This window comes from Lontra canadensis, unplaced genomic scaffold, assembly GCF_010015895.1.
Source record: "Lontra canadensis isolate GAN:19392208 unplaced genomic scaffold, GSC_riverotter_1.0 scaffold57, whole genome shotgun sequence".
Classification (NCBI taxonomy): Eukaryota; Metazoa; Chordata; class Mammalia; order Carnivora; family Mustelidae; genus Lontra; species Lontra canadensis.
In genome coordinates this window covers 9,622,245-9,682,132 of record NW_022631051.1, presented here as the reverse complement: position 1 = coordinate 9,682,132, position 59,888 = coordinate 9,622,245, and the positions used below count along the sequence as shown (strand labels likewise).

Genomic DNA, 59,888 nt, shown 5'->3' with positions numbered 1-59,888 from the left:
CACAGAGGTGGCATTAGGAGAGGTCGGCAGAGTGCTGGGTTGGTGGCCTGCCAGCCTCACCAAGGGAAAGCAGGTAACACCCTGAGCCCAGTGCTCCCATCTGAGCATGGAGTTGCAGGCAACCTCATGGGGTGGAGACCAATGGGGGTGCCCATGCTGGGCTGGCCCCCAGTAGAGGCTGCCCTGCCCAGATCCCTGAGGGTGCACTGCAGCCCAGTCCACACCTTCGCCTGCTCTGTCCCTATTGCTCTCATCCCTGCCTTGGTTTACCAGGTCATTGTGGAGTATCTTTAATTCCCAGACACAACAGGTGGTGAGGTGGAGCTCAGACCACTCCAGTATCTGTGCAATTGCTCCAGCCCCCAGCCATGTACCCACAGTCGCCTCTCCAGGGGGTGCTGGGTGCTGATTGCCACCAGTGAATCCTTGCCACAGCCACACAGGAGGTGTGTCCCCCATCGAACAAGTGGGGAAGCTGAGGCCAAACTCACAGAGCCAGCCAGGGGCTGAGACTTGTCCCTGTGCTAGCACCCTTCCTCTGGGGTCCTTGCATGCAGCGGCTCCCAGATCAGGGAAAGTTCTCTCCACAAGGCCACCTTAGACCAAATGAAGAGTCATGTGGCACTGGCCATCGGTCTGAGGTCTGAGCTAGTGTGGACCAGAATCTCAGGCTCCTTGGTGGCTATAATGATCCAGGACCCCAGGCTGGCCCACCGCTGCTGAAGGTTGTGACTCCATTTTCCTGTAATTTCAAAGTCCCCTCCTGAGGGCAGTTGGGGACAGTCATTCTGGGGCACAAGTGCACATAGGAGGGAACGGGGAGCCAGTGTTGCCGTATGGAGGATTCTGGCACCAGGAGCCTCTCCAGCTGCCAAGCCCGGATGTTTCTGGCTGCTCTGAGCTGGCACCTGGGCCTCCCACCTGCCCACAGGTCTGTGCAGTGAGAGCCCACCCCATGGGGCATAGGACAGGTTTCCTGGGCTCCCAGTCAGTACCTTGGCCAGCACCTTCCTTGTGGGCAACCGGACCTGTGGGATGACTCCTGGGTGTTGGCTGCAGATGTTTGCTGGGGTGGGTAGGTGAGGGCCAGTCCTGAGGGGGCTGAAGGCAGGTAGAGAGGTTGCTGAGCAGGGCTGGGTGGCAGTCATTCAGCCTCCAACAAGATAAGGCTCACTCCTCAGGCTGGAGATGTGGGAAAGGTTTGGTGAGGTACAATTATCAGGACGTGGGCAGGAGTGGGACAGCAGGAGGTACAGTGCACATTTCCCAGGAGAGCAGGTGGGGAGCCATTATCACCCAGGGCCCAAAGGCGAGAGAGAGAGGGCACATGACAGTTGGTGAGGTGTCAGCGGGGAGGGCTGACAGGGGCTGCAGCCAGCCCTGAGGGCAACCCCCATGGGGGAAGCCAGAGAGCCTGTGGGAAGAGCTTGGCCACACACTGCCCCTTTAACGTAGTCTACACCGATCAGTTCCTGGAAGGTACAGCAGGGGTGCAGAGATGACAAGCCACTTGGGTCCCAGTGATCTGAGTTCCCTAGACTTTCTGGACACATAGCCCTGGGGACCAAGAATAGGCATGGTCTGAGGACTATAGACAGCTCTGCTCTCTAGGCTACACAGACCTGTCACTCCTACCTGAGCTGGGCTTCTGCCTGCCGTTGCTCCTCTCAGATATATCACATGTAGGTTATGGTCTTCTGCTAGCTCTGCCAGCCCACCACACCCCACCAGTGAGACCTGGTACTGTTGTGGGGCAGCCTCACCACCACTGCCATCCTGGGGACTGGCCTTCGCCATCAGCATGTCAGGCATGAGAAAGTTCTCCTGGCTGTGTGACCTTGGGCCAGCCCCTTGGCCTCTCTAGGCTCAGTGCAGTCTGTAGGCAAGGCAGATGCTAATGCTTCCTGGGCTAGGTCAGCTGGTCGCTGTCACTCCTTTGTCCACTTCTATCTCTTGAGAGGGTTGATCGGGGCCCTAATGGACAGTGTGGGATTTTCACTCAGACCTCCACGTTTACTCATAGAATCCAACTTAGACAAGGGGACCCTTCTGCTGTGGCTGGTCCTGTGTTGACAGGGACACAATTCAACTCCTTAGAAGGCTGCTGCTTCCACAGGCTCCCAGAAGCCTGTTTCTTTTTTTCTTTCTTTAAAAAAAAAATTATTTATTCATTTGACAGAGAGACAGCGAGAGAAGAAACACAAGCAGGGGAGTGGGAGAGGGAGAAGCAGGCTTCCTGCTGAGCAGAAAGCCCAAAGCGGGGCTCAATCCCAGGACCCTGGGATCATGACCTGAGCTGAAGGCAGACACTTAATGACTGAGCCACCCAGGCACCCTAGAAGCCTGTTTCTATCCTGGAGAGACAGGCCTGTGGTGGCTTTGCTTGGGCAGCCCAGAGGGGGAGCTACAGGCATTCAGTACTCCAGTGTCTTCCCAGGGAGTGGGTGGGGAAGCAAGGGACATGGCCTCTGTTGCACACATTCTGGGCCACCCCAGGGCAGTGCAAAGAGAGACCTGGAAGGAAGCTCAGAGTTCCTGCAGCAAACCTGTGCCTGCCATCCAGGCGCTGCTCCAATGTGACCCTTCCTGGCACTCTGAGTGGGCGGCTGGGAATATGGTCCCAGTGCCAGGGAGCTGGGGGGCACCAGCCTGCCATCTGCTGGCACCACAGAGGGTGGCTGCCTGCCCGAGGCCTGAGACAACTCTATGCCAAGCCAGCTAAGTGCATTGTTCCATTCTGTCCTGTGGTGGAGACACCACTACCACTACCCATTTTATAGACAGGAAAACAGAGGTCAGGGGAGTTTAGGTTGACCCACCTCCTGGAAGCCCCTCCCAAGGCCACCTTTGCCCAAAGTCACCGCTTTCCCAACAAGCCCCTTACTATCCCCAACCTCAGGGCTTCAGGGGGTGTCTTGGTCTTCTGTCATCAGCCCTGCACCCCTGAGGAGTCCCTCTACCCAACTTTGGTGCATATTATGCCATAATTAATCTGCTTCCTCATCTCTTATTCATTAAAGCCATACACAGCAGCAATCGGAACTGTTATAGGGAAGCGGATGACAGCCTGACCCCTGGCAGCATCCCAAGGTATCCCACCAGTCTGCTCGTCTCCAAATACCTCCAACCTCTGCATTGAACAGGGGCTTCCTCCTACAGGACAGAGTCCCAGATTCTTTCATGCTAGGTGTGCCCCTTAAGCCATGTGCACCTTGACCTCCAGAAGGCTGCTGGGGATTGCGGGTGAAGCATGAACAATGCACAGTGGTGATTCTCACCACACCACCTTGCTCTTCCCCTTGCGGCTGACCCAGAACTCCTGTGGCCAGACTCCAGGATAGGAGCCTGAGCCTGAAGAGGGGAGGAGACTCAGGGTGAGTGGGACATATATTGATGATATTTGGCTCCCAAGGCTAGATTTGCCCAGTCTCCTGGCTTCCAAAGGGAAGCATAAAATCCCAGGGCTCCCTGGTGGTCACCGAAGAGTGAACTCAGGGTCTTCTCCTAGCAGGTACAGCAGGTTGGTGGTCTCTCAACTAGGGATGAGTAAGAGAATTCTGGTCCCTGAGGACCCAAAGTCTGGTGCGGGGCAAAGTTCTGGAAGATGGGGTACCCAGGCTTTGCCCAAAGCATCAGCGTTTGATTCATGCCCCTCTTCCACCCCTGCAGGGAATGTGGATCCTTCCAGAGCCACCCACCCAACAGTGACATCTAAATTGGGATGCACTGTTCACACTAGGAGCCCAGGAGGTGGTCAAAACCGGGCCGGGGGTACACCTGGTAAGGGGACCTGGGGGCTGGGGAAGGCGGGACTAGGCGTGGCACCAGCTGTCAGCTGGAGTGGAAAGGAGTGAAAGGCAAGGCAGGCATCACAGATCCATTCTGGGACCACAGTGAAGGCCTTCTGTTGGACTCAGACTCAGTGCCCTTTATTGCTCTACCTAGGGCTCCCTGAGCCCCTCCTCTGGGCTGCCATGATCCACAGACAAGCAGATGTACTCTGTTTCCCAGATGGAGTGTTTGAGGGCAGAGAAAGGTCAGTCCCACCCAGAGCTCAGACCTCCCACCCATAGGGTGATATGGAGGACCTTTCACCTTGTTCCCTTCAATGCCTTCATCTGCTCTCTTTCTCAGTAATTCAGTCATTCAACACACACTCAACACACTGGGAGGCCAATTCCAGATACCTTCATAGCTCAGCTAGATTCCCATTCCCCTCACCCTCACAAGATACACGTAGGGAAACTGAGCCCCAGGGAGGAAGGCTTTGTTCTGCATCACTGAGCTTGTTCTCTATGGCTGTTCTTGGAGACTGGGGATTGGGCTGGGGCTCACCGGGCACAGGGCCCAGGTTTTCTCATCTGTTCAATGGGTCCTGTTGCCAGTGTCTTGCACAGGGGTTGAAGGGCACGTTTTTGGTGCCTGTGTGAGGAGGGGTTCTGAGGCAGTGGCAGCAGGTGGGCTTCTGAGACTGGGGTATTTTTAGCCAGGATTCCTGCTGACAGTCCAGGCTGGCCGAGGTTTGTTGCCAGACGCAGAGACGCTTCTCCAACCTACATCAGAACATCTGGGGTCTGTCCACCCCAGCCTAGCCCCTGCTCAGTGCCGTTGCCTCACCAGCCCATCAAAGTGGCTGGTTTCTCCCAGGTGAGGCTCTCCCAGGTCAGCCACTATGAAAACTGAAACTGGGCCCCAGGGGATGCAGCTGAGGAACAGGTAAGGGAGGCCTCGGTGTAGAACCATGGGCTACCCAGGTCCTGGATGCAAGTCTCCTAGTCACCACTCTTGACCAGCCTAGGGTGCAGGTTCCTGGAAGGCTCCAATCAGTGCCCAGTCCCCAGGTCCCAGGCCCCAGGCTCTGGGCTGAAGATGCACAAGTTCATACTGAGGGTATACTGGCTGCTGCCTCCCACCTGCCCGTAAGCCTTTTCTGGAATGAGTGTTCAGTGGAGTGACCAGAGCCACCTTCCAAAGGCCTGGATCCTCACCTGGACCTCCGTGCCCAGTGCTGTCCACCTGCTCTGGCCATGGGGCCTGGCTGACTCTGCTCAGGGACATGTGACAGAACGACCCACATTTGGGCCCAAAGAACCCCACGACTACCTCCCTTTCCATAGGCAAGTGAGGACATCCAGATTTTAGGTCCTGGGCCTCTGCTCTTCTGTTGAGACACTCTTCTGCCAAGGCCAGGGGCCGAACCACAGCCCAGCACCCTGGACAGCACTGCGCCTGCGCACTCCACCCCCGGGCGTGGTCGGCCTGGAGAGCGGGGCGGGGGCGGGGGGCGAGCACAGGTCAGCTCGAAGAAGCCTGTGCTGGTCCCTGGGTGCTGAGTTTCCTCTGGCTTTGCTGAAGTCCTAACTGCTTGTTCTCTGAATAAATCAAGAGGCCCTGCCAAAGCAATTCTGAAGTTCACATGAAAGAATATGTGAGCAAAGAAACCCAGGAAAATTTTTAAAAATAAGCTAACCGAGGTAGACCAGCCATGTGGGATCCTAAAATATGTTCTAGAACCACAATAATTAACACAGCCCATGGACAGTCAGATGACAGGAAAGAAAATCCAGCAAGAGACTCTGGTGCAAATATGAGAAGGGAGCAGGTGAAATCCAGGAGAAAACAATGGATAATTCAATAACTAGTTCAAAATACATAATATAAATATAGGGTCTTGGGACAACTAAACATAGACATTTGGGGGAAATCTACCTCACTACTTGACACTAAAATAAGTTCCAAATGGATCAAAGCTTTAAAAAGAGAAACAAAACTGTAAAACTACTAGAAGGATTTAAAAAAGTCTGTAATTTTGAATCATTCTAAGAATTACGCAAAACCTAGAAGCCATAAAATAAAAGATGGATATATTCACTCTCATGAAAATAAAAGGCAGATGCCTGGCAGGGGGCACAGAATAAAAAGATAAACAAGAAACCAGGAATACAGGCAACTCATTTCTCAAAGGGCCACTGTTCGCTGTAACAAATTTTTACAAATCAGTAAGAAAGAGACCAACTACCCAAGAGAAAAACGGGCCAAGACCTGAAATGAACCCAAAAGACAGGCTCAACTTCACTTGGAATGAGAAAGATGCAAATTTAAATTACAATGAGATGCTGTTACCCCATGCCCTGATGGGGCAGCAGAGTTCATCAAGGTGGGGTACTCACTCTGGTGAGGGGCACTCCTGCAGCTACTGTTAGGAGGGAGGAGACAACTGTATGTATGGCTGGGGGGGGATGAGCGAGGGGACACCTATATGTATGACTGGAGGTGGTGAGGGAGAGGACATTTGCAGGTAGGGCTCTGGGAGTGATGAGGAGGACACCCACTTTTATTGCTGATGGGGGGAAGTGAGGGGACACCTGAAGGCAGGGCTGAGGGTATCAGGTGACTGGATATGGGGAGGGAGGGAGATGCTTCTTTGTGCTCCTTTTATTCCATATCACAGGCCAGGGGATCCAAAATAGGAAATAAAGCATTATTTTAAAATAAAACAAATGACACCATCTTTTGTGCACCAATCTGGACAAGGCAGCAGGCAGGGGCTCTCCTGGCTGTCCCAAATGTGGGGAGCTGCTGAAAAGCACCTGTAGGCACCTGCTCCCCCTTTGTCTTCATTTGGTGCTGTGCTGGCAGAGGCCTGCTTTAGTTGTTCTCTTGTTTTGCTTCTGGGGAGCAGTACCACATTCACGTGGAGTTGCCCTGGTTGGCCTCTAGCCCTCGGTGCTCCTTGTTGGGTCCTCCAGCCCTCGGTGCTTCTCCTCACCCACATCACATTATCAGCCCCAGCTGTCGCCAATTGTCACAGGTGGCTAGCAAATCCCAGGCATTCCACAGACTGGCCACGTGTCCCTGAACAGTCCCTGTCCCTCCTAGCCTCAGTTTCTCTGATGGCAAAATGGGCTGAGACCTATTTCATAGGAGGGAGAATTAACAGGAATAGGGAGGACAAGAGGAGTGGAACATGGAGGGGAACAGCACCCCTGAAGGGGAGGTGTCCCAAAACAGGTCAGGAGTCCTCGATTTTGCAGGGCCTACCTAGGGATGTCTCTGTGGAGGTGCAGAGGTATAGACCAGTTGGGAGAAGGAGACGGTGATCTAAGGAGGGCTGCCTGGAAGATTCGGATTGCTAGCTCCTAAGCACCGAGCGAGCTGGCGAAGGCTGAGTGTCCATTCTGCAGGGATCCACATGGCCACCCTTTATCTACTCATGTCCAAGGTTGGGGGGAGTGCCTGAGAAGCTGCAGCTCTGGACAGCCCTAGGGCTGAGCTTCTGGGACCAGAGATGGGAGAGCCGCTCTTGCCGAAGCAGAGCACATGGCTCTCCCCTGCTCCATAACTCACCAGCTTGTCTTGTCCTGGCAGAGCTTTCTGGGGAAAAGGTGACCTTTTCAGTGGAGGCTGAGCTGGAGGTGGGAGGATGGCGGCACTGGTTGGGGGGAATAAGAACTGGGGGAGGTACCTCCAGGAGCTACTCCACCTGCCAGGTCAGGAAACACACACCTCCTGTGTGGCCCTGCGAGGAGAAGGCTTGGTGCTCCCCTCCTCCCAAGCCCCAGGACAGGGACACGGTATCTGGGGGACCTAGACTCTTGGAAGTGGAAAGTCCAGCCCCTAAAAGTATCTGGCCACAGCCAAAATCAGAAGGAAGGCTCTGCTGCCTGCCGGATCAGGGTGGGGATGTGACAGCAGCCTGAGCCCATGTCACAGATGAAGAAACTGAGGCCTGGAAGGTCTCCCTGGGAGTAAGGAGTGGGGAAGGTCACCAAACCAGATGTGCGGTGAGTCCCTTTCTTTATTTTGTCTAGGCCTGCTTCTTGGGGAGGCTGAGATGCCTGTGGCCCTGGGGAGGGGGGTGGGGTGGGTGCTGGGGGAAGTATGAGCTGGAGGCCCCCCCAGCCAACCACACTTCCATGTTCCTTTGCTCTTGGGGAGTTTCAATGACTAAAACTCTGGCAGATCATGGAATAGAAAGAGGACATCAGGTAAAAGCTAAGGAAATAGGAATAAAGGATGGGCTTTGGCTGATAATCGCATATTAACATTGGTTCATCAATTACAGATCCTAACATAAAATGTTAACAATATATAAAACTGGGTGTGTGGTATATGGGATCTCCCTGGACCACTATCTTCCCAATTTTTCTATAAATATAAAACTGTTCTAAAATAAAAGTGTGTGTGTGTATATATATATATGTCTGTTAGCAAAAAATCTGGGATATACAGAAGAGAGCAGTGAGATCACACTCCCTCCAGTGGTGACCCAGACTGTGGCTCAGGCGGTTTGTATGTGCCCATTTTTTCTCCCTGTGGGGCCTAGTCCCATAGCACCCTCCTCTGCCCCCCTCTCCCCAACACCTGTCCTGCCTGGGACCCCCTCTGAACTGCACTTCCTGGCGGTGGGTAGGCCCCATGGGTAGAATCCATCCACCCATTCCACACTGTTGGACGTGAAAGTGAGTTCTGAGCTATCTGGCTTTTACTCTCCAGAGGTCCCCTGTCCGATGGGCTGAGGAAATGGCCGCTGCGCAGATGGCTGAAGGAGGGGGTGGCCCCATCTGAGCTCCCGGGTGGGGGGAGGGCGCGAGTGGTCAGTGGACTCAGACCCAGCTGGCTCTCTCTTGTGGGCTGTGATGGGGTCTCCCAGACTCTCTGGCCTCCTTCCATTTCTTCTGAGGAAAGTAGAATGTGCTGGGGGACCCCCAGTCCTGACGTTCGGACAGGCTGGGTTCAAACCCCCACACTGTAGCCTTAACCCTTCCTGACTGAATGATGTGGTTGGAACAGGCACCCCTTTAGCTCCCTTGAAGCAATAGGGGAGGTGGCTCCTGGACAGGGCCAAGAGGGGTTCTGCTCATTGGTCTGGGGAGCCCAGATTAGCCTTGGTGATATCTGCTGGCTCGTGTTCGGGAATGATGGAGCACTAGGGGGTGAGGGGGAGGAAAGGCCTAGCTCTTTTAATGATTCCAGGCCCTAGGATGGACCACATCAGAGGTCCCGAGAGTCTGACCCAGCCTCATCCCTTCCAGACACGTCCTAGGGCCCGGGCTCGGGCCCACTGGAGGCTCTTGCCTTGGAGAAGGGGTACTGAGCCTGTCGCAATTTGTCAGGCTCCTATAACAAAACACCGCTGGTTTATAAACAGCATAAATTTATTGATCACAGTTTTGGAGGCTGAAGTCTGAAATCAGGTGTTAGCCCTGTCGTGTGAGAGCCCTTTTCTGTCTGGGTCATAGGCTTCCTGTGTCCTCCCATGGCAGAAAGGGTAAGGGACCTCTCTCGAGCTTCTTTTATAAGGTCACTAATCGGGGTGGTGTGCCTGAGTGGGTGCCTGAGTGGCTCAGTCGGTTAAGTGTATGCCTTCAGCTCAAGTCATGATCCCAGGGTCCTGGGATTGAGCCCCACATCGGGCTCCCTGCTCAGCAGAGAGCCTGCTTCTCCCTCTCCCTCTGCCTGCTTCTCTGCCTACTTGTGCCATCTCTCTGTCGAATAAATAAATAAAATCTTAAAAAAAAAAATAAGGTCACTAATCCTATCCATTAGAGCTCCACCCTCTTTGCTTAAACACCTCCCAAAGGCCTCACCTCCTAGTACCATCTTCTGTGGGGTTAAGATTTCAACCTATAAATTGGGGGGCAACCATTTCGACCGTAGCAGAGCCTCTGAGGAACAGAGCCCAAGACTCAGACTCAGGTCGAGAAGACGGCAGCTGCATACCTTCTTTCTCTCTATGGAGTCTGGAGCCCTGACCCAGCCCTGAGGCACCCGTGTCCACTTAAACACCCATTTTTGGACCCAAGACGCTAGCAGGAAGTGCCTGGAGATGGCTGTGGCCTCCTGTCTGATAGAATTGGGCCCAGTGGTGTCATCAGACACCTTGAACTTGCGTTTTGGACACTGTCTGGTCATGAGGGAACTCTGTTTTGCAAAGGGACATCCAACCATCCCTAATTCCTTCCAGGAGTGGGAACCTACTCCTAGGAGGTTAAGGTAAAACACGGAGGGTTGCCTAGCTGCTGTGCTGGGACAGCCTCTAGGAAAGCTGCCCAGCTTCTGCTGTCCCCTGTCACATGGCCCTAGCTTGCACAACTAGGCCTGTTCGTGTCCTTACCCCTTGCTAAGGAAGATGGGTGCAACGCCGAGGCCCAGGGCAGCTAGCCCAAGGTACAGCCAGCTCTTCTGCCTTTCTCTGGCTTCCTTCTCTCCATTTGTAAACTTCTAGGGAAGTGCCTGGTTGGTCCAGCCTGCCTGGGTTTGGGGGCAAGAGGAAGGTCTATGGCTGGCCCCCCTCACCAGAGTTCTAGGATTGGAGCAAAGGGCCAGAGTCTCCCCAAATAGATGGGGCATCCTGTTCCTGGGCCCACACATCTGTGGATATTTGTTAAAGGGTGGACGGCCACTTCCATATGCAGGAGAGGAAACTGAGGATTTAAGTCATCCCAGATGTGCCCAAATGCTGCATTGAGTGGCAGTGAATCCCAAATGGCCACCTCTCCCTTCGCCATGCCGGAGTGGGTGGGAGGGAGTGGCTGCAACCAGCAAATTCCGCTGTGGATTTTTCTAGTTGCAGGAGTCAGAGGAGATGATTAAAGGTGGATTGCGGGGAGATAAAAAGTATGAGTGATGCACAGGACGTAGAGAAAGGGAGAGAGCCTCAAAGACCCTGCTATGCGCTCGATGGGGTGACTCAGAGACAGGCTTCCCACAGGGAACGTGGAGGAGCGGAGGGATGGCTTGGTCCTGGATCAGGGGCCCCATGGAGCCCAGCCACCCTGCCAGCCCCAAGCCCTCCTGTGCTATGGGCATGGAGGAGGGGGCAGCGTATCTGCGGGCTTGTGTCCCAGAGCCTCGGGGACCCTTGGGAAAGCCCAGGCAGACAATAGCCCACTGTTCAGATGGTAAATGAGGCTGGATGGTGGGGAGGGCGCGTCCGGATTCACACGGCTGCCACTGTGTGGTGTTGCTACACCCTCCATGTGCACCCGGCACCAAGCACCAGGTCAAGCTGCAGAGAGACCAAGGGGAACAAGGTCTCACTGGGGCTCAGCATACTTCAGGTTCCCCATGATAGCCAACTCTGAATAAGGTCCCTGTAGGAGCGGCACCTGTTCCTGGGTGGGCCAGTCGGCCACCTGCACTAGAGCGAGAGGGAGTAGGTGCCCTAGCCCGGTCAGGGCTGAGCCTCTAGCTGGACAGAGAAAGGGGAGGGCATCTGCAACCATTCTGGCTACCCCTGCCCCAGCCTGGCCCACCAGGAGAGGAGGGAAACCTTGAAGTGCCAGGCCTTTGAATTGCTGTCTCCATGGCAACGCGTGGGCACAAAGGGCCGGGCCAACAAGCAGGCAGCGGCTGCGCAAAGCTAGAAGGAGGAAGGGAATCTTATTTATGGGGTGGGAGCGTCGGGGAGCTGGGCTGCGCCCACACCCATAGCTAGGCCAAGATCTTGAGGCTGTGCTTTCCGGCCCATAGCCAGGCCCCTGACCCAGCACCCTCCCAGCACCACTGAGATACTCTGTCTGGTTGAGAGGACAGAACATGGGCAAATGGAGGGCAAAGCCAGGCGCAAGAGTCCATTGTGCACGTAGCCTGAGAGATGACCCCAGAGGTCCCCCGGGGGAAGAGAGCCCCTCTCTCCACTGCACTGAAGTCTCTATAGGGCACACGTGCTAGGGCAGGTGAATGCCAGGTGCTAGGGCAGGGGCAGGCAGTGAGGAAATACAAGTGAATGGGATGCTACAGAAACAGAATTTGGGGGGTGGGAGGGCTGCTTTACTGGGTACTGAAGAAGGATCTCTTAGAAGAGATCAGAAGGAGCCAGATAAGAGCAGGAGAACCAGTAGTGTGAGGACCCTGCGTCAGGACAGAGTTGGAAAGGCAGGAGTGAGAGGAGGCAGATCTACCCACTGCTGCCTGTCCTTCCCCCACACCTGGCCACTGGCTCCATGCCGCGGGCATCAGAGGTCTCGGGCACCTGGAGGGTACCTTGGGTCCTGACTACTTCAGATGAGTGTCATAACCCCATAGATGCTCCCCCAGTACCCACCGACAACAGTCTCATTTCCTTTCCTTGTAAATGTCTCTACTGGGGTATTATCTTGTGAAATCAGAGGAACCACACTGGAAATCAAAACCAGCCATACGGTGATACATGAACACATTTTCTGGTTTGAGCTGAGGGAGGGAGGTGGGAGGGTGCCCACCCCCACGGCCTTCAGAGCTTATTGACAAGCCAAATCATGGAGCTTAAGAGGGGCTTGTAGGAAATGCTCCGCCTGAGACCTGGCGTCAGGGTTCCTGAGAAGCTGCAAGTCCTTTGGGGAGCCTGGAGCCTAGAGCCTGAGACCTGTGTGGCCCGTCTAAGCTTTTGGTACCTTCCACAGTGTTCTCCCCAACTCCTGTCTCCCCAGACATCAGCCTCAGGGCAATTTAAGGCACTTGGAGCGGTTTCCTTCCATCACATTTGGAGACAACACTTTCCACTCCCACCTTTGCGCTGAGCTAGGCTGCCTCCCTTCCTATGGGTCAGTTTGGTCTCTCATGTGTTTGACTTTGGGGTCTGAACCATGAGGCGGGGGAGGGAGAGCTCCAGGGGACCAGGCAGGACGAAAGAGAAAGGGAGAAGAGAAGGCAGCCGACAGGCCTCGGGACACGTGCTCAGTGAGCACACACCTGCACACACACACAGGGGGAGGAGGATGGCCAAGGTGGACTGGGAAGCTAGCCCAGAGCCTATCCTCCCCATGGGCACTGTGTCTGGAAGAGCACCCGCCTCTTCATTCCAAAGATGGGATCCTACAGCCCAGGGAGCCTAGAGGTTTGGTTCCCCAAACCACACTGCCAGTGGCAACAAATGTTGTATACCAGTTGAGCCACTGCCCACCATGGCAGGACCCCAGCCCAGACAAGCCCAGCTCCTCCTGATGCTCAGAAAAAAAGGCTTGTGGCTACCAAGTGCGTCCCCTCCCTCAATCCCCCCACCAAATCCCATCCACCCTTCTCCCATCCCCACTGAGGGTTTTCTCTTGCCAGGTCTGCGATGAGGCCGGGACCCTGCCCACCTACAGATACGGTGGCAGGGTAGTGTCCCCATCAGAGCCACCCAGGGCTCGTCACACCTCTGCTGGCCTCTGGGTAGCCAGACTCGCCCTTGTTCAGCTGCTCACAGGCTGCCAGGGTGGGCCGTCTTGCCTCCTGTCCACCCTCCCGGAAGCCACTGCCCGGAGATGCTCTCGGCTGCGGCCAGTGCCCCGCACCAGGCAGAGTCCACATTTGGCAGGGGCCGTGGAGGAGGACAGTAGAGGAAGGGGTCCAGGAAGCCCAGCGACAGGATAAGAGAGCCAAGGCTGGCACCAAGGGCAGGGGAGACAGCAGGGTTCTCTTACCCCCTCCCAGGAGCAGAGCCTGGTAGGAGGCCTCTGTCTGCACACAGAGCCTGAAGCGGGGCTCTATTCAATTTGTTGCAAGTGAGAAGTTGTTTCTGTTACTCATCAAATGCTTTCATTACAAAATGCCCTTGTCCTTGAAAACACTGTGCTTTGGATGGAGCAAAGTGAAGCTGGGTTAGACCTGTTCCCTGTGGAGAAGGCTTGAAGTGACCATCTTACCAAACCCTCACTCCACAGGGCTGACTGAAAGCCTGGTGTCACCAGGATCAGGGGTCTGGGTTGGGCCCCCAGGTGCACCCCAAGGCTCATTCACCACCATGGGCTGTCACTTACTCTGCAAATATTTGCTGAGGAACCCCATGTAGGGTGAGGGTATTAATCCCAACACCCTGAGGAGGGAGGCTGGCTTTGGGATTTGTTTGTACCCTTTCTCAGAGGGACCTCATATGTTTGACCAGCTTCTTGAACTCATCAGAGACCCAGCCGCGGCCACTGCTCTGCTGACCTGTCCAGCCAGAGACCCAGTACCACACACAAGTCACATCTGGCCTGGCCTGTCACACTGGTGCTCTCCATGGGAGGTAGGGGGTTGCAAACTCTTGGTGTGCGCTCACAAGGGTGGACAAAATGTGCTGTGGGGCTGCGGGCCCTTGAGGAGGAGAGTGTGGACTGGGGGTTGGGCAGCGGGCATGGCCAGAGGGTTTTGGAGGGGCAGCCTCCCCTGGGTAATGGAGTAGGATGGGGGGAATGGTAGGGGTCCTTCCAGAGTCTGGACCTGAGGGTCTGGGTTGGGGGCATTCTCCTCTTCTATGCAATGACTTCCAGATGGACATCCCTGTTGGTTGGCACTGGGCCCTTGGGGGCCAATGGGCACCTCTGGGGCTCGTTGTGGGCCAATGTGATTGTTCTCAGGTGGGCACCACCCAGCCCGCCCCTCCCCTGTTTCCTCTGGAGGCAGAGGACCTCGCAAAGAGCTGCGGGGAGCCAATTATCCCCAAGGCAAGCAGGCTGCAGATAATTGGGAAGACAGGCTTTTAACGAGGCGGGCCCGTGGAACCGAGCGCTGGCGTGCGTCCTCCCGAAATGGGACTCTGGGATTCAGTGGCTTGCTGTGCCCCACAGCTAATTGGAAGCCCTGGTGTACCACTGTCAACCTAGGGAGGTGGCTTTTTCTTGGCGACTGAGGTGTGGCGGAGCAGATACCTGGGGACTCTCTTCTTTCTCTGAGATCTACAGTGGTCCTTAACCCAGAGCTCACCATGGCCTAGAACAGCCCCTTGTCTGTGAAGGGGATATTTGCATTTTATCCTGCAGGCCAATAGGGCCAGCAGCCACACTCCTTCCTGGGCCTCCTCACTCCTAGTTGGGAAACAGAAGAGGAAAAACTAAAACACGAGTTTCCTATCAAAACCGAAGGAATGCTTGTGCCCTGCCCCTAACATGATTCCCCTGAACTGTCACAACAACCCCCCATGCCCCTAAGAAAAGAGAAGACCAGTGTGGTGAATCCTGGCATGGGTGCGGGGTCCTCTGACTGCAAACCCCAGGGCTCCAGGGTGGGGGTATAATGCCCCAGCTCACTCTACCTCCTGGGGGGCATGGGTCTCCCAGGGAAAATCTGGCCACCTCTGACTTGAAAGGGATGTGAGAGATCAATAATGAGGGACCAACACTCAGCAAAGATCCTGGCCAAAGTCAGGGGACAGTGGGCATAGAGGCAGTAGGGTCTTCGGGTACACTCCAGACAGGAATAAAAACTGCAAAAAGTTGCAGTTGGAGTCGGAACTCATTTGGCCTGCTGCAGAGGGAAGCTGTGTCCTGGGGTAGAGGAGATGGGGCAGGAGCGGGGAAGTGGACGGTGATGATACATCCACAGTGAGTCTTTGGCTCCAAGGAACAGAAAACTCACGGCAAACTGAGAGGGATTGTGAAAGGAACTTGCAGGCTTCTGTAGCTGGGAGGTTGGGCTTCAGGTGATGCTTGATCAAGGCTCTGCTTGATCAGCTCTGCTCCTTGGGTTCCCCTCAGCTGTGTTGCCCTGTGGGCCCAATGCATCCCAGTCACCCTCAGTCTCTTTCTCTCACCTAGCCATCCAGTAGCCACCGTGGGCTCTGTTCTTATTGCACCAACCTGGACCATCAGCATACCCAGGGCAGGACACAGTATCTTGTGTAGCCTGATCTGGACCAACTGCTATGGCAGGGACAAGTGTGTGCTGATGAGCTGAGCCAGGCAGGCCCTGGTCCTCATACCAGGAAAGGTTCAGGCCCAGCTATGTCCCAACTGCTGTAAGCAGGGAAGGGGTGGTGCTGATGTGGTTGGCAGGGGGGCAGCTGAGGTTCATTCTAAGTGCAATAGGTGGCCCTGGGAAGTTCCTCAGACATAGGTGGGGGCAGGAGGACAGTTAGAAGCTTCTGTCCAGAACAGAAGCCAACCAAATGTGGAGGGGGGCAGGGAGGGGGGCAGGGAGGGTGGCAGAAGAGGGGGTGATTGAAGGAGAATGGGGGGCAATATCTCTAGGGCCAGTAGTGCTGTTGAGTGGCTAGGGAGGACAGGGCCAGGGCTAGTTTTAGAAGAGTCAGGTGCAGGGCCAACTGAGCCCAGGGGTGGGTCCTTCAAGTGGCCAGGCTAGAGATAGGGCCATGGACCTCGCTAGTATTGGTGGTGGATCCTAGTTAAGGCCAAAACACTGGACGTGTTTGGCGCAGAAAGAAGGTAGACATCGAAGGGAAGGGCCTGGGACTGAGGCAGGGTCAATGTGGAATCAGGGAGGAGGAGGGCTTGAGGCTGTTAACAGCAAATTCTGTAACACCCTCCCTGAGGCTGCTCTGCGAAGTTGTACCCCTGTCTGTGGGGGAGGACCAGGTGTCTGTCTACAAACACTACTGTGAGTGCCACCGGCTCACCTGCCATGCTGAGGTCTCTGGGCTCTGGAAGTTACATTCTTCGGGATGTGTGGCACAGTGGCAACCTAGCTGAGTGGTATGGCCCCTGGGATGCATTTGTCATGAGCACCACTTGAAACATTCTGGAGACTCAGCCCACCCTCTGGGGCTCAGGAGTGGAGAAGGAAAACCTGAGTGGGGCTCCAGGCTTGGCCAGGACAGTGTCCAGGAGGGTGATTCGTGCATTGTGTGTGCGCGTATGTGTGTATGTGATGGGGGAGCGAGGCAGTGGAGAAAGGATCCCAAGAGCCTGGTGCTGGAGGCAGGCAGCAGAATGGCCTAAAGGAGAGGTAGTCCCCAGGCTAACAGCTTGCCTGGGATGGGGAAAAGGAAAGGTGAGCCTTGACATCCCCCTGCAGCCATGGGTCAGGTTCTAGGGGTGGTGGAGGAAGGGCAAGGTCCCAGTGGGCAGGGGTGGGGCTGGCGGGGGCGGGGGGGGGGGGGGGGGTGCTCTCTGCTCTGATGGCTCCATAGCCCTCTCCTGCCCTCTGCTGGTCAGCTGTGCCATTGTAGGCTTGGGACTCAACCCACGGTGGGACTGGATCCTTGAAGCTGGAGCCCAGGCCCTGCTGGGGGCCAGCATGGGGTTGAACTGCTGAGGTCTGAGGGGGCTGGGAACCTGTGCTAAGCCCCGTACCCAGCCTCACTCCCAACAGGAGCACCAGGATGGATTCTCTCTGGCAGACCGCAGGGGCCAACCTGGCATGTGCCCTCTGAAGAGAGGCAGCAGCAGGAGGACCTCTTCAGTGGCCGCAGCCTGGGGACAGGAAACAGTCACCTTGTCTGCTCTGTGCCACGGCTCCCCATTCTTGGTCTTTGAGCTGAGGTCTAAAGGGAGGAGCCGCCCTCCCACTGTGGCTTGTTCTGGGTAGCAGGCAGGTCCTCGTGAGGACAAGGTGCTATGAAAGCAGCAGGAGCACAGGAGCTGGGAACCAGGAGGGGTGGGAAGTTCCAGAAAGGAAGGTACGTGTGCACACGCGAGCACATGCGTGATGTGGGGTGAGTGTGTTGGGTGGGCACAGGCAGGTGTGTGTGGATCTGTGCACGTCCATGCACAATGTGCGTGAATGCATGTATGTCATGCCTGCAAAGAAAAGAGATTGGTGAGAGATACCGCTGCATTTCAGCTCTGGCTTCCCACCTCAGGTGCTGGGGTCTCAGACAATGCCATTGTGTCCACTGCCTTTCCGTCTATTTATCAAGATGTCTACAAAAAGCTACCTGCTAGCTCTATAATCAGAAAGGAAATGAGCATTTTCAAAACATCTGGAGGGGGTTCAAAGCAAGACAAGGCCTCCGAGAGGCTGAGGGTGAGGCCTGGGTGATCCAGCACCAGGTCCCTGGAAAGTGGGATAGAGATTAAGGCTGAAGTGGGGCGGTACTGCAGGGCTCTGTTTTAGAACCATGTGTTTATATATTATATTTCTATATAGAAATATAATATAATCTATAATTATAGATTATATTATATTTCCCCACTAGCTACCCTACAACCTCTGGGCTGCCAGTCTCTACCAGGGCTCCTCTTGGCTGACCTTCTTATGGCCTGGAGGTGGGACATCCCCACTGTGCCTCACAGCCCCACACTGCCCTAAGACACCCACCCCAGTCCTCCAGACCCACCCCTGGCCCCTGGGGTTTGCCTGGGGTGGGCACCGTCACTCCCCAGGTTTAGCCCCCTCCCCCACCCCGAGAGGACATGGGTGGGACCGTGGTTTCCTGCTTTCCCTTCAGCCTCACCAGCTGACGGGCTCTGGGCTGGCCGGGGACGCAGTTCTCCTCCCTGCTACCTCCACTTTTCCCCCTGCTTTCCCTTCCTGCCCCATGTGTGTTTAAACATTAATGGTGGGTGTGGGGAGGAACTGCACTGGTTTCTGTGATAACAGAGTCTAACACGGATTGCCAGCGGGACGGGTCTTATGCGTGGATGCTGGTTGCAGCCTCTTTGGGAGAGTGCCCGGATGCACAGGTGGACGTCAGCCGTGTGCTCTGCCGGGGCCAAGGGGGCCAAGGTCATTGTCGCTCAGCACCTGGAGGCACAGTGTGTACCAACATCAGAGTGTGGCTGGTGTGAGGAATGTAAATCAATGTTGGGCTGGGAGACTAACCATGGCTTCAGATGCTCTAGTGCAGGAATAGGAGCGGGGGGGGGGGGGGTGGGGGAGGGTGGGGTTACGGGGGATGGGGTGCAGATGCAGAAGGGGGTGCCAGACCAGCCTGGGCTCCTCATGCCCTGAGAACCTTTCCATGGACCCTGGGCGCCTGCAGAAGGGGCAGCCAGTGAACCGCCCTGGGAGAACCCATCCACCTGCTGGGTGTGGCCGGGCTTCTGCAGGGAGTAGAAGTGCTGATTGTGCACTGGGGCGTTTCCCAGAGATCAGCCAGAGGCCTTGAATAGCATCCAGAGACATCCTGGACAGAGCCAACCAATCAATCACAGATAAGGGACGGAGAGCCTGGGTTGAAGGGCACCTGCTTGGGATCTGCCTGGTGACCCACATCTCCAACTGATCTGAATGATCACATGTTAAAAACCAAGCTGTAGGGTTATTTTACGGTGTTATTACCTTTGTAAAGAAAGGGTCATCCATAGTCTTGCCTTCCTTAGTTCGTGTGTTCTTCCTCCCTTCCCACCACCTTTACGGACACATGTGTTCCCTCATAAGGGTGTTCCCTCCCTGTGTATCAGTGACACGTGCCTACAAGGCTAACACCCAAATAGATGCTCATGTTCTTATCATAAGGATGCCCCATGATGGCCCTTGACCTTCAACCCCAGCGGTGACATTGATTTTATTTTATTTTTTTTAAAGATTTTATTTATCCCTTTGAGGGATAGAGAGAGAGTGAGAGCACAAGTGGGGAGGAGCAGAGGCAGAGTCCAAGGGAGAAGCTGACTCTGCGTAGATCTCGGGAGCTTGATGAGGGGCTCGATCCCAGAACCCCGAGATCATGACCAGAGCTGAAGGCAGATGCTTAAATGACTAAGCCACCCAGGCGCCCTCAGAGGTGACATTTAGGGATGGCCTGAACCATCTTTATCAGGGGGTACAGGGTGAGTCCCTGGTCCAAACCAACCCCAACCCCTGCTCCAAGGACCCAGTGGGTCAGGCCTGCTCTGCCCTGGCCTCTGAGTGACCCTCAGCCAGACCTGGGGTGAAATGCCTCCCATGCAGCCCAAGGAGCCGGCCCTACAGAAGGCCTGAAGCCCCTGGGAAGCTCTGGGGCAGCAGGCGGGATCAGAGGCCTCAGCCATGCTGTGTACAACTCCTTTCCATCCCTACTTTATCCAGGGACCCTGTGTCCAGGGATCCTCGTGAAAGTCCTGATGCACCTACTGGGGAGGCAGCGTAGGGAGCCCCTTGCCTCCCCACTATGCCCAGAGCACCACGAGAGGCCGTTTGGCCCCCTAAGTTTGGGAGCTGGACTGATGGTGACTGCTGGAGGTGGGCTTATCCCTACATGGCTGGAGGGAGAAGAAGGGCATGGGGTACCCATGGCAAAGGGTCAAAGATCAAAAGCAGAGACTGTGAGCCACCCCCCCTGGGGCACTCTGCTCGCTAGAGGGGCAGCTCAGGTTGAGTCTGGCTGGTTAGCGGAGGGCGTACCAGTTTCTCCATCTTCAAGTTTCACTGTGAACCCCTGAGGCCCCAGCTTTCCCTCACCGAGCCAGAGTCCTCCTCATCTCAACTCAGCTGTCGCCTCTAGGAAGCCCTCCAGTCACTGTATGGTTCCCAGGAAACACAGGCAGCACTGAGGCCCCGGCTACCTGCCAGTTTGGCATATACAGCCAGGCCTGGCCCTGGGGAAAGAGGAAAAGCTTATCCCTGTACACTAGGGGTGCCTGCCTTGGGAGGACAGACTGCCATGGGCAGGGAGTAAGACATTCTACTTATGTGAGGCAGCTGGCTGGGCGAGGGCCATTTCCACCAGTATCCAAAGCTATGAAAGTCTGGTCACGTAATCCAGACTCAGGCCAGCCTCTCACGAGTGTCTAGGACTTCAGCCAGAAGCCACTGCTTTGCTTTTTCTTTCTATGGCTGTTACTTAAGCACAGTACATGTATTTTATCACAGAAGTCACACATGCTTGTTGGGATAAAAAAGCTCAAGGTAGACAGAGATATGTAAAATAACAAGTGGTTGTTTCTGTCCCACCACACTCCCAGGAGACCCCCCACGGGGCTTGAGGCACAAACCCACCAGAGCAACCTGCCACAGGCGTCTTTTTGTATCCTGCCCCGTGGCCTTGGGGGAGAGGCCAAGTGTGTCCCCAGGGCTCTACTCCCTGGGGGAGTCTCCACTAGAGCTGGGGTCATCATCACCAGGCTGGAGCTGAGAAGGTCTGGCTGGCCCAGTGTCACTGAGTATACCAGCTTCTGGTCAATCCCACAGGACCCAGGGGGGGCATGTCTGTGACATCCTGCCCAGATCTACGGTCTCTCTCTCTCTGTGTGGGGCCCCTCAGAAAGGGCTGCAGGGAGGCCAAAGTCAAGCTTCTCAGGATAGCTTTGTCTCCAAGACTTGGCCAGAACCTGTCACAAAGGTCCAGTTCCTTGGTGACCTGCCACCTCCCCTCAGGCAACCAGCCACTATCATATAAGAAACCTGTTGGGGGTGGGGGCTCTGTCACTTTCTTGTCCTCAGGCCTAGGGCCAGCAGCAAGTATCCTCTTCCACGTGGGGCCCCGAGCTCTAATCTGCTCAATTTCAAACCCTGCCTTGATCTCTTCAAGGCAGCAGGAGCTTTCCCCTGAAGCTCTACCCAGCTTGCGGGGACCCTGGTCTCCTGAGGCTTCCCTGCACCTCGCAGGCACCCCACACAGGTGGCAAAGGCATGGGTCTAGACTGTCAGGAGCTTAGTGGGTGCCAGGCCTGTGCTAAACACCTCTTGGCCCATCGACTCTTGGCAATGACCCCCAGGGATGGGTACTGTTCCTGTTCTCACTTCCCATGAGAAGTCCCAGACTCTCTCTGGTCCTAGATGCTGAGCTGCGGCCCGGCTCTGTCATCCATGCCCTTCGGGTGCAGGGTTATGCCTGGGTCATAACGGGAGCTGGGATGGCTGCGGCCATAATTTGCAGTCTTCCTGCGGCATGCACACCTACTTTATCCTGTTAAAGGCATCCTGAGCCGGGAACCCACCCCCCTTCTTCATGTGCAGAATTCTATTTCATTTACCACAAAGACATACATGTTTATCCAGCCTCAACCCTATCATTTTTTTGCTTCCCTTCTGCTGCCAGGGGCTGAGCGTCCTCTGACCTTGGCCCCCTCTCAAGGCCTGTGCCCCTCCTGGGCTCCCACATTCCTGCTTCCCCGGCTGGGATCCAAGTGCCTTTTCTCACGCAGGCATTGAAAGCGACCAAGCAAAATGGCAGGCGTGGCAGAAGGGGACTGCGTTCATATAAACACAGTACAAAGGATCTAGCAGACAATCTTAACTTCAGGAAACACAATCATGTTTTACTAGCTCTGAAAACAATGAATAACATCCCTTAGCCAAACAAAGCTCAAGCAGAGTCTGCGAATTCTGGCGTGGAGTGGATAAGGGGATAATGGGCCGATGAGGGAATTTACATGACAGGGGAGCAAATACTGGCCTGTGTTTGGTGCAGGCTGATAACGGGAAAACAAGCCCCAAATTAAACAAATGTGAATGAATTCCTCTGGGAGCAGACAGAGCAAATATATCAGTAAAAATGGGTACAGAGCAAGTGGCGAAACGCAATAAATCAGAATGAATTCTGATGCGGGGGCCACGATTTGGGTCGACGGATGTTTCAGGAAATATGGGTGAGAGGCATGCAGCAAAATCATAACTTTGACAGAGTTCCAATGTCAAGTTCATGGCTGAAGTGAAAACAAATATTTTACCGAGTATCCATATGAGACAGGACACAGGAGGAGTTCAGAGGGAGGGCTGTCTGGGAAGAGAGATGGCACATGACTGCAGCAAAAGGGGGGTCTGTAACTGTCCTGTGATGGCTGAGCAGGCTGCCTGCTAAGGTCTATCTCCTGGCTGGTTCCTCCTCGGGGAACCTCTGGACCTGCTGGCTGGCCCAAACTTGGGGGGGCGGGGTGACCAGCAGGTGACTGCCACATGACTGAATCCACTGAAGTCTGGCCCTCTTGGATCCATTTTTGTCTTCAGAGCTGGAGGACAGGAGCCCAGCCCTCTGCCCCCACTCAAACTCCCACCAGGATCTCTGGACCGGGGGCTGTCCTTCCTTCAAAATGTGCCAGCCACCATTCCCAGCAGAATTGATGTCTTAGCATTGGCTGAACACCTGTGAAAAACTCAGTTGTTTTATTTATGTACATATTCGGCTGGCTTCTTGAGGGCCAGCCTCATCTCTGCAGGGACACTCAAGAGTAGATCAACTGCCCTGGGGACCTGGTGCACGGTGATGCTCAGCCCCATTCTGCCTCAGTCTAGAGGTGAGCAGACCATCTCAGCGACCGATGTGTGTCCTGCTTCTGTGGCCTCTCCCCAGCTCACAGGCTTCCTTGAAGCAAATGCCCTGTGAACACTTCCCCTTTTATAACAATTAGCGTACTATACAACTCACCCATTTCAAGGGTTCAACTTTATGGTTTTTAATATAATTTGCCAGGTTGAGCAAACATCACCACTATCAAGTTCTGGAACATTTCATACCCAAAGTCCATACCTATTAGTAGCAACCACTAATTCACTTGTGGTCTCTATAGACTTGCCTATTCTGGACACTTCATGTAAATAGAATCACATAACCCATGGCCCTTGCGTCTGGCTTCTTTCACCTAGCATAGTGTTTTCTAAGTTTGTCCGCATGGGAACGTGCATCAGTACTCTATTCCCTTTTTCTGGCCAAGTAACACCCCACGGTGTGAATGTGCTGTACTTTGTTTCACTGTTCGCTCATCAGTGGACACTCGGCTTGCTTCCACATTTTGGTTATTGTGAATCGTGCTGCCAGGAGCCGGAATTACTCGTCACTGTCCCAAGGCTGTTTGCCCCCTGGCTGAGGGGTTGGTAGATGCTGTGAAGAAGGTGGAAACTGACTGCAATGGACTGAAATTTACCAGCTTCTTCATCCAGCTGTCCCCTGGAGACTGCAAGTGGTTTACTAGGCTCCAGAGAGTCCCAAAATAGTTGCCCGAGACAGTTCAGTTGTTCATTCATTGGGGAGATGACTTCCTGGGGGCTCCCTACTCCACTGTTTTGCTGCCACCATCTTTGAATCCTTGGCTTTTGAGCCACAGGCTGCAGAATGAATGTTTTACTCTAAGACGTGAGGTGATGAATCCAATGTGATCTTCCACCTGCATGAGGCTGGACTGAGTAAGCCTAGGGATTGCCCGGGTAGCTGGGGTGCTGGTGCCAGGACGGGCCCCACCACTGACCACCGCCTGACAATGGCCACCTCATCTGTGAGTTTTGCCTGGACCTAGCCTTGACCTTGTCAACTTTGTTTTGGCTTAGATTCCACGTTGGTTATTTCCTGAGTCAGAGCAGGAATGGAGATGCCTGGCATGTTGGGGGAGATGCATGGCACCGTTAGACTGTGGGCATTTCATGTGCTCAATCATTTTGCCAAAAGAATATGTGATATGGATGGTCACGAGCCTTCTCCATTATCAGGGCAGTGACAGGTGTCACAGCTGGTGGTGCCAAGGTACTCCTTTCTCCCTGTCCTGCTCCCTGGGTAGGAGCAGATAAAATCAACAGGATTATTCTCCAAATGGGCTGAGCATGGTACTGACTCCTGGTGGGGAGGGTTAGGGTTAGGGACCTTCTCCTGCCCCGAGTTTGCTGGCAGCATGTCACCAGCGTTGACTGGTGTGTGCACCTGTCCATGAGGCAAGACTGTGCCTCCTGCTCAGTTGCACTGTTTCCCCTGATGCACAATGCCTGGGGGGAGGCTGATTGCTGAGAATCTGGGTCCCATGTGGTACCTGGGTACAGATGCTCTTGGGAGAACATTGCAGCCTGGGCAGTTGGTATCACAACAGAGGAGAGAATGGAACATCGAAGGGATGAGCAGGAGTCAGGATGCTGGGCAAGGGCTGGGTTTGGTCCACGGTGATTCAGGGGTCAGGGCAGGCCCAGAAGTTGCATCTCAAACCCACAGCCAGCAGCCTAGAGCCAGAGGGTCAAGGTTCCCACATCATACGTGCTTGCTCCTTCCTTCCTTCAATAAGGACACATTAAAAGGCAGTGTGGGGAACAAGGCAGCTGGCTGGGGCTCGGCAGGCAGGGTCACCAATGTGAAAATTAAAATGTTGCATGGAGCACTGCGAGTTATACTCAAACGATGAATCATGGAACACTACATCAAAAAACTAATGACATACTGTGTGGTGACTAACATAAGAAACAAATAATAATTTAAAAAATTTTAAAAAATGACCTAGGTAGATAGATAGATAGATAGATAGATAAATAAATAAATAAATAAAATGAACGGAAAGTGGATTAGAAATGGAGTCAGGAGGCCAGCAGGGGGCGCTCTCACACCCAACGGGAAGAGGAACTTCCTGCAAGGCTGGGCTGCTTTAGCTGCCTCAGTACCCCAGGAGGAGGTTTTTCTTCTCCTCCACCAACGCCCAGAGAAGGAGACTGTCGCAACTCAGCCACTATACTTCAGACTCCCTGTTTACTTCAAAGGACTTCTTTGTTCATAACCGTTCCTTCCAAATTGCCCTCTCTCCTCTATGAAAGAATATTCCATTCCTTTGTTCTCCAGACTTGCCTATGGTTTTGCCCCATCTTCCCTTCCCCGAATTGCCATTCTCTGCTTTTCCAGAATAAACCCATTTTTTGTTGGTAAAATAACTGGAAGCTTTATTTTTAAGGTTTAAAGCCTGCAACTAATTCAAGAAGAGGGAGTTGTAGCCAAGCCGATGCCTAGCCAGGGACATGCCTGCCAAATGGACCGTGAGGAGTAGAAGGGAGGAGCCTGGGGTGCAGGGGGAAGGACAGGTACCTGAGAGCAACATGCAAACAGTGGCCTTGAGTTCAAGGGTGGGGGTTGGGGGGGGCTGGCAAAATGACCAGCGTGGGTGAGAGAGGGATGGTGGGTGTGGGCAGGGGCCTGGCTGCTGATGGTGGGTGAACCAGAATGAGTCATGCAGCTTTGCCATGATGGCAGTAGGGAAGCCCTGAAGGGTCTTCAGGAGGAGGGAAGATCATCCATGAAAGGAAAGAGGGGGAGTGCGGTGGCCATCCCCAGCTGCCAAGGCTGACCTGCTCTTGGTGAGCTAAGTTTCTAAGCTGCTGAAGGGACCCCCGAGTTCCTGCCTCTAGGCCTTGACTCACCTGTCTCTTTTGTCTCTGCTTTTTTCTCTCCAACCTCAGCAGGAGCAAGAGTGCGCAGAAAAACCATGACTGCTTCAGGAAGCCTCCCTCAAACTAGAGCAGTGATGATGCTGTCCCCCAGGGAACCTGAGTAAGGTGTGGGGGAAGGAGGAATCGGGTGGGTAGAGGCCACTGATAAACATCTGCAGTGCCCAGATCTGCCCCACAACAAAGAATTATTCAGCCCCAAATGTCAACAGTGCCCAATGACATCCAATGCACTGAAATGCATGAAGCACATGGTGAGCCTGTCGAACAAGGCTAGTGAGGCTGAGCGAGGCTGCCACCTACAGTCAGACCCAGCACCTGCCGGAGTGCCCGAAAGTCCTGATGAGATGTAGGAGGGGCCGAGGGGCGAGTGATGGGGAAGAGGGTGCTCTGGTTGGCAGTCAAGACAGGTCCCTCCCAGGAGATGATATTTGGAGCTCCCTTGGCAGGTCACCCACGATGTTGGAAGAGAGGGCATCAGAAGCAGAGGGGCAGAGGGGGGAAGGCTTTTAGGAGTGAAGGGAGGCCTGAGGGAGGTGGCAAAGCTAAGGCTTTGCTGTTAGCCCCATGGGCAGCAGCACTGAGGGCCTGAAGCGGTGGGGCTAGGAACCGTGGGGGCTGCAGGTGTTTCCAGGGGAACCTGAAGGTCCACGCCTGTGCGTTGGGTGGGCAGTGGGACTGGGAAGACGGAAAGAACGGAACTGCGCAAGCTCCTAAGGAGCCCCGTTCCCCTCGCGCCCTAGGCCTAGGAATGAGGAAGAACAGCTTCCAAAATGCCCCTGTACGGGAGAAGCGGCACCGCCTTCCGGCCTTGCTGGCTTCTACACCCTCCCCGCCTCAGCAGAGGAGCCCGGGTGTGCAGGTGCGCGATGGCGCAAATGCGCGGGCTCCGGACCCACAGGGCCAGCCTAGGGACCTGGGAAACCCAGGGGGAAATCGTATGACTGGTTGCGTATCCGGTCCCAGGAGGCGCGGGGTCTCCTAGGGGAAATATTGAACCGGGGATAAGCAACCGAGGCGATGGGGTCTCTTTCGGGGATGTGGCCACAGGCTGAGAAGGATGGTTTCAGGCGCGCTTGGCGCCGTTGGGTAGCCGAGGCTGCCGCAGAACACACTACCTTCGGGAACTCGCAGGGGTCTGGCCTCCTAGGAAGGGTCGCGGCTTGGAGCGCGGGGCGGGGCCTCCCCAGCGGAGGGCGGTGGTCCTAAGGCGGGGCGGGGCGAGACCTCCCGAGGAGACCGAGCCGCTGGGGGCGCGGGGCGCGGTTTTCCTAGCAGGAGTCAGGGGATCTGGGGCAGGGCATCTGGGGCAGGGCGGGGCCGCACTACAGCCGGCGCGACTCGGAGCGCGGGATAGGTTTTGCCAGGCCAGGAGCTTCGAATCCTAGGGCGGGGCGGGGTCTCCCGAGGGGAGGTCGCGGCTCAGGGTGCGGAGCGCGGTTTCTTGGACAGAGCGCGGTTTCTCCAACCGAAGGCGCGGGCCCTGCGGCGAGGCGGGACTTCACTAGAAGACTAGGCGTCAGGCACGGGGCGGGGCCTCCCAACGAGGAGGCGAGGCTCAGGGCGTGGGGCGGGTGTCCACCGGAGAGAGGGCGTGGCTCAGGGTGGGGGCGCGCGTCCTAGGGCGGGACAAGGTGTCTGGAGGAGGGGGCGTGGCTGGGCGCGGGGCGGAGCTGGCAGGGCGTGGCGGGGCCGACGGGGAGAGGCGGGGCCGGAGAGGAGTACTTAAGAAGCCGAGAAGGGAGCGGACGCCCCGCCATGGCTGTCAGGCGCATCGTTTCTGTGTTGCGCCGCGGGACTTTCCGCATCGCCCCGCTGTCCACCGCGCCGGCGGCTCGCGAGCAGACTGCCGCAGGCCGGGAGGCTGCGCCAGGATGCGGGACTGCCGAGGCCGCGCGGCCACCGATGCCTGTCGTGGACTTCGGCAACACTCAAGAAGCGTACCGCAGCCGGCGCAGCTGGGAGCTAGTGCGCAGCTTGCTGGTGCTGCGTCTGTGCGCCTCGTCGGCGCTGCTGGCTCACCACGAGCAGGTGGGTGCGCGGGCGCGCGGGCGGGCGGGCAGGTGGGTAGGTGCGCGTCGCGGCGTGCAAGCAGAGACACGCGCCGGATCCTCTGTGTGTTCCCGGAAACTTCATGAAGTTTTATTGTAAAGCGCGGGCCCCTGGAGCATCGCTTGTAGCCGGGAAGTCAGGAAGGGAGGTGTTTCCTGCATTCCCTTTTGGGCCTCGTGAATTTTCCTGTATTCCAGTCACTACTAACTAAAAACAAAGACCAGTTTCTGAAGTTTTAAGATATATGCTGCTTGCAGTAATGCAAAGTTGTCACCAGAAATTTAAATGGAGTGTCTTCCGTGTTGCCCGAAAGGAAATCTTGGTGGTGTTGAAGGGCTCATGGCCTGGGAACAGCCATTCGGAGCAGTGTTGGGGGAAATGGGAAGCCACTTGAACTACAACTTTCATTACTTCAACATAGTGACTTGTGGAAAGTGTGAGGGCTTTGGGGAAGTAAAAAGCAGAACAACATCTTAGCCACTGTCAGTCTGGACTTTTGGAAAAGAGTTTTTCAGGGTGATCCTGGGAACAGTTTGCAAGGATGCAGTTGTTGGTGCTAAGGGTCGGAAGGCTCTTCTCAAGTGAGACTGTGCTGAGTATGTGGTATTGCCTACCTTGGCCCCTGGAGAAGGCTGGGGAAGCTGGACCAAAGAAGAGCACCAAGCCACACTTTAGGCTTAGGTGAAGATGAAACCACAGTGGGTGGGAGGTGAGGGTACAGGTCACAGAGTCAGAGTTGGGAGGGTCTGAGGGCATGGTGAGGCCAGCAGAGTGTTGGACTGGGTCTTTCTAGAAGTTGTACTCTGATGCAACCTGGGACTAATGGTAGTGGAAGTGGAAGGGGAATGTGGAGGAGGAAGGGGTAGAACTGGAGAGGTAGAGGCTTCTGGGAAGCCATCTGTGTTTGTGGTAGACGTGGATGCCCTTTGGCAAATTGGTGGCTGTGGAGTGCCAGGCCAACTGGTGAGGAGGGTGGAAAGGGACACTCACCGGTCAAGGAACCTGGTTGGGGGGGGGAAATGAAGGTGATGAGAACCCTCTGGGGAGCACCAACGTCTGAGGGGCAGCCTGAAAGGAGCAGCAAGTTCTGGGGGTGCAGTGGTCAGGAGGGAGGAGGTGGCTGGGGGGCGGGAACATCTAGGGGAGGGAGTGGCTGGCTGTGAGGTTTCTGTGGAGGGCAAGGACAGGGACTTGGCTCCTGCAGTTGAGGTGTCATGGGACTGCTGGGTGGTACTGCAATGCGTGGAGCAGGATTGGTGCGGGAGTCCTGCCTGCCGCCATGTGGCTGGAAGGGAGGGAGTGAAGGCTTGGAGCCATCCAGGCCATATTTCTCCCATCTCAGCACTGAGCATTCTTCCTTTGGATCAAAGCCAGAGGAGAAGCTAGCAGAGCTGGAGACTATTGGGTACTGTGGGTGACCGCTGCCCAAGGGCCAGAAAGTGCTGGAGTGCAGGGACCACGGTGGGCGGCTGAAGGTGTGGGAAGGCTTCTCCCAGGCTTCCCTCCCATCCCACCTGTGCCCGAGGATGCCTTCAGGGAGCCCACTAAGGGTGCTCTGTGTGCCCCCTGGAAAACCTGTTCTACTCCAACATTGCCAGTGGTCACACTGGTGTCAGTGGCCTTGGTGGCTGGCACTGGAGGAAATGGGGCAATGGGGCAGACACCAGGCTGCAGGCTGCAGAACCAGTACTTACTTACCCTGTCCTCTCGCCTGGGGTAGAAATTCTTCCTGCTGAGGAGCGTGGGTCTGTGCAGCTCCTTGGGGGGGGGCAGTTGGGGAATCATCAAATCTCTTCCCAGGGAGTGTCAGACTAAACCAGCCCCGTTTGAGCTGCTGCACTGGTTTGGGACCCCCTCCTTTACCAGAAGATAAGGGTTCAGAAAACTCAGGTCTTTCATGACGAAGGCTCCTGTGCTTGGGTATAAGCCAGTGCAGACAGGGGTAAAAGAAGAGGAAGGGGACAGGCTGGATGGTGTTTGTGGCCTTGGGGGACAGGGAGGAGAGAGAACCGGCTTTAGCCCTCCTTACTCTGCACACACCTGTTTGAGTCTTTTTCAGTGAGAACAATTATATGTGTTCCTAGGGCAAGTTTCTAAGCCCACGAAGGATGCCCCCATCTGGAGAAGAGTATGGGCTGCCTTCCTCTCAGGCTGTGCCCCTCAGGGATACACCTGATGCTAGGAATTTTTTCAAGGGGTGGCTTTGCTCTGGAGTTAGCTTTGGAATCGCCAGCCCCGCCCCATGTGCTTCCATAGCCTTCTATGATGGGCTGGCTTCCTATTGCCAGGGTGGGAGGGTGAGTGACCTGCTCAGTGACCTGGGCGGCCTTCCCTGCCATTCCCTTTGAGCCCCGCCTCCCCTTGGGGAGCTGGTCAGTGCAAAGTGTAGGGACGGGGGAAGGTGTGGGAGTGGGAGGTTACCAGCCCAGGGCTCCCCTGGGCCAAATTCCAACATCTGCCTCGCTCCTGCTTCTTTGATTAACATTGGCTGTGGCTGCTTTCATGCTTCACTAGCAGGGTTGAGTAGCGATGACCATTACCGTGGGGCCCACACAGCCTACGTTATTTACCATGTGGCCCCGGACAGGAGAATTGGCTGGCCCAAGAGTAGACGGCTGGCCTGTTTCTGCATGGGGTGGTTCCTGACACCTCTCTGGACTAACACGTACCAGAGCCAGGTGATGGTATTCAGGTGTCCGATTGTGCCCCACCTACCACTGGGGTGAGCTTTGATATAATCAAGACCCTCCTTTTCCTCTGGCCAGGCTGCTGTGGCCAATGGATTCCCTGACCTCTGGCCTAGGCTGGGTGGGGCCAAGGCAGCCTGCTCCATTCTCCCTAGTAGGTCTCTCATTTTCTGTTACTCATCCTCTTTACAAAAACAGTGAGATGCAATGGAACGGGGTGCACAGAGAGGCTGTGGCAAGGCAGAGGGGATGGCCTGGAGACTCAGGTTTATTCCTGAGGGTCTTGACCAAGTGCCAACCTGTGATTCCAGGCATGTCTCTCCTCTGGCCAGTGTGGGGCTGCTAAGGATTGGTTTGGGTGTGAAGGTGTTTGATTTGCTCATACTTCTTTTTAGACAAGGGATTGTTCCCAAGAGGGGTTCTGTTATCCATTGGCAGACCTCAGGCTTTTTCTGTCTCAGAGCTAAGCCTGGGGGACAGTGGACACACAGGAATTCCCAGATGTGCTCTCCCATCAGCCTTCCCTTCCAGCCTCAGAGGACTCTGCTGTCCTCATTCCTTCCTGCCCTGGCTATCCCAGTGCAGGGGCTCTGTGCAACCTCTGTGTCTTGGCAAGCCCCCCGCCCCCCACCCTGGATCTAAGCAGACATCTCCCACCCATCACGCCCTCACCCCTGTTCTGAATCACTTTGTGGATGGAGGTGACTTTCTTCTTCAAGGTTCCTCCCCTACTGGGATATAAGCTCCTTATCTGTTTTGTTTAGCCTACCGGGCACAAAGCAGCGGCTCAGGACTTGGAATGAATGACAGCAGAAATTGGGGGTGTGGCAAAATGTGATTGGAGGAGAAAGCTGAGTGATTTATGGGCAGCTGTCTTCCTCAGGGGCACGTCCACTCGAGCTGTGGGTTCGCTGTGGCCCTGGTTGATGGTACTGAGTCCCCAACTGGTCCTACAGTGGGCTCCCATCTCCCAGACTCCGTAGATGCTCACCTGGCTTATTGTTAGCCCAGGGCTCACTCCAGCTGAAGTTAGACTCCTTCTGAATTTAGCCTGTGCTCCTCTGCTCGGCAACCACTGGAGGGCCGGCCCCTTGCCAGGCACTGTTTTAGGGACTTGGAATAAGCAGTGAACAAAACATTGAAAAATCTGGGTGCTCGCCTGCTAGGAAGCTGTATCAAATTCTCCTCCCATCCGGCATAACCCGCTGAGGTGTGGATACAAAGAATGTTATGATGAACACGTGCACTGAGATTCCCAGAGAGACCTGCTATTCATTTCTTTATCCACCGAGTGATGGTCAGACACCCACAGGGTGCTGCTGGGGTCACCTGTGAGCATGCAGGGCAGGGAGGTGAGTGGCTGTTGGCGGGACTGGGGGGTGTGCCCTGGACCTCTTCCCCCACGAGGAGTGGATTGACAGTAGCTACAGGCTGAGAAACAAGCTGCTGCCAGTGGTGTCCACTGCTAAACCAAGGCCGGGAGTCGAGTTTGGCCCAGGGGAGAGTGTGCCAAGGTTTTATGGTTGGAGCAAAAGGGGTGGGGGAAGCAAGTGTGTCCTGTTGGGGACAGGGGAGGCCGGGCAGCCAGGACAGCCCTCTCCTTCTGCCTTTCAGCTGCTCCATCTCGCCAGGAGACTTCTGGGGCAAAGGCTGTTCGAAAAGCTGATGAAGATGACCTTCTATGGGCAGTTCGTGGCCGGCGAGGACCAGGAGTCCATCCGCCCCCTGATCTGGCACAACAGGGCATTTGGAGTGGGCTCCATCCTGGACTATGGGGTGGAGGAGGATCTGAGCCCCGAGGAGGCTGAGCGCAAGGAGATAGAGTAAGGCGCACTTGGGCATCTGGTCGTTACCCTGAGGCATCCGGGGGCCAGCTGGGGCTGGGCTGGGAGAAGGCTCCCCCCAAGGCTGGGAGAGCTTGGTCAGCCTGCTCATCAGTGGCCTGCCTTGGCTCTGACCGGGGTCCTGGCAGTTTTGTGCCGTGAGAATGACAGCTCTGGGCTTTTACAAAAGGCCTCCTGTGCACAAGGCTGGAGGAGGGGTGGGGACTGGGGAAGGCAAACCACAGTCCAGGGCCAGATGTGGCCTACCTGCCTGGTTTTGTGCAGTCTGCAAGCTGAGATGGGGTGTTACTTTTTTTTTTTTAAATGGTTGAAACAAAGCAAGAATAATATTTTGTGATACGTGAAAAGTATTTGAAATTCAAATCACTTTGGCTCTAGAGGGGCAGAGTTGAGTAGCTGTGGCAGGTGCCATATGGCCCGCAAGGCTGAAGATAGATGCTGCCTGAGCATTTATGAAAGATGTTTGCTGACTCTGGCCTAGGAGGGGCTCTGGCTTCCTGTTGTGCTAAAGCATCTCTTCAGAGGGAGTGCTGACCTGCTGAACAGGGGCCCACTGTCTCAGCCTTGCCTAGCTCCTTTCTGTCTTCTTCTTTTTTTAAAAATTTTCTTTCATTTCTTAATTTTCTTTTATTCTATTTTTAAAGATTTTATTTATTTATTTGACAGTGAGTGAGCACAAGCAAGGGGAACAGCAGGCAGAGGGAGAGGGAGAAGCAGGCTCCCCACCGAGCAAGGATCCTGATATGGGACTCAATCCCAGGGCCCTGGGATTATGACCCGAGCTGAAGGCAGACGCTTAACCATCTGAGCCACCCAGGCACCCCACCCCCTCTTTTAAAGACTTTATTTTTTTTAAGACTTTATTTATTTATTAGAGAGAGAGCATGAGCTGGGGAGGGGGTGTGCAGAGGGAGAGGGAGAAGCAGACTCCCCACAATTGAGGAGGGAGCCCAATGCAGGGCTCTATCCCAGGACCTTGGGATCATGACCTGAGCCAAAGGCAGGTGCTTAATCAACTGAGCCACCCAGGCACCCCTTCTGGAAGGGTTTTCTAATCAGAGGGTGGGCTCTGCCTGATGAGTGTGGAGCCTGGCAGGCCTGGTGTGTACCCAGGGGTCCCAGAAGGGAATGGCAGCCAGGAGCAGTGTGGCAGGCTGACCTAGGGTCTCCTCCTGAGGTCACCAACTTGCTGCAGGACCTGTTCTCTGTGCAGTGAGCATGGGGACAGATAGGTACCTCCTTGACTGACCCTCTGGGCCACAGAACAAAATTAGAGAATAAGGCCACCCTCTGCTTCCTGGAGAGGTGGCCGCATAGGCGATCCAGGCAAGACCAGCCCTTCCTCTTTGCAAAATGCCCATTTCTATGCTGGTACCTGCATCCCTCCATGTCAGGCCTTTGCTTGCATTTGGGGCCCTTAGTTCTGAGAGCAGCTGTGCCTGATCACGTGAGGGTTGGGACAAGCCTGCTGAGTAACCTGTCCTGTCTCAGGCTGGGGTGTTTGCTCTGGCTTGGGGACAAGAGAGGCCGGGAGTAAGGAGAAAGGCATCACATGAGGCTCCTGCCCTGGGAACGGAATGTGCAAGCAGCAGCAGCAGCAGCGGATTGGCCTGGGGAGCCCAGCCCCTGCCTCACTATTTGCTGTCTTAAAGGCGGGGTTCTTCAGCTTGGCACTCCTCTGTGTACTCCTTGTGGGGCTGCAGCCTTCAGTGGGGCTGCCTGTTGAATGAGTAATGAGCTCTCTGTCCCTGCTGTGTCTGGGTTGAGGGCTGAGTGGTTTCACAGTGGGATTTTCTCCCTCTGGTAGGAAGGCTCCTTTCCCAGGGCGATCCAGCTGGCTGGCTGCCTGTTCTGCGGGGGGAACATGGGGAGGTGGGCTGGCCTTGCCCTGTCAGGGAGCCAAGGAGCCTGTGGCCCAGGGCGACCCTGATGTTTGTGCCTCTGATGCTGTAAGGATCCCCACTTGGTGGACTTTGGGATGTGAATGTTGGCCCCTCCCATCCTAACATGGGGACCACCATCCGTCGTTGGTGACAAGTGTCAGAGACACGCCCGGCTCTGCTGCCAGGTGGCCCAGTGCCTTTGGAGAGCTGTACTGTCAAACTGCCTGGCTTACTGGGTGTTCTCATTCTGGAGTGGCTCCGAACCATGCAGTCCCCATCCACACAACCCCCATGTGGAGAATTGCTTCTGTTCCCTGGTGGGGCAGGGGGCAGAGGTCTGTCTCGATAGTCTTGTTTCGAGGCCCATAGATCCTGCTCTGGGGAGTGATAGAGAGGCCACCACCCCAAGTTAAGGCCATAGGAGTTGGGGAAGGGAGGGCACAGGTGGCATTGGGCCTGCCCTGGGCATGACCATGCGAGGCACAGAGAGGATGGACGTGTCTGAATGCACACGGTGCCCAGTAGCCTCCCCAAGGGTCTGAGTAGGGGGCCCAGGAAGCAGGAGGTGGAAGGCTGTAAGTGCTGGACAAAGAGAGTAGCCATCTAGGGCTGGGGTGGGAGGGTGTGTCCCAGAACACCTGCTAGAAGGCAGAGGCCCGGGCCCTGGCTCTAGAAGAGCCCCACAGAATCTCCCCAGCAGGCTGAGAGCTGTGGGGAACAGGGGCTAGGGTATTGCCTTGAGAAGGAGCCCCAGGGACAGTGTGGACCTCAGGTGTGTCTGTCGTGGCTCTGCAGACCCAGGGCTAGCTGGGGGTAAAGCCCCAGGGCAGTGGCAGCTCTCCCCGGGGCTGGTGGTGCAGGGTGCACAGAGCACCTGAGTGCTGCCTGGAGTCAGGGTCTTGGGGGGCCAGGGAGGTAGGTGTGCAGATGAGAAGGAGCCCCACTGGACTTCTCTGCGCTTCTCTCCCTCCGGTCACCTGCATTCCCCAGCGGAGACCCAGAGAGGGCTCTCCTCACTTTTTGCTTTTGTTCTAAAAGGCATCCAACCAACACATCCCCCAGTGTAGCGGGTGGAGCTTGGAGGCGGCCAGGGGGATGGATGGTCAGGCCTTCCTGCCACCTGTCGCCTGGGCCGCTGGGGTTCACCCTCCTCTGCGCTCTGCCCCTGGGCGCGTTCTCTTCCCTCTTCCACATCCTGGGCTTCGCAAGTGTGTGTGTGTGCGCAGTTGCGAGTTTCCCTGCTGGTGACGTGGCCCTTCTCCCCTCCACTGCGCCTGGCAGCTGCCATCTTAGTCTTCTCGTGACCCACCCTCCAGGCCCGGTTGAGAGTGTGGCCCGGATCCTTGCTGGTGCCATCTGCTTGGAGACAGGCCACTGCCCTCTGACCACACGGCAAGGTGGCCAACCCGGTTCTCCTGCTCAGTCCACTGCTGAAGTGCTTCCTGTCTGGTCTGTGCCGGGGAGGCTCACAGATGGAAGCAGCTGCAGCCTCTGCTTTCCTGCCGCTGGGTCTGCTGGCAGCGAGGAAGGGAGTGGCCCATGCTCCCTTGTGCCTTTGGAGCCTGGCTGGGCTTGGAGGGCAGGCAGGCCAGTGCTGGGCCACTGGGGGCCTTTTAGATAATGATTTCCCATGTGAATGGAATGCGGCCCTGCCTACAAGGCAGGAACCTTGGAGACGAATACCTGTGTTTCTCTGAGCCATGGGCTGTGTGGTTCCAAAGATGATGGGGCCCGAGTCATGCTTCTGCCTGCTTGTACCTGGGCCAACAGCCTGGGGCTGTTCTTATGGGGCCCCTTGTTCCCCGTGGGGATGTTGTTGCATGGGGCCGACCTCTCCCTCATGTTATAGAGTCAAATGTTGTCACACAGTGACACCTTACCCTCTTCTCTTCTGAGCATCAAGCACGTGTGTCTAGCTGGCATGAAATGGCTCCTGTTCCCCATCCCCAGGTTGGGGCCTTATGGGCTGTGTAGCAGGGTGTGGGGGGCCTCCCGCCCCTGGAGTCCTGGGTCCTGACCTGGGGCATCCTGGCTCAGAGTTGCCAGGTATGGGCACTGGAGTCACGCAAGAGCCAGGGTCCAAAGGGAGGGCTCCCAGGAGGGTGGCCAGCTGCCCCCGACTTGCTGTAGGAGCAGGGAGGTCAAAAGCTGCCTCGGTTGGCTCTTTGACTTGACTTGAGGCCACTGCAGGTGTGGTTATCTCTCAGCAGCATTGCTAGCTTTACCTCTGTCTCAAGTGGGTAGGTGGGGCAGGCGGGAATAGGTCTCCTTTTCCTGTGAAGTATGAGCAGAGCCTCAGGGACCCCAGGGTCTGAGCCTTTGGGAGGTCACTGGATAGCCACAGGGCTTTGGCTGAGCTCTTTCTGTGGGAACTGACTTAAGAGCCTTTAAATACAAAGTCAGATGACGGATGAAGCCCCTCGAATGCCACCCCCCAGGCCTGGGTAAGAGTGATGGTGAGCAGCTCCTTCCTCTGGGTGGGCTTAGCCTGGGACATTTGCTGTCCCAGACGGCAGGTCTGCTGAAGGGTGGACAGTGTCCACTGTGATTCTGGCAGGGGTCTAGGATCGGGGTGCCGTAGGGCAGGGGCAGGCCTGATGGGGGTAGTGAGGGCACAGCTGAGGGACTGCAGGGAGGCCAGGGTGGCTGGGCTGAGCCTGAGTTCTGGGCAGAGGAGCCATGGTCTCAGGCTGGCCTCACTGTCCTGTCCTCATGAAGGTGGGGGTTGTTATTTGGGTATGATGGGAGGGCTTGCATTTTAAAAGAAAAATTCTGGTTGTCGCTTGGAAGATACACTGGAGGGGCAAGAATGAAGAAGGGGGCTGGCAGGTACTGGCCGGAGGTGGAGCTAGCTGTGGGCCCACCCAGGCAGGAGTCCAGAGCCGGGCCTAGGGCTCCTGGCAGTTGGAGGGGCCTGGATGTAGGGGGCATAGAGCAACACGAGGAGCCTTGCTCCTCACCTTTGGGAATTTTGTGCACTGGTGGTTGCTCCGGTCCATTCCTTCTCAGTCCTGGCTGGCCCCGAGGCTCTGTCTTTCTTTGAGAAGGAATGCCACCACAGCTAGCTTTCTTCAAGCACCTGTTCCATGCCTTGGGCTGTCAGCTAGTTGTACTCATTCCTTACCTACCCACGAGGAATCTGAGGCTTCTCCAGAGTGTAGGGCTTGTAGGCCCGGTGGGTCTGTGAGGCTGCTGCCCCACCCTGCTCAGGGGAGGTGACCCTGCAGGCCTGGGGTGGGTGTGTGGGGAGGAAGGTGGGGCACGTGAGTCACTCTTACCTGCCTGGGCTAACCCAGCCCTTCTCCTCCAGCCCTCCTTGTTGGGTCAGTTTCAGGGCTCAGCCTCTGGCTTCCTTTCACCCCCACCTGCTCAAAGGGAACCCGTGCTTGTCGCTTGCAGCCTGAGGTGGCGTGACCCACCCTCACCCTCTTCTTCCTTCCCACAGGTCCTGTACGTCAGCTGTAGAGAGGGAGGGCAGTGGTGAGTAAGAGGAGGCTGCTCAGGACCAAATACTCTCTCTACTTTTCCCCTTCCCTGTTCCCAACCTCTCCCTGGGAGACCTTGGTTCAAGGGCACAGGCGAGACTGGGGGCCGAGGCTTCTCCCTGCGTGCGCGTGGCTTCTCCCTGTACGCACCCAGGCTGTTGCCCTGAATCTGCTGACATCCTCAGGATGCTCCCAGGGGTCCTGGTCCCCTTGGCCCTTGGGGGGTCTGGCCTCTGCCCTTTTGGCCAGGTTTGCCATGTGACTGGGGCTCAGCCGGGGAGAAGGAACAGTGAGCGTAGAAGCAGGGAGTGATGGGCAACACAGTGCAGGGAGGCCACATGGCTACCAAGGAGCCAGTCCCCAGGGCAGGGGGCTGGGGGCCATCAGCAGGTCCTGCTAGAGGCCGGGGAAGCCCTGTGTTTGCCCAGAGTTGGGCGGGACCGAGAGCACTGCATGCAGCCCATGTATGCTCAGGCCACATGCCTGCCCCTCCAGGTACAAGTAAGAGAGAGAAGCAGTACCAGGCCCACCCGGCCTTTGGAGATCGCAGGGACGGAGTCATCAGTGCCCGCACCTACTTCTATGCCAACGAAGCCAAGTGTGACAGCCACATGGAGACGTTCTTGGCCTGCATCGAGGCTGCAGGTGGGGCCCCTCTCTCTGCTGGCTGGACACCTGCCAGGGAGGGCTGACCTCCCATGTGTGGAGGTGCTGATGGCTGAAAGCGAGGCCAGGCTGGAGCACTCGCCTGAGGCTTCCCCTCTGGGTGGCCTAGACAGTCAGTCATGGGGATGACTATGGGTGACACTGGGGAAGCCGTAGGCTAGGCTACAGTCATACTGGGGTCACGCCTGAGTCCAGCCCTGTCCAAGGAGCCCGGCACCCCCTGCCTCTTCCCGGACACCAGTGCCTGGATGGGAACCTCGGGAAGGCTGTCAGCCATCTGAGCCGCCTTCCGTCTGGGTCAGGGGCTCGAGCCTAGCCACATGTGGCACTTGGGTTTGCCAGTGGCAGCGTTGTTCCAGGAGCTGGTGCCAGGGAGGACTCCTTCCCCACCCCTGCCCCCACCTCTGGGAGGGGTGCTTGCCCAAGGAGGCGAGTCTGGTGGGCATACCCCAGCCCCACCGCATGGCCCCAGCAGCCCTTCCGTCAGTGGGCTCCGTACCTTCTGAATGTTGGAATGGGTGGGAGTGAGTGGTGCTCAGAAGTGCCCTTGTGCGAGCGGGGCTGGGGAGATGCCGGGTGGTCAGGCAGAGACTTGGCCATGCAGGTGGGTCCAGAGCAGGGGGGCGCCTCCTTCCTCTGTGCCTGCTCTGCCTAAAGCAGACATCAGAGAAGTGAAGACGGGTCATGGGTTTCTGGAAGGGAGAAGAGAGGCAAGTGTGGTTGAGCACCCTCCGTGTCCACCCTCTATTCTGCTGGGTGGTTCTGGGTTTTGTGAACCTTAGGGCTCCCCCCAGCCCCATGGGCAGCCTGGGGGGATGGTATCATGGGAGAGGATTTGAGGCAGGGGCAGAATGACCCAGTCTTGTTGGATCCTTTGTCCGCTGGCTTCCGGGATCCATGTGGCTAACCAACCCTGCCAAGTTGCCTGTTCCAGCCTCTGAGGTGGGGTGCGCCCATGTATTTATGGGCTCAGTAGGAACATCGTCCTTCTGCCTATAAGTGGTTAGGCAGCCAGCCCAGGATACTTGGCCACTTGGGCTCTCCCCTCATGTTCAAGGCCGGGTGGGGTGTGGTGGTGGCTGGGAGGGGCCCCTGGTGCCCCCCAACCTTAGCCTGAGCTGGCCGAGCTCCCACTAGGGCTACTTCCAGGGAGGGTAAGAAGGCCTATCCAGGAAGCGCGGCTGTTGTGGACATGGCCGCAGCCCCTGCTAGGGCCGGGTGGTGAAAGGAAGAGTGATCTGCTGAGGCCTTGGCACCGTTAGCAGTCTGACCACTGGATCATTCAAGGCACCGTCGTGGTCTTGGGACCCATCTGGAAGGGAGACCCAGTACTGTGTATGTGGTAGCTGATTGGTAGGAAGGGGTCCATGCCCAGCCATTCACAGTCTGTCACCTGTCTGGTGAGAGCTAACTCTTGAGGGGCTCGGATGCTGGGCCCAAGCTCCTGGTCCTCCCCGTCCCCCTCTAGAGCCGTAATGGTGTGGCTTCTGACAGGCCAAGCCAGTGAGGACGGCTTCTCAGCCATCAAGCTCACTGCACTGGGAAGACCTCAGTTTCTGGTAAGTGCCAGAAACTTCCACCCACAGAATTGGCTTAAGAACTTGGGGGTGCTGGGAGCCGGGCACATAGGTGGAACTGGGAGAGGGCCCAGGGGCTCTGCGGGGGTCTTGGGGGGTGGGAAGCTGGGCATGTGCTGGAGACAATGGCTCAGGCCTGCACTTGTAGCTGCAGTTCTCAGATATGCTGACCAAGTGGAGACGATTCTTTCACCAAATGGCTGCAGAACAGGGGAAGGCTGGCGTGGCTGCCATGGATACGAAGTTGGAGGTGGCTGCATTACAGGTGGGACAGCCTTGCCCTGGTGGGTGTGAGTGGGTGGGCACTCGTCGGGGCTGAGGGGATGAGGGGAGCCCTGCCCAGGAAGGACTGGCCAGGTAGTGTTTGAGGTGGGTTTCCAGAGGCCTGTAGCATGCCCTGTTTGCCCGCCCACCTCTGGGGGCTGCTGGGAAGGAATCCGAACAGAGGCTGAGGACATGCTGGGTGGGAGGGTTCGGGGAGAACGGTTTGCCTTTCAGAGTACTGCAGAGCTGTGGGTCCAGGGAGGGGCACCAGGAATGGGTAAGAATAGACCTGTCTGTGAGGCAGGAACACCCAGACTGTATCCCGTTCACGTTAACGGTGTAATAAAGTCAAAAGAGCAACAGAGATGTATGGAGGTTGGGGTGGGGGTGGGTAGGAAATGTTAGTGAATGGGGCTGGGGTGGGTTCATGGGCCTGGCAACTCCTTACTTCCCAAGGAAAGTGTGGCCAAGATGGGCATCGCATCCAGGACGGAGATTAAGAACTGGTTCACTGCAGAGACCCTGGGCGTGTCTGGGTAAGAGTGGGCCCCGAGCCAGGAATTTGGGAGTATCTGCCCTGATTCAGCCATGGTTCCAGCAGAGCCCCAATGGCTTCTCCCAGTCCTGGTGGCCCTCCTGAAGAGCATGGGCCTGGGGTGATAATGCTGAGGGACCTTTTCCCTGAGACGCACAGGAGTTGACCAGGGAGTCTGGAGTCCATGGGCCTGGGGCTGCAGCTAGCCTGGGGCTAGTCCAGACTATAGCTGGGTAGGAGTGCCCCTGAACTAGCAGGGCTGCTCACAGAATTGCTTGGGTCCTGAGTAAGGGTGCCACACTCGGCCCTCCCCAGGACCTACATGGTAAGCCGGCAGAAGGTCGGGGCAGCTGAGATCCTACAGGGGCCCACACCTCATCCTGAGGGGTCTGGAAGCTGGGACTGAGATCACCAGGACCCTTAGGGTGGTAGCAGCTGTCCCCTTACATTCAGGGTCTGTCTCCTTCCTGGCCTCCCATGTTTGGCTCTTTCCCATAGCCTGACATAGCCCATAGCCTCTGTGTTCAACCCTGGTTTTTTTTTTTTTTTAAGATTTTATTTATTTATTTGATAGGGAGAGACACAGCAAGAGAGGGAACACAGGCAAGGGGAGTGGGAGAGAGAGAAGCAGGGTTCCCACTGAGCAGAGAGCCTGATGCGGGGCTCGATCCCAGGACCCTGGGATCATGACCTGAGCTGAAGGTAGACGCTTAACGACTAAGCCAGGTGCCCAGGTGCCCCTCAATGCTGTTTTTTATTATTTTTAAAAAATATTTTATTTATTTATTTGAGAGAGATCACAAGTAGGCAGAGAGGCAGGCAGAGAGAGAGAGGGAAGCAGGCTCCCTGCTGAGCAGAGAGCCCAATGTGGGGCTCGATCCCAGGACCCTGAGATCATGACCTGAGCCGAAGGCAGAGGCTTAACCTGCTGAGCCACGCAGGCACCCCTAACGCTGGGTTTTTAATAGCTGTTGCTGCCCCTGTGCAAGAAGGTTCTTGTTTTGGTTTCCACTTTGGTTTCCATTTTTATCTGTCTTAAAACTCAACACCGAGGCGGGTTTTGTGGGGGTTGGGCTTGGGGAACTCTTTTAAGACATGGGCTGGTTTGGGAACTGGGTCCCCCAACAGATCCTAGTGCCCCTGAGCTGATGCAGCTTCTCCCACAGCACTGTGGACCTGTTGGACTGGAGCAGCCTCATTGACAGCAGGACCGAGCTCTCCAAGCACCTGGTGGTCCCGAATATGCAGGTGACTGACCACGCCTCACTCCTGAGCCCTGTCTCATTGCGGTGCAGACCTGAGAAGGGAAATGTTCCCTGTCCCTTACGCTTGGGGGGTAGCTGCCAGGGACCCAGCTGGCTGAGACCAGTGTCCTTCCTGGCCGCACAACACCCCTGTAGTCCAGAGGAAGAGGCCAGATCCCCGAGTGCCCCTCACGGGGGACAGAGGACCCCATCATCTGTCCTTGCATGCTGGGTCATCCCAAACCTCAGTGGCCTGAAATGGCGATAATCCTGTTATCCTCCATCACAGTCCTGGACTGATGAGCTGGCTGGTTCTAGCTCAGGGTTTCCCTTGCTGTTCTCAGAGGGCGGTGGGAGCTGGGGTCATTGTGGAGGGGTCCCACTATGGGAACAGATACCTTGGGTGCAGGCCTGACCTGGGGCAGTTAGCCCTGTGAGTCAGAGGGTGCTGGCTGGCAGGTTCTGGGGTACCATGGTGCCAGGTGGCCTCAGGGCAGGGCACAGATGAGGGAAGGGGTGGGGATGAGGGGCCTTGCTGGTCCTGGGGACCATGCCCTGGGTATTGCGGGGCCCTGCACACATGGGCAGGAGGGTGCCCTGGGGCAGGGGGTGTGGTGGCTTTGAGAAGTGGGAGCTTGGAACCCTGCTGTGGCCTGACTCCATGCTGCCCCAGACAGGACAGCTGGAGCCACTGCTGTCGCGATTCACCACGGAGGAAGAGCAGCAGATGACGAGGATGCTGCAAAGGATGGACATCTTGGCCAAGGTCGAGGGCCCTGGGATGTGCACAGAGCGCGGGGTGGGGAACCTGTCTCACCTGACCCCAGTCAAACCCTCTGTCGGACTCCTGTGCCTCCCAGAGAGCCACCGAGATGGGCGTGCGGCTGATGGTGGACGCCGAGCAGACCTACTTCCAGCCGGCCATCAGCCGCCTGACGCTGGCAATGCAGCGCAAGTTCAATGTGGGGAAGCCACTCATCTTCAACACGTACCAGTGCTACCTCAAGGTACAGCCCCTGCCTGCCATCTCCCTGCCAGCCCTCGGCTGGGGGGATGCCCCTTGTCTAAGTCCCGTGCTGGTGTGGGGAGAGGCCTCTACCTGAGTGCGACTGACTCTGAGCAGGAAGAAAGGCCCAGGGCCCTGTCCCCAGCTGTGTACCAGCCCCTTCTCTGGGACTTGGATCCCAGAATGGGTGTCCAAGGGGTAGGGGGAAGGTGAAGGAGCCTTTTTACAGTCTGCTTGATGTGCCTTAAGCCCCAGATTTTGAAGGCCTCACAAGTCACTGTTTTTTGCTGCCATTCTTTTACTTTGGGTCCCATCAGATAGATGAAAGCTCTGGTCCCCTCCCTATAAAAAGACTTGCTCAGAATTTTGCATGTACCGGAGGCAGCCGGGGTGCTTCTGGGTGGGATTGCTGAGCACAGACCTAGCCTGGGTTGCTCTGGGACGAGGCAGGTCTTTGGAAGACATGGTGTGGGATGGGTGTCAAGGCTCTGGGCGGGGGGGGGCGCGGGGATGTGGGTGGGTGGGTGGGTCCAGGCAGCTGCCCATAGCATGCAGCACCCCTGCCCTTGAGTTAGTCCAGGGAGACTCTCGAGTGCACTGTGGCTGCTGGCATGTCATCTCTCCCCCAACAGGGTTGTCCCAGGCTGCACAGAAGAATCCCCATTTCTAAGAAACCGATCAAGGGGACTTCCTCATCCCTGCTTGTCTCCCAGCTCCCCTAAGCACCTGTAGGTCAGGTGGCTGCTGCTGGCCCCGGTGTCCCCCGGTGACTGTACCCTGCGAGCACCTGGGCCTCAGCGGACACAGGCTGGAGAGGGCCTCATCCTGCTCATCCTCAGCTGTTGGCCCCGGTCCCACAGGATGCCTATGACAACATCACCCTGGATGTGGAGCTGGCTCGCCGCGAGGGCTGGTGTTTTGGGGCCAAGCTGGTGCGGGGGGCATATATGGCCCAGGAGCGGAGCCGCGCTGCAGAGATTGGCTATGAGGACCCCATCCACCCTACATACGAGGCCACCAATGCCATGTACCACAGGTGCGCCAGCCCTCCTTGGCCCTCAGGGCCTCATGGCTTCCTGGGCGGGGGAATGAGAAAGCAGGGCAGGGGTGCTGGTGATGACCCCACATGATGCCCATCTGGAGGGGAGCAATCCTGCACATCAGAAGCCTCTGCAGGAGTGAGACCTATGCTTGAGACCAGAACTGATGAGCTCCTCTGCTTTTTAATTTACTGTTTCTTTTTTGGATCCCCTGCTTTTGTTCTTCCCTTTTCCAAAACTGTCAAGGTACATTTTTAGCACAGAAAAGCCTACTGAATAAAACTAAACTGGCCCAGTTCCCCCAGCCAGCTCTTGTTGACACTTAGGACAAGGGAGAAATATGCGCTGAGTGGCCCTCCTGACTTGTATACGGCCCATTTGCTTTTCCTGTTATGCACCGGGGTAATCCAGACATGCTGTGTCTGCTTTCATTCTGTTTGTGTGGCTGACGTTGCCATGCAGCCTGCGCCTTCACTCTAGGAGGTTGTGTGTGCTGCAAATTCGGACCCCGAGTGTCTGCCTGGCTCCTGCTTCCTCCCCGGTGGGGCCCTCTACTTTCCCAGAGCTTCCGCAGCTGCCATGTGCACTCACATTAGCTTTGGCATCATGCATTTAGCCCCGTGGCCCTTGCTTTTCTACGAGACGCCCACCAGGATCCTCCCGTGTCTGCGTGCAGGCCCACGGTGTTAACCCAACAGCTAGCAGCGTGCCCCTCCGGGTCATTACAGTGGTGGCCTATGGCACACCTGGCCCCCGAGTGCTCACAGGGACACAGCCGTGGCACATTACTAGCAGTGGGGTTGTTGGGCCCAAGGATGTGCACCGTGGCTGTCAGATGGTAGCACCCTCACACTGTGCGCAGAGGGAGGGCCCCCCAATCCCTTGTGGACTCCTACCCAGAAGCGAAGCTGCAGGTGTCACAGGTGTCTGGGCCCCTGTCAAATGTGTCCATCCCTGGGTGCTGCTCACATTGTCTCTCGTACCTGCGAGGTGCTGAGGAATGACAAGGGCAGCCTTGGTCCCACTGCTGCGGCCACGCTTGGGAGGGGCGGGCTCGCTGGATGGCCCTGGTCCTGCCTGCGGCCTCTGCAGGTGGGGGCTCACGTGGCACTCCCCTCAGGTGCCTCAACTATATTCTGGAGGAGCTGAAGCACAACACCAGGGCCAAAGTGATGGTGGCCTCCCACAATGAGGACACAGTCCACTTCACGCTGCGCAGGTAGGCACCCCCCTCCAGCTGTCTGGTGCTCCCCGGTGGGGGAGGGGCCCGGGAAGCAGGAGCACTGGCTTCAGTGTCCTGCAGGAGCCTGCCTCCCACGCCCCCCACTGGGTGTTGGCCTTGCAGTGGCAAAAAGGCTATTTGCAGTTCCTCTGGTTTATAAAATTAATACCTGACTTATTAAAGTTGCAAAGTCGAAACTGAAATTTCATTAGGTGATGTAAACAGCTTACTGAAATGCACAAATATGGCGTGTAACATCCGCAACCCTTGGGGGACCTCTGGCACATCACCTCGTTTCTAAATAATTTCTCTCACTGCTTTAAACTGCATCTGGAATTTAATATAGTCTGTTTTCTCTTCAAACGCCTGTCCTGTGGAGCAAAACTCTGGTAGAATCCATACAAGTCAGATAGAGAAATAAGGTGAAGTAAATTCTTAAGTGTCCCAGTGTCATTACCCTGTTTTCGTGTGTTCTGTCTCAACCAAAGCAGCACCACATGGGGGGTTCTAGCCCCGATTGCCACCTTCCTGGGCTTGAGGCCCCACAGAAAGCACAGCAGCCCTGGTCTGGCTGGCCCCGGCCTTTCCCAGGTGAAGAGCAGGGCGCCCAAGGCCTGTGGCCAAGCTGGGCTCCGGGCAGGAGGACGGGGGAGCAGCCAGGGTGGGGCACTGCCTGACAAACTGACTCTGGTTGCCCCCCACCCAGGCAGTGATGAGGCACTGGTTCTCAGCTTATGAGAGCTCTGCTTTTTCACAGCCCGAAACTGCAGCCAGAAACCTTGACTTCTAATGCACAGCAGTCATAGCCATCAGGCTGGGGACGAGAGTGCTGAGGCCACCTGGACCGAGGTCCCTCTACCCCCACCCGTTCTCCAGCCCAGAGTCCCTGCCAGGGTCAGGTCTGACTGCTTCCGTAGGGTGGGTTGGGGGCAGAGTGGAGTCCTAGCTGGATAGGACTGTTCTGCCTTCTTTGCTCCATCCCTAGGCCCTTCCCAGGTGCTCATTTCCTGCCTCGGCTGCCCCATCCTTGTCATTGGATGTCAGAGGGCTAGGGGCACCATTTGTGCTCAGCGCAAAAGAAAAAAAGTTTTTTTAGGTCTAGGCTGACTTTTAAAATAAACACCTGGTAAAGTTATAACTCTTAAAACCTGGTTTTCCCTTAGACTTAAAAATATTACTGTGATGGGAAACTTGATCAAAGTTTGAACCCTCAGGCACCAGGGTCCTCCATGAGACGGTGTACACAAAGAGCATCTCCGCACGCCTGGCCCGGCACTTGGGGACCTGCACCTCTGCACAGTGCCGGGCCCCTGTGTGGCTCAGCGGTATGGGAAGTGGTACCCTCTTAGGTTTCTGTTATGAACTCAGCAGGCTCTGCTAGGCCACTCGCATTTAATGGAGGGATCATGGGTGGTCCACTCAGACCCCAGCTACATAGAGGGCAGTGGAACCCTGAAAGCTGTAACCTGTCCCCAGGAAGGCTTCCTTCTTCCTGTCTTCTGAATGTTCCTGCCCAGGACATGTCTTAGCAGAGGCAGCCTCCTGCCCTGACGTCATCCCGCCTCCCCCTGGACTGCCAGCTGAGCATGCTGTCCTTTCCTAGCCTCCTAGGCCCAGGCCAGGCTCCACAGATGCCACTATCATGGGTCTCTGATGCCACATCAGGGATCTCAGTCTGACAGCCTGGGTCAGCCCTGACCACGTGGCAAAGCAACCCAAACAGTGTATTCTGAACAACAGTGTATTCTGTGGGCCAGCAGTGTGAGCTGGGCTCGGCTGGGGCTGCTTTTGCTGGCCTTGCCTGGGCTCTTTCTTGCATTTGTGGTCAGCTGAGTCCTGACTGGACCAAAATGGCTCCCCCTGTTGCCAGGGGCAGCAAAGGGGGACTGTATCACGTGGCCAGTTTCCAATAGGCCAGCCCAGGCTTTGCCATATGGTGGCCTCCGGCTTTCAGAAGCCCGGGGGCAAGGCTCTGCCCACATCACATTTGCTATTGTCCTGTTGGCCAAAGGAACTCAGGGGGCCCAGCCTAGATGGCAAGTGGCAAGCCCCCACCTGCTGGGAGAAGCTGCAGTCACATGGCACAGGGTATGGCCAGGGGTCAGCAGCCATCACTGCGGGAGCCACTGGAAGGTCCCCACCACCAGTAGTCAGGTGGGCAGCAATATGGTGGCAGCTGTGCTCTAACAGGGTTCACGTTCACATTCCAGTGAGGACCAAAGATACTTAAACGGGAGACCAGGGCAGCATGGTGGAGATTGTGGCCTGCTTTACACTGGGTGCTCCCCCACCGCCCAGCGTTGGAGCGAGACTCTGCGGGAAGGAGGAAAAGGGCTTGTGGGATGTTCCTCATGCCAGGGTGAGGTGTCCTCAGTGGTCCAAGAGCCAGGGGCCTGAGATAGTGAGAAGAGGGGGACCCTGGAGACAGCGAAGCACACTCATGGCCGACGGCCTGGGTGTGTGTGTGTGAGGATGACCCAGGCTAACATGCCCCTGGAAGGAGGTGGAAAGACGAGGGCGGGTTCCAGAGCGCTGGTGCAGATATGTGGAGTCTGGACATGTGGATACAGGAAGCTGGAGGTAAAAATGTGGGAATCCTCAGCACACCCTGGGAATTTCTGTAAGATCCTACGAGGGGGCATGTGAGAACAGGAGGGGATGCTGGACAGGGTTGGGGGCCACCCACCCCAACATCTGAGCAGCACTAACAGAAACATGAGCCTCATCTATTCTAAATGTTCCATTAGCCACACAAAAAAAGATAAAGTTAATTTCAATAACACCCTTCAGCTAGCCCAGCATACCCAAAATGTTCAGCATTTCAGAAAAATAAAGCATTCTTTTTTCCAGTTTTCAAAATTCCACGTGTGTGGGATACTTACAGCCCCTCTCAGTTTAGGCAAGCTGACTTCTAAAGACTCTGTGGTCACCAGTGGCTCATCTTGCTCTATGGGACAGAGCAGCCAGCAGGAGGAGGACAAGAGACCGGGTCGGGCTGAGGGACTGAGGATGTGGCTCTGAAGCAGAGGGGCTCAAAAAGGGGCAGGGGAGGGCCTCTGAGAGCCTCCCCAGGCCACCCCTTGGGTCAGGCTTGCCTCGCTGGGTCAGGGTGCCAGAACAGAGGTCAGGGCAGAAGAGAGGGAAGGGGGAGAAAGTGTAGTGGGAGGGGGAAGAGGGAACTTGGTGGCCATGGGCTGAGGTGGGAAGGAGGGCTGATAACTTGGTTTGGGCAGCACGCAGTCTACACCCATGCCCGTACTGCAGGGGATGGAGGCTGTAGTGTATGCATGAGGACCAGGTGGCTGGTGGCGGGGAGGGGGCTCACCTGCCACATCGTCTGTCTACAGGATGGAGGAGCTGGGCTTGTACCCTGCGGATCGCCAGGTGTACTTCGGACAGCTCTTGGGCATGTGTGACCAGATCAGCTTCCCACTGGGTGAGCTAGGCCTTCCTGGGGAGCAGGGCTGGGGATGTCTGGGGCTGGGACTCACTGCTTGCGCCCGTGTACAGGCCAGGCGGGCTTTCCCGTGTACAAGTACGTGCCCTATGGCCCTGTGATGGAGGTGCTGCCCTACTTGTCCCGCCGTGCCATGGAGAACAGCGGTGTTATGAAGGGCGCCCAGCGGGAGCGAAAGCTGCTGTGGCAGGAGCTCAAGCGGAGGGTCCGCACAGGCAGCCTCTTCCACCGTCCAGCCTAGAACTCATGGGCAACCATCGTCATCCACCTTCACACTTGGCCTCCAGCCCTGGCCTGGGAGGGGCTCTGGGCGGCCCCAGGCCATTGCCACTGCTATAGCCCAACCCCAACCTCACATGGACTCACTTTTCATGCCTTGACTGAGACCTGCTGGAAGTGGGGCCTCAGGGCTCCTCTGGCCCCAGCTCCGGATGTGGGTGCTCCAGCTGTGTCTGATGCCTGCTGGAGCCACCGTGAACTGCTAGGACCTGCCTTTCAGCAAGTGGGCGTGACCCCCCATCTCTGCCTGCCCCCATGACCTTGGACCTGAAGTACCACCTTCTGCCAGGGTTCACCCAACCCACGCTCCTCTGAGCCCCACAGGCAGGCAGTCGCCAGGCTGGGAAAGCCAGCCTCGTCAATAAACCACTACTTCTGCAGCCCTTAACTTCGTGCCTGCTGTGCCCTCTCCCTTGCACCGTCGTGTGGGGTCAGCAGCAAAGATGGAGTGACTCTGATGGCTCTGCCTCCCTGGCACCATGTGTCCCTGGGGACCAGGCCCACCGCGGGTGGGGTGGACCCACCAATCCCTCCCTTCAGGCTGTATCACAGGTTTGGCTCTGTGGGGTGCTAGACACTCCCACCCCTCAACTCCAAAACCCAAGATGACAGGAGGGTCCCTGGGCTTGGACCAGTGCAGACAGGATGCTCCTAGGCGTGGGCTTGGTGCTTCTCTACCTGGTGATTCTCTCCCTCGGACTCTTCCAACTGTTCTGACCAGAGCAGACTCATGGCTGCCTGCCCCCATGTCCAACCTCCCACAGTGGACTAGATGTGGTCCTAGTGTCCTGGGGCTTACCCTTGGGGGAATGTGGCATGGCTGAGCCTGCAGCTCCATGAGGGAGCTCCAGAGGGGGTGCCCCTGGGAGAAGCCTCCATGACAAAGGGGGTGGGGTGGAGCACATCTGCTGTTTCCTCCCCACAAGCTACAAGGTGAGGGCCCTAGTTGGGCCCCGGTCATGGCAGGTATCAAAGAGCTAGCACACAAGTGACACACAGGCCACGCTGAGGTACCTTTATTTCTCTCGGCCTCACAGGACTTGGAGCTTGGAGTGTCTCCCACTTAGTTCGGAGGCTGCACCTGCCAGGGAAGGGGCTGAGACCAGAACATGGGGCATGGCGAAGGTGGGGATGTGTCCAGTGGAGTGAGAAGGTGCTAGGACCTCCAGCCCCACTCCTCCCACTCTCCGGAGCGGCCAGCCAGCAGAATGGACCCACTCTTCCTTTACCACACCATCCTAGCTCTGGACCCAAAAAGAAAAAAAAAGGTGGATGGCAGGTGCAGCCAGGGTCCACCTGGCCTCTCCTCAGAGGGTCGACCCCTCCTGCAGGCAGCTGGGAAGGTGGTGGCCAGGTGTTGGGAAGATAAGTCCCACTCAGCTTTGTGCTGCCTGCGATGACAGGAACAGGGCTGTCTTCTCAGCCATGATGGGCGGCAGGTGACTGGTGGAGAGCCCTGCTGGTCACAAGGCTGTCTTCCCCCCCTGGCAGCCTCTCTGCTGCAGCTTCCTGATGAGCTCCAACAGGTTCATCTGTAGTGTCAGCTCCTGGGACGCAGAAGGGCTGCTGTGACACCAGAATGCCACCCCGTATCTCCTGTCCTGGCAAAAGCCCCCTTTTCCCTGGGGCCCAGAGGCAGATACTGGGGCCTACAGAGTGCCAGGAAGTGAACCTGCCAGTGATTCCTGGCCATGGCTTGCCAGAAAGGGACAGAAGCAGGGATGTCAGCCTGCAACAGGGCCCACAGGTACCCTGGGTCGGTGCACACAGAGGTGTACAAAGGGGTGGAGCACATGAGGGCCCTGTGAGCAGCAGGCCTGGGGAAGGTGGGCAATACCCCCACAGCCAGTTGGCTTGCCCTCTTATGGGCAGAGGCAGTGTGCCCTGCCTTACTAATTCTTTCCTCCTCCCCTCTCCTCACACACTCTGGGGCTGGCTCCCCAGGGGCCAGTGATAAAACCCCAGAGGGAACTGGGCCTTTGGGAACCAGCACCCCCTGGGCTGGGCCAGGGCAGGCCTGAGAGACTGACCTGTGGGTTGGTGGTCACATAGAAGCCAGCAACCCCAGCCTTCTCCAGTGTGCTCTGCTGGTCTGCTACCTTCCTGTCCAGCTCTAGGACAATCTTCTGGTCCATTGCTCGCTGCTCCTCACGGATCCGGTGTTCCACTGCCTGCATAGTGAGGGCGGCTCAGGGGGTCAGCCCCCTGCCCATCGCACACTACCTCAAACACACACTGGTGGCCTGCCACTTCCTCCAACCGTTCCACACTCCAAGTGGCTCCAAGACCACTGATGGTGCCCTTATTGCATGCAGGTTGCTCCCTTCTTGGCTAAATGAACCCTGCAGAAGAGCTCAGCTGCCCTACCAGGAATGCTCTCCTTTCTAGGACCCCCAGCCAGGTGTCCTTCCTTTGCTGGGCCAGGCCTTGCCCAGCAAGGACTGCTCGGGACCACCATGAGCTGGCCAGATGCCAGGTCCACTTCTGCTTACCATCAAGTTGCCAACCATTTCTGGGCCTTTATACATGTTCCTTCCCCACTGGGGCCGTCCGCTGATCCCAGCTCGGTACCTCTTCCCTGTGCACCCTGGCTCCAGGCTGCTTGGGACCCTGTATAAGCCTTTCTATGCACCCCCACCACCCATAGCTTCTTGCTTACATATGGGTCTCCTGGTTGTCCTGAGCAACCTGGGAGCAGACTGGGTCTCTGCTGGCTGGCCCCACCATCCCACCATTGCCCTGAACAGGCCCAGCCCTTAAAGAGCTATAGTCTTGGGACGCAGAGGAATCACACTCTCTACCTGATCCTGCCACATCCCAACCCCCACAGCAAAGAGCCACATTTGGGGACTCATCAGGCCTCCAATGGACCACCCAAGTTGAGGCCCAGAGCAGCTCTCTACCACAGCCCAGTCAGCACAGCCCAGGTGATACCCACCTGGCCCACACCCCTACCTCCAGCTCACGCTGCTGAGCTGCCTGGAGCACGGGCAAGTTGTGGGGTCGGCAGGCCTGCTGGGCTTCTTGGTGCTTCTGTCGCAGCGCCTGCCTGAGCACTAGGAGGAGATGAAACCAGAGAAGTCCAGCAGGAGGTGGGGGTGAGGTGGAGGGGGGCGGGCAGGGAACACTTCTTGTCTCGGCACCTACCCTGGCTGTCCCACCATGGGGCAGCCAGGCCAAGGTGCAGAGGTGAGGCCCTGCCTGATGACCCAGCCTGCCTGAAGCTCTATACTAGAAACGGGGTGGAGTTTGGGGGGATGTCTAATCCCCTGGCTCACTCAGTCTTGCCCTCACCCAGGGCAGGGCCTTTCTCCAGCAGCGAGGGTCCAGGGGATTCTTCTGGAGGGGTGCAAGGCAACTGAGGAGGGTGAGACAAGGCAGGCTGGCCAGGGCTGTAGCCAGTGCTCAGAAGACCAAGAGGAGTGGGAGACTGTAGTCCAGAGGCTTCTGGGTTCAGATGGCCATAGGCCAGCAGTCCTGGGTGTGAGCTGCCCATCACCCATGCGACATTCACTGAGATGTCCAGGAGACGACCTAGGCAAAGTCTGGAAAAGGACTCCTCTGTGGAGATAAACATAGATCACCCACAGGAGAACAACAACTACTCACTGACAGCAAGACAGTAAGTGACCATGGCTGCCTGCGTTTGGCAGAGACTCAAGCACAGGCAGGAGAAGTGGGAAAGTGGGAAGTAGGAAAGCTTTACGGCGGCCAAAGGGGAAGGTGCATCCTGACGGGAGGCTGCTGGAGAAGCTGGAGGGGGGCCGAGGCAGGGAAAGAAGAAGAAAAGATGACCCTAGACACCTTCTTATACCAGAAAGCAAGGAGGTACTCCAAGAATGATGGGGGCACATCAAAAGGATAGAGGTGGCAGCCCAAGAGCTCTCCCACTGACCAAATGTGGCCCGGTTTGAACATTACAAAGAATAATGAGCTATATTCTTTGGACTTGTGACTGTATGCATCCCACACCTCACCAGAAATACTTACAAAGACAGCCATTCTCACGGCAGGAAAAAAGGTAATACCAATTCTATAAACAAAGCAAAACAAAACAAAACTCTTCTAGAAAACAGAAGAGAACACTTCCCCAGCTCACTCCATGAATCCAGCCTTACCCTAATATCCCATTCAAAGTCATTAAAAGAAACTACAAATCAATGTCCATTATGAACATAGAGGCACAAATTCTTAAGAGTTTAGCAAATCAAATCCAACATAAACAAAAAGGGTAATGCATCCTGACCAAATGGGATTTATCCCAGGAATGCAGTTTATCCCAGGAATTACCAAATGAGTGTAACTGACTAGAGTTAACCAAAAAGCCATATGCCCATCTCCAGAGATGCAGAAAAGGGGATGCAACAAAACCCAATGTCCACTCCTGAAACACTAGTTTTTGCCACAAATGTTTAAGCTGCCTATCATTGTGTCTTGACCTGCTGTCCAGTTTACAGGAAACACAGAGGATGGAGAAACGGTTAAATGACAGCATGAGGAAGCAATGTGGCAGATCCAGAATGGGGACATTCTACAGGTAGAGTGCCCCAGACTCTTCAAAAACTCAATACCATAGTGAATGGGACTATTCCAGAAGCACAGAGACCAAAGTAACCAACTGCAATGCATAAACCCACACTGGCCTCACGAAGCGAGTTTATGACAAGTTGGACAATGTGACAGTGGACTGAAGGTCAGAAGACACCCTGGAATGGTTAAGTTTTCAGGATGCTATTCACCGGGTTCACAGGGGAGAGTGTTCTTGATCTAGAGCACTGGTTCTCAATCCTGGGCCAAGGTTGATCACCAAGGATGCATGAAGAGAGTTCTGTTTGTCACTGGGGTAATACACCAGTGTCATCTAGTGGGCAGAAGCCAGGGATGCTGGCTAAATGGCCTGCAATGCACAAGACACTGTCTTACCATTAGGACTTGTTCAGCCACAAATAACAAGGCTGTGGTTGAAATCCTCAGTCTGGAGAGATGCTGAAAACTCAAGGTGAAGCCCTACGGTGTTACATATATTTAGGGGTTATTAAGGCTTGGGCAAAATGTTAATTACTGAATCTGGCTGGAGAGGATACAGGTATACACTACTCTTTCAACTTAGCTAAGTGTTTTAACTTTTTTTTTTTTTAAATAAATAAGTTGGGTGAAAACAAAATAACAAAGGTGGGAAACTGACGGGGCAGGGAGAGTTGCCCAACACACCTTGGAGGAAGGTACTCCCAGAGACCCCTGAGTAGGGATGCCTAGGCGGGGCTAAGGCTCAGGAGGCTTTGGCTTAGGGTGTGGTTCGGGTCCCAAGGGTGCCACAGGGCATAGTGCAGGGGAACCCAATGAGCAGGTGGCGGTGTGGCCCTCTGCGCTGCCGAAGGGGAACTCACCCTAAAGGGCACGGCAGAGCTGTCAAAACTTTGGGACATCACTGGGGGCGGTCAACCTCTACCGCTGACCGCCACTACCGGGGATCTATCGGTGGACTGACCAGGCAGAGAGGCCTTGGGCCTTCCTGCTTGGAGGAGGTTGGAGACACAGGAAAGTCCGGGCAGGGAGTGTCTGGATATTATGATAACAAGGGGCTGTGCAACTGAAAAAAATGTAACTGCCTTAACCCCTTTGTCACACACACACAAAAACTGCTAGCAGTCTCCGAGCCCTTGACCTGGTCAATTGTAGGGACATCATCTGAGCGACACCCAGGTTAGGGCTCGGCCTGCACAGAGACCGAGAGCTAAACTCCCGGAGGAAAAGCGTGCGTCGTCCCGCCGCCCCCGCGCACCTCGGTGCTCATTCTGCAGCCGCAGGCGCTGGTTGTACAGGCTCTTCTCGGTGAGGTGCTGGATTTCCAGCAGTCCCTGCACGATCTCGAACACGGTGCCGTCGAGAAGCGCCAGAGCCAGGTCGCTGAGCGTGGTGTATGACAAGCGCTGCTGGAAGGAGCTGCGGACAGAGGGGCGCGGTGAGCGCGGGCGGGACCCAGGGCCATTTCAGCCGCCCGCTCCGCCCCGCGGCCGCACACCTGGGCAGCTCTTTCACGAGGCTCTGCAACGCAGACAGCAGCTGGTAGTGCCGTTCCTGCTGCCGGGCCCCATCTACCGCCTCCTCGAAGGCGCCGGTGTAGCGCTCCATAGTGCCCCAGCCCTGTCAGCCGCCGGCCGGAGCAAGGCGAATCCCCTCTGCGTCAGTTCCTGGGGCGGCGCGTCCCGCCCACTTTACGTCCGTCTGGAACGCGATGCGTCCCGCCCCTTTTACGACAGTTAAGCACGGCGCCGCCACTCTCTTTTACCTTCCAGAACGAGGCTCTCTCCGCCCCTTTCCCGAGGTTCCTTGGAGGGTCCTTCATTATCCCCGCCTCTTACTGTGCCGTTTTGCCTTCGCGACTTTAGAGGCGGAACACCACAGCCTGGAAATCGCGAGATCTCAAAGAAGCCCGCCCTGCCCGCACAGACGTGGTGCAGACTCCTGCCCTGGGGGGAAAGGGGGATTGGGAGGGGCCTCGTCCGGTTCTTGCGCCTGCTGGGGCGCCGGGTGGCCACTGCTGTCGCAACCTCCCGTTTGCTTTTTCCAAAAAGGGCTTGAGTCACTGATCCCCGAGCTCCGCCGATACAAGCGGTATGACCTTGAGCCATTTTCGTCACTTTCAGGCCTCGGTCTCCTTGTTTTCCGTTCACTGGACATTTGTCTGTGTTACGTTTCCAGAGAGCCCCCCCCACCCCAAACACACACACACACCTGCGCGGAGTCTGGGAGCTCCAGCAGCAGCGGCACCTGCGATCTGGACGAAGCGCCTGGCTTCGACGGTGATTGATCCCCGCTGCCTTTCCCAACCCCATCACCTTCCAGGAGGATGCCGTTCCCCGCCTCACCTGTGCCTCCATCAGTATTGTGAACATGTCAAAGAAAACCTGGCCCAGTGTCTCAGTCCGGCCTTGAGATAAGTTTCCTGGAATCCACAATCACGGGTTTTCATAAGCCACAAAAATCTATAAACCAAAGTTTGCATTGCTGAATGTCTTGCTGGGCTCATGGGGCCGGGGGATTCGCGCCTTGGTGAACGAGCATTGTGTCTTCCTCATCTCAGCGGGTGGAGTGTGTTCAGTGCTGCCAAAAATTGGGACGGGGCTGCTGTATAGCGAAATGTAAAAGGAGGTAGACTCCTGAAGAAGACAACCAGAAAGAAGGTTTGTGTGGCTAACTGAGGCAAACAAATCCAACTGGCCATGGACAGAACGCCCAGACCTCTGGAGAAGAGGGCATGCTTACCCCCTGGGGGCTCTGTAGGTTCAGGGCCAAGGAGAGGAGTCAGCCTAACTTAGGTCATTCCCCAGGATGATCCCTTGATGAAGACTCGACGAAATTTTGGGCACGCTCCTCTGAGTGCTCTTCTGACTAGGCCTGGTGCTTGATGATGTGGGAAACAAAGGCAGACGAAAATTAAGTTTCCTTACTACTTACAGCCTATCGACAAGTCCTTGAAACAGGCAGAGTGACAGAGTGACAGAGGGACTCAACTGCCTCAATATTAATATTTTGCTAAGGGCAAAAAGCAATCCTAGCCCAATCCTCCCTCCGCCCCGCCCCAGGATCCTGTAAGTCTACTTAACATACAAAAATTCCTTTAGAAATTTCCTTTATCTCTAAATCCCCGCCCCCACCCAGGTACATGTTGGCCCCAGTGTATGGCCCGATGATATACATCTGAAGGGTCTTATGACTAAGGTTTTATTAGACGGTAATAAATGACATTTTCCCAATGATAGCTGGCCCCCTCAAGGTCCTGGAAGCCTTGCTTCCAAGTTCCTTACAGACTTAACGCTATCCCTAACCTCCTCCCCATTTGAAAGTATATAATGGGCCACTCCTCGTGACCCTAGTGCAGCTCTTTCTGCCTACGGGTCCTGCCCCCATGCTTTAATAAAACCACCTTTATGCACCAAAGATGTCTCAAGAATTCATTCTTGGCCGTGGACTTTGAACACTACTGTTCTTTCCTATATCACTTGGCCTTGTCTTCAGCCTGCCTGGTCCAGTTGGAGCAAGAATCCTGTTAAGTCAGTTTAGAGAGAAGCCCTTACCCTTGATATCTGATTGACCTTGAAACTGATCAAATTCCTTGTCCCCTACTCAAGAGGACCCATGTGGCTGGGCGGCAGCAGCCAAAGGAAGAGTGTATTGGGGTACGTGTTCCAGAGGCTCCTGAGGGCTTGTCCTAAGAGCAATAGGGAGATCTAAAGGTTTAGGGGCACAGACATGATCAAATTTGCCTTTCACAAGTTACTGGCAGCCACCATGGTGGGATTTGAGGTGACAGGGCTGCAACTGGGGAAGGGTGGAAGGAGGCAACATATGGAGGTGGGAGGGTTTTAGAGCCATCTGAGGTTCTACTGAAGTCTCCACATGGTCCTCACAGTTTTCTCCAGGGTGTTTCCTTAGTCCAGGCAGGGCTGGCTCTCCCTTCCCCACATGTTCTTGTGATCCCTTTGGGCCTGGAGCCAGGAATGAATAGAATGAATGCATGACAAGCAGGCACAAGCCACAGTGGGGAGCACCCTGGCACCCTGCACTGTACTTCTGACTGGTGACTGGAGCCGGAGCTGCCATGTGGGAGCCGAGCAGCTGCGAGTGGCTGCAGGAATGGACTGAGTCTAGGCCTGGGTACTGTCACCTCCCTGGAGATCATTGGCCGTGGGCGATCACAGCATCTGGGTGAGGGTGCCCACCTGAGTCCTGGAGGAGACCTAGATGGCGGGAGGCGCTGGGATCTCAGTCTGGGCCCACCTCTTGGTTCCCCATCTTTGAAGGGCACCCTCATGAAGCCTGGGTCTGAGATAGAGATTCATGCCCTGGCCAAGTGGGTGACCACAAAGCTCCTCTGCCCAGGCAAGCTTGGTGTACCTGGTTGCTCTAAGTCCTGAAAGTCTGGGTGGGCAAAGTCAGGCAGGTCTGGGTTTGGAAGCTGCTCCAGAGCCTTGCTCTGCTGCTGGAGCAGGAAGGCCCCCTCTGCCAACCCTGGCCTGACCTGCATTAGCAGCACTCCTCCCTAGTGTGGACATAGGTCGTGGGTCACTCAAAGCTGCAGACTCCTGGGCCTCCTCTAGGTCACCAATGAGGGCCTGGTCTGGAGGAAGAGGTTTTGACCCCCCTAGCTCCTAAGCCCCTAGATCCCTAGGGCTGGTGGTGTTGGCACCCTGGGAGGTATGTCTGCAAAAACAGGCGGCTGGCATGTAGATGGGACATGCAGACAAAGGCATGAAGGCTGGTATAAGGGACATGCAGACAAAGGCAGGCAAAGGCTGTTATAAGTATTGGCAGAACATCTGTGATCCTTTTAGAACACTGGAGGAGGCCTTCAGAGGCCTCTTTTAAGGCCACTTTTCACTCACCCCCTGATTCCCCAAGGGCTCTTCTGAGGTGGGTGCTCCCTGCCCAGTCACTCAGAACAGAGTTGCAGCTGATAAAACCCTCTGCTGCCATGGGGAACGGGTTTCTCAGTGTTGGGGTATCCCACCACCTGTGCTGCGCTTCTGGCCCTTTTATTTCCTTGTCATCCTTTTTGGTGTGTGGGGCAGGGACAAACATGCGATTGGTTTGTCAATGTGTGCTGTAGATTTTCATGAAGCTAGTATGTGGAGAGTCAGCTCATGTTATTATAGAGGCTGACAGGTGTGCCGTGTGCAAGACTGAGACCCAGAAAAGCTGATGGTGCAATTTGGTGTGACTCTGAAGTTCTGAGAATGGCGAAGCCGATGGTGTAAATTCCATTCTGAGGGCAAGAGATGTAATAATGAGTTGTTCTAGCTCAAACAGCAAGTCAAAGAAAAAAAGGTTGAATTCTTCCTTCCTCCCCTTTTTGTTCATTCTATTCAGGCCCTCAGTGGGTTGGATGGGGGCCACACACATTGTGGGGGGGCAATAAGTTTTGGAATCGATTGATTCAATGGAAATGCTGCTCTGACCTGGAAATGCCCTCAGACATATCCAGAAATATTGTTTAATCTGGACTCCCCGTGGCCAGTCAGGTTGACACATAAAATTACCCATGACAAGTCTACCCCTTGTTAACGTGGCATCCATACACATCTCAAGAGGTCATTATTCTGCCTAATGTAATATAACCTTTGCACAACGGAAAAGGCACTAACTCTTTCCCTAGAAGTGGAGATGTTTACTTTTCTCCTCAGAAGGTATCACGTAACTTAAACACTATGAGGTGGAATTGGCCGTACCTCAATCCCATGATAAAAATTGGTACATCTTATGCTACACGACAAGAGCCCAAGAGAGGGTAAAAAAGATACATACAAACTTATTCATAGTAAAATAAGGAGGAAATGCTCATGATTATGGTTCTCGTTTCTGTAACTGATCATGGGGTCGTAGCTGGTACCCACAGTTACCTTCTTTCACTCCCCTTCTATATTCCCTTCGCCTTTAATGAGCGCTTCAGCTGGTTTTGTTCTTTACCCAGTGGGTAGACCCAACCTTTCATTCCTGCCTATTACTTGGGTCATTGCAGTTTTACATTAACCTGGATCACAGGGCATGGTGAAACTGAGAGAGGCCCTAAGGGATCTCCTGTACTCCAGACATACTGTATCTTACTTCTATCATGGAGTAGTAGTGCAGTTTTCCCTTGGTAGTCAGAATTAGTCACCCCAGGCAACACCACAATTCCTTTCCTTTGTTTATTGATTCAGAGGCATGAAGAGACCAAAGTGGCCGAGTGGCAGTCCTAAGCTCCAGGTCAATGGAATCATTGTGTCTCCTGGTGGTAGCTTTTCTCCCCTTGTGTTTCAAGACCTTCTGGCCAGCAGAACGCGAGGCTGTGGGACTGGGAATCAGAAATGTTGCTAGTGGGTGACCTAGGGTAATGGGAGTGGTGCCATTCCTATTTACATCCCTTGCTTCCTGGATCTATGACTCCTGGACAAACTTCCTGGAACTATGACTGTTGGACAAACAGCACCATATGTGGGTCA

General features: G+C 55.9%; 2 protein-coding genes across 2 annotated transcripts; one reads left to right on the top strand and one right to left on the bottom strand.

Annotated features, from left to right (window-relative positions):
- The first annotated feature begins 27,408 nt into the window (after window positions 1-27,408).
- Window positions 27,409-49,274, top strand: LOC116878400 (proline dehydrogenase 1, mitochondrial-like). The gene is made up of 14 exons (XM_032875840.1): window positions 27,409-27,696; window positions 32,019-32,227; window positions 37,577-37,611; window positions 38,112-38,261; window positions 39,777-39,841; window positions 40,008-40,124; window positions 40,580-40,659; window positions 41,825-41,906; window positions 42,576-42,668; window positions 42,763-42,909; window positions 43,769-43,944; window positions 45,069-45,167; window positions 48,518-48,606; window positions 48,681-49,274. Exons 1-14 carry the CDS (start codon window positions 27,424-27,426, stop codon window positions 48,866-48,868), a joined length of 1,803 nt encoding a protein of 600 aa, XP_032731731.1. The 5' UTR covers window positions 27,409-27,423; the 3' UTR covers window positions 48,869-49,274.
- A 621-nt stretch (window positions 49,275-49,895) lies between these two features.
- On the bottom strand, window positions 49,896-55,080 carry DGCR6L (DiGeorge syndrome critical region gene 6 like). The gene is made up of 5 exons (XM_032875839.1): window positions 54,929-55,080; window positions 54,689-54,849; window positions 51,862-51,962; window positions 50,937-51,077; window positions 49,896-50,453 (listed from the first exon to the last, which is right to left on the bottom strand). Exons 1-5 carry the CDS (start codon window positions 55,036-55,038, stop codon window positions 50,370-50,372), a joined length of 597 nt encoding a protein of 198 aa, XP_032731730.1. The 5' UTR covers window positions 55,039-55,080; the 3' UTR covers window positions 49,896-50,369.
- Between the last annotated feature and the right edge of the window lie 4,808 nt (window positions 55,081-59,888).

What these genes read in the sequence shown, in the direction of transcription:
- LOC116878400 (XM_032875840.1), top strand. Translation starts at nt 27,424, where the DNA reads ATGGCTGTCAGGCGCATCGTTTCTGTGTTGCGCCGCGGGACTTTCCGC. An exon ending in GCTGAGCGCAAGGAGATAGA is followed by an intron (nt 32,228 to 37,576) that starts GTAAGGCGCACT and finishes TCCTTCCCACAG; the next exon opens with GTCCTGTACGTCAGCTGTAG. An exon ending in CCAGATCAGCTTCCCACTGG is followed by an intron (nt 48,607 to 48,680) that starts GTGAGCTAGGCC and finishes GCCCGTGTACAG; the next exon opens with GCCAGGCGGGCTTTCCCGTG.
- DGCR6L (XM_032875839.1), bottom strand. Translation starts at nt 55,038, where the DNA reads ATGGAGCGCTACACCGGCGCCTTCGAGGAGGCGGTAGATGGGGCCCGG. An exon ending in GCTGCAGAATGAGCACCGAG is followed by an intron (nt 51,963 to 54,688) that starts GTGCGCGGGGGC and finishes ATCTCCTCCTAG; the next exon opens with TGCTCAGGCAGGCGCTGCGA. An exon ending in CTCAGCAGCGTGAGCTGGAG is followed by an intron (nt 51,078 to 51,861) that starts GTAGGGGTGTGG and finishes CTCACTATGCAG; the next exon opens with GCAGTGGAACACCGGATCCG.